We start from the raw sequence: 72,089 nt of genomic DNA, 5'->3' as shown, positions 1-72,089 counted from the left end.
TAAAATTTCTATATCAAAATTATGCCACATGTTAAATGTATTTCATCAAATTGAGGCTTAGAAAGGTATTTGCTTTGCCTTTTTCTTTTGTAAAAATCATAGAACTATACAAAATAAAACACTGACACTCTTAAGGGGGGAATATTTATGACATTGATTTGTCACTAATTCCCTAAATGTGATAATAAAAGCACAACAATAAAAGAAAAGTAAGTTAGACTTCACCAAGATTAAAATGTAAAGCATCAATGGACTTTGCTTGTCAAGAAGTAAAAAGAAAACTTAGAACTGAAAGTACTTTACTAGAATTCAGACATAACATTTCCAAATTACCACCACCACCACCACCACCACCACCACCACCACCACCACCACCACCAACAACAACAACAACAACAACACAAAGAATCCAATTTCAGAAATGGTTAAAGGAAGCTGTATGTGCTGATGTACACTAGTATTCCAAGCACCTTGGAGGTTGAGGTAGGAAAATCAAGAGTTTGAAACCATTCCAGTCTACACAGTGAGACTCTGCCTCAGAAGAAAAGGATACACAGAGGTAATGGAACAATGCTTCTTCCATAGAGCTATTCAAGTGCACATGAAAAAGTGTCCAATGTCATTGTGCACCAGGGAAATGCAAATCAAAGACACACTGAAACTTAACTTAATACTCACTAAGATGACTGTAATTAAAAGTAAAGAAAGCGAGTATCAGGGAAGATGTGCAGTTGGAACCCTCATGTGTTACTAATAGAATGTAAAGTGGTAGATGTGAATTGGGAAACATCTTGATTATTCTTCCAGGATCTTATAATACAATTATCATATGTTTTAGTTAAGGTTTCTATTGCTGTGAAGAGATAGCATGACCATTGCAACTCTTTTTTTTCTCCTCCCCCAAATCTCTTCCTGCTCCCCTCCCAGCCTGATTCCCTCCCCCCAATCCACTCCCACCCCCTCCTCCAAAAGTGTAAGGCCTCCCATGGGGAGTCATCAAAGCTTGGTACATTCAGTTGAGGCAGGACCAAGTCCCTTCCTGCTGCATCAAGGGTGAACAAGGCATCCAACCACGGGTAAACTCTTTTTTTATTAAGAATTTTTAAATTCATTTTACATACCAATCTCAGATCCCCCTCTTCCCCCCTTCTGCCCCTCCAGCCTTCCCCCTGAAAAGGAAACATTTAATTAGGGTGACTTGCTTACAGTTTCAATGGTTCAGTCCATTATCATCATGATGGGGAGCATGGCTGCATTTAGGCAGATGTGGGCTGGAGTAGTAGCTGAGAGTCTTACATCTTGCAGGCAACAGGAAGTTGACTGAGACAATGAGCAGTATCCTAAGCATAGGAAACCTCAAAGCCCACTCCACACAGTGCCACACTTCCTCCAACAAGGCCATACCCACTCCAACAAAGCCACACCTCCTAATAGTGCCACTCCCTATGAGATTGTGGGAGCCAATCACGTTCAAACTACCATACCATATTATTAATTCCATTCCTGGTTATATACAACATATACATATAAATCTTGATAGCAGGTACTAAAACCCTAAACTGTACACAAATGTTCACAGCAATAGTATTCAGAAAGGGAAAAGGGTAGATGGATGCCAAAGAGCAGCAGAATAATAAATAAATGCTGTTTATCTATACAAAAGAATATTAATCTGACATAAAAAGTAATGAGGTATTAATACATGTTACAAGAATGAACTTTAGAAATATTTTCAATGAGAGAATCCAGACTCAAAAACCTGAATATAGTATAATACAAATTACATTAAGTACTCAGACTAAATAAATTCAGAGAAATAAGACAAAAACTAATTAATGACTGCCAGAGGCTTGTGGGGGCAAGGCATAATAAGAAGTGAGTGTTTCATGGCTATGAGGTTTCAGGAGATCATGGTGACAGTTTTACACCATTGAATTTGTACTTAATTCCACCGAATATTAAGCACATTAAAATTGTTTAAATGAAGTTTTATATGTATTTTATCACAGGAAAAAATAGTGAGCATAATATTATGCTGAAACAATGACATACTTTTTTCACTTCTCCATCCTGCATTCCAGTTGTGGCTCAATCCCTTCTCTCCTCTTCCATGGGATTGAGTTATTGTAAGTCATTTTCAGGGCTTCTCCTATGGTAGCAAACTACCCTTACTCTCTCACTTGGGAAGAGGTCTTACTTAGCAAGACTGTCTGCTCACAGTGAAATCACATTACCCAGACTTACTTATAGACAGGAAAGCTGTGGTTTTGTTCTTATATAGCTGATTTCTCTATCTCTATACATTTCCAACTGTAAGTTGGGTACAAAGACACTTTTCTTATTGAAACTTGTACCTGAACTCTTCCCTCAGCCCAGAACACTCCCAATTAATTCATACTTTAAGCTGTGACTCAGCCTACCTTTGAACATCGTAATGCATATGAAAACATTCATGCTAATTATTAAAACAAACAAACAAAAAAACAAGAAACAACCACATGTATCCTTTATCAATGGAATCTCCTGCATAGCTCTAATCTGATTTATAAAATATACTTACTATAATCAAATACATTAAGTATAAACTAGATTTATATATTCCTCTGTCTTGACATGGAAAACCTGACACAGTTTGTATAAAGTACGTAAAAAAAGAGTTGACCAGTTTAAGATGAATATACAGAAATTGGAGAAAGACATTCCAATGGGTAAGACATGAACCTGAGAATAAATGCAACTGCAGGACTTTTTCTGTGAGGTGATATACCAAAATCTTTGACTCTGGTTATCATAACTGACTTTTCTTTTGGCTAAGTGGTCCCTTTTTTAACACTGAGAACTACTCAGTGTTAAAGAAGAAGACATCTCAGGAGAGGCTGGCCAGTATGAACAAAGGCGGCTACTGTAGAAGGGTGTTCCCTTTCTGATGGTTTGACGCAGGCTTGTTGAAGGCTTGAGTTATGGGATTGCTTGCTTTCCTTTCTGTCTTCCAAGTCTGTTAACATTTCTATCAGCTGCTAAAGGGATGCTTAGGGCAACGGGAGAAGTGGGGAAAAAAACTAACCTGCATGAACTCAACATTTATTTATTTATTTTTTATCTGAAGACTTTCTAGGAATCCTGCCTGCAAACTTTATGAGCTATATATACTCTATATATACTGTACCCTATTTAATTTATGGGACACATCATTTTCCCAGAGTGGCCTATAGCTGTGTTTCTAAGAAGAAAAGAGTAGGGCCCACATTCCTATTTCTCTCACTTGGTTTGGTTTTCATTGCAATGGATGGCTCTTAAGATCTTATGCATGCCAGGCTAACATTCTGCCACTGAGCTGTAGCTCCACTCCACGTTATTACTGTAACCATTGTAACTGAGTGGTGTGTGAAAGTGTTAGTGACAAATGAGTGTGTACTGCACTTAAATACTCTAGCCTGTGTCACCACACCTGAATACAGGAAAAGTAACAAACCTGAATTCATGTTTGAGAAAGACAAACTTTCCTCCCATGCCAATTTTTATTTTGCCTTTTGAAGAACCACAATGCCTACCAAGATTACTATTGAACGTAAACTTTGATGTAGATTTCCACCTTCTTGGTTGTTATACTACAGAAGAATAGAGATATTTTTACAACAGAAGCCAATGAAGTGTCTGAGTCACTCCTATGAACTGATACCAGCTTCACACAGTGAAAGGGTTAAATATTCTGTGGTATAGTCATAGTATGAAATTTTACACAATAATCATAAAAAGTAGAACAGTTATATGTTTAGATATAAAAGACAACTAAAGAGATATTGCTAAGTGAAGAATGAAGTTTCACAGAGACACAAAGGTCACTCTTTGAAACCAGCGGCATGGAAAATTGGATTGTATAGAGAGATAGGTATAAGAGTTTGGAAACTTCTTATATGCTAATCGGTATACTGATCATTTAAAATTCACTATCTCATTTAGCTCCAAATATGTTCTATTGCTATTCATATTAGAGATGAGGAAACTGAGGCACAGAAGGGAGTTAACAAGTCCATAGGTTATTTTATAAATATTTGAAAACATATAGAAGTCCAAGATGATGATAAAAACAATGGACAATAGGAGAGCTTTTTGGGAAGAGGAGTGACATTAGATGTGATTCAGTGGTAGCAGTATTTGTCACAGAAAAAAAAGTAACACAAACAACCAACAGTCTTCAGAGTTCTGGATGCTAGGAAATTCAACACCAAGGGTTCAGCAGACTTGGTATCCAAGGGCGGGGGATATGCTTGCAGGCAGCTACTTTCCTAGTGTGCGCTCATGGCCTTTCCTTGGCACTTGCCTGTGAGAAGAGAGAGGGCTCTTATCACCCCCTTTTCTGAGGATTCCAATCCCATGGGGTTTCTACTCTTGTGTCCTCATTTATTGATCGCATCCCAAGTACTTCTCATTAAAAATACTATCACATTGAGGATTGAGCTTTCAACACACAGAGCTTTGGGGGTCCACACCTAAATTAGCGAGTCAGAAACATTTGGATCAAGTTTCATGTAAAGTAAGGTTGTCTAGTCACCCATAAGTCTGATTTGCATTTACTTACATTTTATCAACAAGCCTAAGAGAACAGGTTTTTACTCAGTGACACAGGCCCCAAACTGTCATCTAGAGTCCACAAATAAAGCCTTTGCAGTGTTATAAAAAAGTAAGTAAATAAACATGGAAAGGAAAGGTAAAAATAAGTGACCATTCTTCCTTTGGAAGCCTCATTAGTTCCCAGTGTTCAGACATTCAGCCTTTGTTTGTAAGTCTGGTGCTATCCTGAAACTCTGCTAAAGTACTGAGTTCATGTCTTTGCAGCCTTTATTTCCTCAGCCCCCACTAGGCTCTGGGGAGATGAGAATTTCAGGACCAGCTTACAGTTATGGGGAAATGCAAATGTCATGTATGCTACCTCAGGATATGACCCCAACAAAGGTGGCATGTATAAACCATGCAACCTTCAACAGTTACCTGCCTCTAAGATATACTGGTGCACAGGCATGGGAGAGCTGGCTCTGCCACTCACAGAACAATTCAGCTACCATCCAGACACACATCCAGCAATTTGTGTGGGCACTCCCCAACATTTACCCCACCTATTACCTGCTGGCTCCAGCATTGATGGTGTACCAGAAGTCAGAGGCCTTGAACCTGACTAACAACACATTACACAATGAAAAAGCTGTGTGGACAAAAGGGTATACTGCACGATACACAGTAGCTCCCAGTGCCACCAAGATGAAGAGGTGATGGAGAGAGGTGGGAAAAATGGAGGAGTGAAATGTATTTTTTTGTTTGCCTTTTTTGTTGTTTGTTTGTTTGGTTTTGGTTTGTCTGTCTCTTAATTAATATTGTTATTTGCATTTAAATTTATTTTTATCTCATTTTTATTATTTCTTTTTGAGTTTTTCCATTGTGGGGACACTACAAGGGTGAAGGACTGATAAGGAAGTACTCGAGATGAGTGGTTGGGGTGCATGATGTGAAGTTTCCGAGGAATCAATAAAAAATTATGTTAATAATAATAACAATAAAAAAGATATACTGGTGTAATAGTGGCACAAATGTTATGGAAATAAACTACCACTTTCTGGTTGGATTCAAGGTGAGACCCACACCTGACACTGCTAAAGTAGCCAAGAACCGGAGACTAGACAGGTCATGGGCCTAGGGGAAAACTTGATGCTAATTTTGCTAAAGGAATATATCAATAAAATGACTCCTAATGATATACTGCTATAGCCATAGATATGTGTCTTTCTCAATCCTTGTTAAAGAAGTTTCTTTTTGCAGTAGATGGGACCTAAAATTCTAGTGGACTATGTGTGAAGAGCGAGAGACTTTGAGGTACTCACACCTAAATGGGATGTCTTCATCAAGCCCTGCCCACGCCCGCGCCCCCCCCCCCCCGCCCCCACCAAGGCCCAAGGATCTATATGGAAGAGGAAGGAAAAGACTGCAAGTATCTAGAGATGGTAGATGACTCCAAGGAAACAGTATCTTCAAGACACATCAGGACTGATACACATATGAACTCACAGAAACTGTGGCAGCATGCACAGGGCCTGCACAAGTTCAAGCCAGATGGGGTTCCAGTACTGAGAGGGGGAAACGGACACAGAGTCCTATCTCTAACCAAGAAGCTCACTGTAGCTGATACTCATTGGCAAAAAGAAAATCAGTTTTCTCCAATCGAGTCTCACTGGGTATAATAACCACACTTCAGAGCAGGCCCTAGGCATGAGAGTAATTAGTCAACACAAAATAAACTCAAGTTTAGTTTCATTTTGCTTTGATTTTCTGTGGGATTTTGTTTTGTGTGTTTATTTTTGTTTGTTTATTTGTTTGTTGTAAAGATGGAGAGAAAAAGAACACAAAGTTGGGTGGTTAGTGAGGTGGGACAATTTGGGAGGAATTAGAGGAGGGGAAAAACATGATTAGAATACATTGCATGAAAAAGATTTCAACTAAAAAAATGGAATTCTCTGTGGTGGCATTTTAATCTTGTTTGATGTGTGTACAGTCTCTTCAGAGGAAATTGCAGAAAGAATATTGCTCTAGAGGAGATTGTGCTGACTTCTCTCTTGAAGATTCAGAACACCTTTTAGGCAGATCCAGAACACCTTTTAAGTTTTTCCTTCATGCCCATCTTTATATGCAGTCCATGAACCATGAGACTCTCCTTTGTATGTCCCAGGCACTCTGGTTTGGAGATGAAGGATGGGTATTTACTTCTTTCATTCATGAGTCCATACTTTATTATTCAAAAATTTGACTTTCTTCTTTTAATAATTCTGAAGAAAGAGGAGTAGACTGATTTCTCCTAGTACACAACTCCAGGTCTCAGGTTCTCTGAGTTGGACTTAGATAATACGCTCACTGCTCTTCTTTGTCTCAGATTCTATAAAACATCTTCCTGAGAAAGAGGGAAAACAGGAAATTTTCTGGAATATGTGTTTTTCTATTGAAAAGTTTTAAAAGTGTGATGTATTTATTTATTGTACATTTAGCCATGATGAGAATAAAATGCAGAAAATGTTTCATTAAGAAAAAAATCTTCTACTTTTCCTAACCACATCTTCATATATTTAATGTTTTTAAAATGTGAATGTGTATGTATACTTCACTGCCAAGTCAAAAGGTAATTGTGAAGCTTACCTCAAGAAAATTATGGGAGGTAATGTAATGTAATGGTAAGGTAATGTAACAGAGGCATAGACCTGGTTGTTTTAGTCTTTTCTAAGAGTGGATACACTTAAAGGAATTAAGACATCATTTCCATTGAAACTCTTGAAGTTGCGTGCCTTTAGTCCCAGCACTCAGAGGGCAGAGACAAGTGAATCTCTCTGAGTGCCAGGCCAGCCTGTCTACACAGTGAGAACTGGTCTCAACAAACAAACCCACAAAAATACAAGGAAGGAAAACCAACCTACCAACCAACAAAACCTCTTTATGACATTCATTAGGCTGACCTTAACTGAAACAAAATGAAAACAAGTACTAATAAAATTGTGAAGCAACTGGACCATCATATGTTTCTGATACCATATTTTGTCTTAGTCTTTTTTGAAAAAGACAGGATTCCAGGTGACCCTGGGATGTGAATAATATTATTTCATTGGATCTGAGTGCACTGTTAGAGATGAGAAAGGCAAGAGCTGAATTTGGGGTTGTGTGTCTGTTTGGTTAATGGTTTCTGAATTTTATTTATTTGTGCTTGTCAACCCCCTAAAAATGCAAATCACCCCAAACCCAACAAAACACAAAACAATAGGGCAAATTTCTTCAAAGTACAATGTCACTTACTTGAGAATAGCAGAGTATCTTACCACCCTAGGAAACAGTGGAGAAACCAAGGAGGCCCATGAAAGAGGATCTTTGTAAAGTCAAAAAAGGGAGAGTTTTATAGAAGTTACAAGGACATAAAGTATTGACTGAGCTTGGAGCCTCCTGCTAGGAGTCTCATCAGTTTTTTGGAAAAGATGTTACTGTGAGGCTACTGGTCTGGTGAAAGAATATATGTGTGTGTGTGTGTGTGTGTGTGTGTGTGTGTGTGTGTGTGTGTGTGTGTGTGTGTATGTGTGTGTGTGTGTATATATATATATATATATATATATATATATATATATATATATATATATATATGGAATATTTGCAGGAGAGGTGGCACAGTGATTAAGAGCGCAGATTATTCTTCCAGGGGACTCTGGTTCCATTTCCACTACCTACAAGGTGGCTCACAACAGTTTACAACTCCAGTTCCAGGGGATTTGACACACTCTTCTGGACTCTGTAGCATCAGGCACACATGTGGTACATAGACATACATGCAGGCAAAACACTCAGACACATACAATAAATAATAGTAATAATAATAATAATAATACCCCCATTCATAAGGAATGTTAAAGATAAGCTTTGTTGTAGGAATCTGTACATAAGTAGAAAGCATACGGAGTATGTAGTTTGTGTGATGAGAGAACATCTCTTTGGAGCTTTAAAAATATCCTTTAGAAAGTTATCATCTTAAAGAGTTCCCCTGACTCCTATTGGATCTGAATCTGACCAGAATACTTGTCTTGCTATCATTAATTTTCACAATTTAAAGAATTCATGCTAAATAAACAACTTCAGTACAGTTGTAAAGCGAATGTGTGCCTAAGAGTTCAATTTTTTTACTAATATGTGAACCAATAAGATATCACAACTATTTCAAAGTAAAATCCATACACACACTGGTAAGCATAACACCCAGGGGTGACACATTACCAAACATCAGCGAACATATGACACACAGATGCAAAGGGAAATAAAGATTGCTGGAATGAATTTAAAGACAAACAGGAAAATCTAAATAAGGTCAGTCATTAATACATTCCCCTGGCCACACTTAATCTCATGTTAAACAGTAAAATAGTATTACTGGTTTTCTGATTGTTGCAACTTAGTCAATATTTTAAATTACATGAAGAGGATAGAATTTGGAGATGGCTAAGATGTTCATTAGATAAAACTCAGGAATTTTTATTTTGGTCAATTTAAAATATTTTCACAATTTCCCCCTACATTCATCTCTATTTTAGTGTTGAGTATAGTATTCCGTATCTCCAAAGCAGCTGGTGGCTGAGGAGAGAAAAACAGTTTACATGTTTGAATTTAGACTGTTAATAAAATTGTCAAAGACTTGAAAATAAAGACTAAAGCGCAGAAAGAAGGAAGCAAAAAAGAAACATGGCATCTAGGTGGTATGCAAGCATTGCTCAGTGGACCAGATCTTGCTTTTGGAACTACCATAGTTTGTATGCATGTACCTTTGACTCCATTGTGCTCCGTTCTGTGGAGAAGCCTGCTCTAGAAAGGGAAATAACCCTGGGCTCCACAGGGCAAATCTGCCTTGTTTGATGCTCTTCAAACCTCTGCAAACCAGTCTCATTTTACCCAATTTTAACATTTTACTGTTTCTCGTTGATGGCTCAATTTACATTCATTATGTTATGATTCTACTATTTAAAAATTACCCCTTAGAGATATTCTTGGATTAAGTAATGCAAGGCTGTAAACATACCCTCCCCTTTCATCATCTCATGGAAACACTACAGAATATTAGTCTAGAGGGTCCAGTGTTGCTTCTGAATGTTTTCCTGGAAGAGGATAGGGTGACCCAAAGCAGTTTCTGCATTATGTTGTTCTTTCTTCTGTGGTTCTGACTCAGTGCTGTCCTTGGACATGAATGTGCCACATAGACCATGCGAATCCTTGTTACCCTCAAGATGCCTCTGTTGGTCATACAGCTACTGTTCAGTGGGCAAGGCTGGAAGGAGAAATCGTGGCTCCTGATGTTACAGTTCTTCAGACATGGGGCTGCTATAGACAAGTGTCAAAAGTCCATGATGGCTAGTCAAGTGAGGGCTATTCCATTCTAAAAACTGGACTCCAGACGGAAATATTTGGCATAGGAGGGCAGGGGCCTGCAGTCTGCCCCTGATTAGGTCTTGTGGAAGTGGGGTAGTCCTGTGGCTCTAAAGTACAGCAAGTCAGATGTCTAGGAACTTGCTCTCTTAAGGACACCATTAACAACTGGAATATTGCTACATTTTATTTATCATTCCACCCAGAGACTTGTGACTGACCAGTCTTCATGTCTGTACCAACTCAACTGACATTTCCCATGAGCATGAAGTCCTTAGACAAATGTGGTATTCACATTTCTGTTAAGTATTTTCTTACTGTGTTTTTAAAAAGATTTAGTTATTTTTATTTTATGTGTATGGGTGTTTTACCTGCATGTATGCCTATGCACAACATATATGAAGTGCCCATGGAGACAGCAGAGAGTGTCAGACCCACAGGTAGTGGAGTTGCTGATAGTTATTAGCCAGAACAGAACATCATGTTTCTTCCTGTATTGCTCTCTGACTTATCCCTGTAAACAAGACAAGGTCTTTTCCTGACCCAGGATCTGTTTACTTTTATGCTTGTCTGAGCGAGTCTGATGGCCAGTGAGCCTCAGAGATGCTCCTGTCTAGGTCTTCTGGTGCTGGGGGTCAGAGAGATGAGTAGCCACATCTGGCTTTTTACATGGGTATTGTAAACGTGAGAGTCCCAGCTCAGGTCTTCACGTGGGTGCATCAAGTGTGCTTACTCAATGAGTCATCTCCCCAGCCAGAGAGCCTTGATTTTTGAGGCTATTCTCTTCCACTTTGTAAGGCGTGACTTTGATGGACATTTTCCCTCCTGATCATTCTTGCAATAAGAAGATCCCAATCTTTATCATTCACAGAAACTTAAATTTACTCTTTATGAAGAGAAACAGTGTTTTATGAGATACTGGGTTGGTCGGAGCTTGGATTTTCTTTTGGTGTACTTACCACTCAGTGGTTTATCAACACATATTCACTGAATACTGACTGTGTTCCGGGCCCTGTTATCAACAATTAGAACTTTTATTTATTATTGTTTTCATTTCAATTAAAATGCAATTGCATCATTTTCCTCTTCTCTTTTTCCTCCCCTCCAACCACTCTTGTTTGCCCTCCCTCCAATACCTCCCATCCCTTTCTCTCCTTCTCGAATTGTTAGCCTTTCCCCTTTGATTATTAAATATATTTGTACATATTTCTTACACATGTATTATACATCTGTGTATACATTATACACATATATTGCTGAATCTATTTGGTGCTGCTTGTGTGTATATGTTTCAGGGTTGATCACTTTGTATTGTATTACCAATTAGGAGGATCTTTCCTGGGAGAGACTAATTCTCCTTTTCTCATAAATCTTTAGTTGCCTATAGTTCTTTTTCTAGGGGTGAGAATCCCTGATAATTATTCCTTCCACATTAGCATGTCTATTGATATTATCATCACTTGGGTCTTATTTAGGCAGCCATATTGTTGAGGTCTTATGGGTGTAGCTTTCCTGTCATTTCTAGGAGATACAATCTGGTGTTTTATCTCTTGGTCCTCTGACTCTTAGAATGTTTCTACCTCGTCTTTCACAATTATTCCTTGAGTCTTGGGAGCAGGCATTGTGTTGTAAATGTATCCATGGGATCTGGGCTCCACACAAGCCATTGTACTGTACATTATTACTAGTTATGGTTTTCTGTGATGGTCTCTGCTGCAAAGACAAGCTTCTTTGATGAAGAGTAGCAACTACACTTGCATGTGGATATAAGGATAAGTTTGGAATGCAGTTAGAATTATGCTGGTCTAATAAAGGGGCAGTTGGTTCTTCTCTAAAATGCATGACCTTAGTTGGCTGGATTTCCAGTACCAGGCATGATTTTTCTCCCATTGAGCAAGTCTTAAGTTCAATTATACAGCTATTGCTTATCAACAAATATGAAAGCCACTGCTTCACCTTTAGTCCTTTGGTATTTGACAAAGAAGCCAAAAATATACACTGCAGAAATGACAGCATCTTAAAAAAATAAGTTAAGACAAAAATATCTATGGTAGAAAGAGAACAAAATGTCTTATCTACAACGGTACTAGACTGAGAAGATATTGAAGACTATTTAGAAAGTCTGAATTTATTTTAAAACAGGGAAGCAGTTTGAAAGGCAAAAGGAAAAATCTGGGAAGCCAGAAGTTTAGGTCAAAGATTACAGGACCATGGGAAAGAATAGAAGAAGACAAATTCCAAGGGGCAGTCATCCAGCAAAGCCACTAAGTATCCATCAGCCAGGTCTGAACATTTGAAAAGACAAATGCAAGTATATTCATGGGTAGACGGTCAGAAAGGAGTTATGATCTTAGAGAAGGTTTTCATTTGGGGTATGTATGTAAAGTTTGGTTCGTTAATCAAGATGTGAATTCAGGAGGAGAACAAAGATGGGTGATGGTGAGATAGGAACTTAGTTCAGTAAAAGACATAACAGAATGTACGCTTTTCTAATGACCACCAGGACAGATACAGAACTGTCCAAGTAAGACAGTACCAGAAAGGAAAAAGGCCTAGTGTTCAGTCTGCTTTAGGCTAGACGCCAAGTCTTGTGCTAGGCAGCACAGGCTGGTATGGGGCACAGTGATTTAGGAAAGGCATTGCCACATATGATTCTAATAGGCTCCCTCCCTTCCTTCCTTCTTTCCTTCCTTCCTTCCTTCCTTCCTTCCTTCCCTCCTTCCTTCATTCCAACATTGCAGATTTACTTGAATTGGTGAGTGAACAGGGGGCAGCAGGAGGTTTCACAGGCACTGGGAATATTCTATCAACATTTAATAGCACTTTTCCTGTTTCTAAACCCTTGTCATCTAAGCTATGCAATTCTTCTTGGCATATTCTGCTTAAAATGACTTTAGTTACTTTCTCTGTAATGTTCCTTGATTGTACATACTTGTTTTTTTGCTTTTTGTTTTTGTTTTGAGGCAGGGTTTTTGGCTCTTTTGGAACTTGCTCTGTAGACCAGGCTAGCCTCGAACTCAGAGATCCACCTGCCTCCTTCTCCCAAGTGCTGAAATCAAAGGTGTGTGTCACCACCACTTGGCCTAGTAATTTAAAAAAAAAAAAACTAGAGATTTATCTTGATTTGTAAATTTCAAAAAGTTTTTTTTTTTCATATAACAACAACCCAAGGATTATGCTAGGATTCTTGGGAAAATTGCAAAGCCATTATCAATGTTGATGTAGAAGCCATGATGTATGTTATGTGAGTTGCTAATTTATAAACACAAGATATCACTGTAGGTGACCCATGTCCTTGAAGCAGTTTTTCCATAAATTCCAATTTACACTGGAGTATTCATTGACAATCTCCATAACACATTTATTTTTATGATTGCTAAGCCCATATATTGACAACTAATGCAACTAACAATCATGAACTATAAAAAAGAATACAGAGTACATGGGCAAAACTTGCCTGAGGGTCTCCTAAATGAGCTCAGGAAAAAGAAGACCAAGTCATTTCTTTTGATAAAGATGTGATAGAATCTCTGTCTCTCTGTCTCTCTGTCTCTCTGTCTCTGTCTCTCTCTCTGTCTCTGTCTCTCTCTCTCTCTCTCTCTCTCTCTCTCTCTCTCTCTCTCTCTCAAACACACACACACACACACACACACACACACACACACACACAAACACACACTCCTAAAGATCCTGGCAATTTTAGTGGAGACAAAGATTCAAGAAAGGTATCCTTAAAGGAGATAGCAACTCAGTAGCAGTTAGAAAAAGGTATGGAGGAGGTAGACACTAAAGAAATGATAATGATTCTTTAGTCTTTGATGTGGGCAGTGGGTGTCCAGACTGAAGGATATGTACAAGGAATTGCAGGGCGGATAGGATAGGACACAAAGAGACAGGAGGCAGACTGCCAGAGGGACCAGATACGGGTGTCCATGAGAGCAACAAGGAAAAGTGCAGACCACGGTGAGAGAAGCCAGGTCAGGAGTCAGTGGTGAGGACAGAAAGGAAGAATAGGGAGACTTTCCATGGGAAAGAAGAGGAAAATGAGGCACTGGATATTAAGAAAAAAGATGGGGAAGAGCTTCTTATTAACCAGTTAGTACGGAGAGCCTCAGACACTGGCGACCTGGAGTCCAGGTTAGAAAGGGTAACTAAGAAGAGCGCCTGTCCTCGGGGAGGCAGTCAGTCCGATCATTCTCACCTCAGCGGCCTTTGGGTTCTGTGTCTGAAGTGCATGGTGTCTTTTGCAGTGGGGACTTACATTCTACCACTGGGGCAACCAAGGGCAACAGCAATATCCTATAATGTTTCCAGATTCTCTTGAACAGCTCTCACCAACAACTCCGAAGAGGGCTTCTCATGCTGCTGTTAGGAGTGTTAGAAAGTTACTGGCTCTTGAAGGGAGCCCAGAAGGGAAATTTTCATTTAAATTATCTATGGATACTTAGATACAGATGTAAGTGTATCATAGGTATTTTTAGTTCAATACTTAATAGTCTACTTCCTGATGACTTTTTCCAGACATCGTTACTACTATTTTCCTCTCCCCTCCTGTATTTATTACCCCCTCTAATTCAGACACTCACCTTTCCTCTTTCCGTGATGCTTAAGAACCACAGCAGTGAAGAGCATGGCATGACAGCCCTAAGGGTTCAGTGGTGGCATGCGCTCCTTGGTGGTAGCAGAAGCTCTGTGATTGGACCTAAGACCCCCTCAGCAGGACGGAAATCCTGCCTGGTACTGGAAAGCCAGTCAACTACCTAGAGCTATGCAACTGCCACTTCACTAAACTAGTATAACCCTTAATTACATTCTAAATATGCGTCCTCACACCCACAGGTAGGAGCACTCTTCACCCTTTATCAATGGAACTTCTCTTGGCAACAGACGAAGACCATCACATAAAATCACAAGCCAGGATTAATGCTTGCTTTGGAAAGCAATTTGCAATACTTGATGTGTGATCTATTATCACTCAGTTTATATACAAATTTTGGGGGAATATAATTAAATAAAATTTAAGTCACCTGTTTCTTCCATATTTATGGCTGTATTCTTCCCAGGTATATCCATTTCTTTGGAAATATTTGCTGTTTCATTTTTGGAACTTTAATAATATCTAAACCTTAAATCTTCAACAATAATTTTTCACTTTATTAACATTTTTCTGGAGTTAGTCTTACATATAAATAATATTAAAAAGTGGTTATTTTTTTACATATGACATCACCGCAAACATGGAATATTTCACATTCTATCGGAAAAGTGATTTTATTTGGAGGGTGAATCATTTGGGGATCAATGATTTTACTTTTTTATGGGAAGCCTGTGCTGGTGAACCTTGCAGTTTTGTTGTTATTGAATGAACATCAGTCATGTTTCAAAGTGCTAAGAGATCTAAGTTTCATTAAGTGAGTTGATCTGAGCTCTATTCCCACCCATCAGATAAATAAATTGAGGCTCAAGAAGAAAGAACATCTTTTGCATCGAACCTTTCAGTTTACTGTTAATCAAAACCAATCGATTGACTAACAAACAAAAATTCCTGTCTTCAATTCCCCCTTCCTCATCTTCCTCTTCTCTTCCTCCTCCCCTTTTTCTCCTACAATTCCATGCCATTAGTCCACTGTTAAATCTTTGGGGACTCAACCTTTTCTTTAAAAAATTGTTTTAATTTTTTTTTTTTTTTTTTTTTTTTTTTTTGGTTTTTCGAGACAGGGTTTCTCTGTGTAGCTTTGCGCCTTTCCTGGAACTCACTTGGCAGCCCAGGCTGGCCTCGAACTCACAGAGATCCGCCTGGCTCTGCCTCCCGAGTGCTGGGATTAAAGGCGTGCGCCACCACCGCCCGGCTTTAATTTTTAATTATGTCTATATGTGTGTGCCTGTGTGTGGATATGTGCACATGAACTCAGTTGCCTGGGGAGGCCAGAGGCATTAGGTTCCCTGGAGCTGGAGTTACAGGCAGTTGTGGGACACGTGATATGGGCACTGGGAGTTGGGTGTGAGTCCTCTGCAAGAGCAGCAAACACTCTTAACTGCTGAGTTAGCTCCCCAGCCCCAGGTGTAAATTTTTATTTTCTTTATTGTCACTAAACGTTTTTCAATTTCTGCATTGAACACATGATTAACATCTTTGAGGTGCTTGGGAAACAAAAATTAAAGGCCTTGTGTGCTCTATGGGCATAGGCTGGCTTCATAGCTGATCTAAGAAACTCTTTACTCAGTGGAAACACTGAGACAAGGTCCTAGTGGCTGAAACTATGATCACTACTAAAAGTGGGTACAATTAAAAAATATACTGCATTTATGTTTTGGTATACTTCAATTTACTGAAAGTGAATATTCACAAATCACCATAAAGGCTGCTGCAGGCCATGCTACAGAGTTGTGCAAATCTACGTGAACTTTATAGGCAATCCCACATAATTTGATTTCCCTTACTATTTGGTGGTGTGAGTTGCACTTGAACTCTCCCTTTAGGGAGAGAACCATGGAGACATTTAATAGTATACTTAGTACAGAAATGAATCCAGAAGTAGAGTTGAAATGAAAACCTAGGGCATCTGAGGATCCATTTCTGATACCTATTTAGCCATAGAGAGGATGAACTGAGTCACCAGTGAAAATTCTGGGGGAGGGGGACCCTAAAATAATTTCTTCTGACTATGCTCCGTCTTATCTTGCCACACTGTGGGTGACAGAGCCTGTCCTCATTATCTTATGCCCAACCATGAGCCCTTGTGTAGGAGAAGTGAGAAAAATGAAGTCTGTGGTGTGATTTTGATTGTCATGTGGGAAGAGGATGAAACAACTCCCTCCTTGGGGGCCAGGAATCTGAGTGTGCAGGCCTTTAGCGATGGATCCGGGGCACACAAGGCACTCTCTTCTCTGCCTGACAGCTGAGAGAGAGCCCACCTCCTACTTCCTTGGCCACAAACACACATATTTAATAAGACATCAGTGGAGCAGCAGAAGAGTGGATATGGCTTTTAATTGCACAGTGCTTTCCTTAAACTCTGCTCTTCGCTGTTAAACAAAATCAATACTTTTGGGTTCACAAGGTAGCTCTTTCCATAGACAGTCTCCAAATTTCACATTAAAATCCTGAAGAAGATATTCTCCATATCGCCGGCTTGCATGGTAAAATAAGGCCCCCTTTCTCCTGGGATCCAAATTTTATTGATCCAGAGCTTTTGACCTACCAGTGAGATGAAGGAATTGCCTCTGGAAGTACCTAATACAGTAATTAATAACTCTTTGCAGAAAAAGGACGCTGAATTAAACTTAACCATCCTCATGAGGGAGACCCTAGTTCTAGACTTTCAAAGAGGCATTGTCATTACATGGTGTTGCCACCAAAACAGAGGTTTTAGGAATTCTAGGGCAGGGCCAGAAGAGTCAAGGTGCTAAAGTCAACTGGCCCTAGATCTGAACGCAAGGCAGGGAGGGTATAACAGTCATCCTTCCCTTGTTCTCGCCAATGTCCATTCAGATTCATGTCTAAGTTATAATTCTGTTGTTAGACACTTCAATGAAGACATTCACTGCAAAATGCACCATCGCATGCTGCTTTAGGAAAGGTCTTAGAACTTGTTCTGCCAGAAAGAGCTCCTTCTGCAGTTACTCAGGCTCCTTGTTGAGCTGATGTTCAGCTTTCCTGGGAGTCCTGTCTCTCATTCATCTTTTGGCCCCATCCAGGGCAAAATGAAGGCCCCAGACACTGTCCACAAACTTAGAAACTAACTATTTTGGTTCCTTCTTTCTATATGGTCATTCAGACTCTAATATGAATCTGTCAACATAAATAGTATAAAGAGAAGGAGAGGGTCCAGTGTTACCCACTAGGAAAACCCACTAGTGTCACCCTGGAAATAGACTACAGCACAAACATGTTTTGTGGATAAAGGCCTGCACCTCACCCTAGTTTAAGGAAAGTAGGAGCATATCTAACACGAGGCAGGATTCCAAGAGCAGCATATAAAGCAAGCACATAATTATTTTGAAACAAACAAACAAACAAACAAACAAAATGCCTATAGGTTGAGAGTATATTTCTTTGTGGGTGGAACTTCAGATTATCACACCTTTGTTCTGTTCTTGGGCACAAGCATTGCCCACAGATGATGTAGAATCATTCACAGCATTGTAATGCTCTTTCTTTCCTCTAAGGGAGCATATAGTTCAATCACATACATTAAGTGTGTATACACTACTACTATACTGTAAGTGGAAACGTTATGAATATGGGAGATTTGAAAATACTTTATCTCACAAGGGAAGGAAATGTCCACCAGGACATGCAGTGAAAAAATCATACTTCTAAAAATAATTTTATATCAAAACAAGAAAAATTGCATGTTCTCAATAAATGAAGTCATAAAATCTTTAAAAGAAGTGGGAGCAGAGATTGACAAAGTTTTAGAGACACTTTATGAAGTTGTTTTTTTTTTTTAATACTTGCTGTCTTGGTAACTGTTTTGTTTCCTGTGGCTCTGGCCACCATATATACCCTCATGGCTTCGCATATGTGTCCACAGCCCAGGGTTTGAGATTCACGTATCAGTCACCTACCCAATATGTTCATTTGGATACAATAGATATCTTAGGCAAACATGTCTACTTACATCATAGTTCTTTCAGAATGCCCACAATTGTCGATGGTGTCACCCTATCCTGTTTCAGGTCCTGGTGTCTTTCCTGGACCACTGACAGCCTTCTCTAGCTTGTCTCTTATCTCTTATACTTCTGTCTCATGAACTCTTCTTCCCCCTGTGGTTAGAGATATCTTTTAAGGATCTAAAACAATAATCTCCTGTATTCCAAAAATTTCAGATAGTTTTCCACTGTGTCTAGTATATACTCCCAATTTGTCTAATGACTTTTAAGATGCCCACCTCTTCAGCCACATTTTATGACTTCAGGCTCTTTTTAAAGTCCCAAATTCACTTCAGTGTCCATTGTTTCCTAGAATCACACTAAATTCTTAGCCTCACAGCATCATTTTAATCTGTTATTCCCTTAAGCCTGTAGCCACCTTCTACAGTTTTAATTCAGCTGGCTCCAAGCCTAAAAAGCTGTGCATACAGAAGAGGGAGAATGTAATTAGAAGAGCTAACCAAGTCTCACTTCACACTTCAGCTCTTTACACTGTGGATGAAACCCATACTGGGAAGAAGAGAAAAGTTGTTCAAGTAAAGTTTTTGATTGTACATTTTATCTACAGGCATCTCAATAAAGCAAACACTATAGATTTTGGCCTAATTTTATTAAAAAATAAAGCTAGGCAATCCACCATAGCATAGTTTAAGATAAAGGTTGGGAACAAATTAGAAAAAGACAGATGCATTTCACATGTATAATGCCTCCAGCTGATGCTTCTCAACCAATCAGATTCTGTGATCAGGGAGGGCTACTGGTCACACATCACACCCTTAATCCTGTCAACAAATGCTTATCCTTCTAAAGACAGTTTCTTCCCTTGCTCCTTTCCTCATCCCTCCCTCCCTCTTGCCCTTCCTCCCTTCCTTTTGTGAGTGGTGCATGCTTGTGTATATAAATGTGCTCACCCATGTGTGTATCTATGGAGTGTAGAAGTCAGCAATGAGTGCATTCCTCTATTGCACTCTTCCTTATTTTTTTTGAGAAAAGATCTCTCTCTGAGCTTGGATCTCACAGTTTTAGCTAGACTGGTTGGCCATCAAGGCCCCCAGGATCCATCTGTCTCTACCTGCCCCAGTATTGGGGTTACAGGTACACACTACTACACTCAGACTTTATGTGAGTGCCAAGATCCAAATTCGGGGCTTCATACTCACATGCTTCCTGCTAACACTACAAGCACTCTACCTACTTACTCATCTCTCCAGACCCTTCTCTTAAGTTTTTGATGTAGTGTTTCTGAGATATATTACAAGAATATTATATACTTTAATCAAGAACTATTATGTATGGGGTGATAAAATTGTTTTCAAAATGAGAATAGTCAGGAACTGGAAATATCCACGCCTATACTAAAATAAAGCAAAATAAAATATATTACAATTGGTGGAGGTGAAAATTTGAAATCTGAACAACTCAGGATGGAAATATTCTTTGAAAGGAACTGTGTAAATAGTATCAAATCTAGCAAGTCACAGAGTGATGTATAATATTTGTAAATGTGAATTGGAAATGCAATAGCGTAAGTCAAAAGAGTTCCTACCATGAAACCCATCATAATTCATTCATACTAATCCAGCTCAATTAGTAGCAACTAAGAAACAGAACAATTGAAGAGAGAATAAAGTAAAACATAACAAAGTTCTTCTCGGAAATATTTCTGGACTCAAATGTATTGAGAATTAGATGTGTCTACTTTAAAATGCGTAACTGATATTCCTTAAGACTCAACAAAATAAAATTATGACTTGTAAATCTCTATAGCAAAGAAAATGAGAACCTCAGTGTTAATGTGTCTGTCAAAATGCTCTGTGAGTTGGAAACAATGTAGCACTTTTACTTTATACAAAAGTTGTTTACCATGTAACAACAACAATTAAAAGAAGAGGCCATGAATCTGAAAGAGCAAGGACAGTATATGAGGGGGAGGAGAGGAAGAAGAACTGGTGCAACTACATGATAATCTCAAAAATGAAAGAAGCAATTTTTAAAAGCCAAAACCTGGTTTTAAGTATGGAAAAAATATTCTTAAAGCATAACAATGGTGGGCCAGCCAGAGACTAAGGTTCTTAGTTTGATTCCCAGGACCTGCATGAGAAAGATGCAGCAGTGAGGTACAGTGCAGCAAGTCTTGTGCTCTAAGGCCTCAGAGAAGGTGACTGAGCAAGATCTTGAGGGAAGGACCCTCGGTTTTACCTTGGATAGTGATCAAAGCTTGAGGCCACTCTGGGTTTCACAGAGGTCTATGTGGCTAATGAAAAGCAGAAGACAGAGAAGCACAGGCTTCCTCGAAGGAACTTCCTAGGGAGTCAAAGGGCATGTGAGGATGGCTTCTGTCCGGGAGTCCTTGCTGAGAGTAGAGGAAGATGGGATAACAGGGAATCTTTCTAAACCTGGGTATAGGAAAGGATTACCTGTGGAGGGAGAGCAACACTTAACAAATTCCCAGTCCAAAAATTAAGACAGGCTGGAAGAGTCTAGCAAATGAAGTGACTATCTCTTATGGAAAAAGCAAATGGATAGGGATAACAACAAATTTACAAGTTTGGGGTAGGAAAAATAAAGGCTGTATTTCCCCCTGAAACTTAAGCATATCAAGTCTTAATAATGAGGGAAGGAGGCAAGGCTGATCTTTAGAAACCAGGGAAACAAATAGGAGAGTGAAAGCATATTACCGAGTATCCCCAATATTTGCCTGAGGCAGGCTCCAAGAGTCTGTCACTAGAGAGTGAGCCATACCAGATGACTGACTTCAGCAGTGCTTGGCAGCTTGGAAAGTGAAGTCCATTGGAGTGAATCATTAGGTTGTAGTAGAATAGACTGTCTGCAAGGCCACAGAGAAGACCAAAGCTTTGGTGGAAGTGAGTGTGATGATGATAGTCATCGAGACAATAAATCATGTAGTCCAGACAAGTTAGGAAATTGAGGCAAAGGGCTTGAAGCCTGATTGAACAGAAGGTTTGCTGGGTTGATCATGTTGAGTGTGGGAAGAGCCAGTGTGCAGATCATGTGGTAGAGCAGGTACCTGGCAGTCTGTAGGGAGCAGTGTAAATGCAGGAGGTCATAGGTGGAGCAGGTACCTGGGATGAACATAAAGCAAAGAAGAGAGGAAGTGGGAAGAACAACAAAGGCCTGTGGGGCTGAGGTATGGAATGCTTCTTCCCAGCTGGAAGAAAGCTGGAGTCTCTCAGGCCTTCGGCAGGGAGCTGATCCGGCTCCCAGCCTCGTTCCAGAGCCAGTGGAAAAGACTGAACAAACCAACCAGCCAAAGCACTTCTTGCTAGTATTTCAGCACTTTTGTGAATATAGAACCCACACAATACACACTATTAGGTCTATTTAAAGTGATTTTCAGAATCATTTTTATTACTGTAAATGAGAAACACTGAGTTCTTATTGTTCTTATTGTCCTAAAGATGATGACATTTTCATTGTTAGGGCAGACCCTTCCAAGGCCTCTGTGCTATTGATTTCTTACTTTTTTCTTGTTCCAGTAGAGGGCACCCAAAGCTCAAATAAGTGTGCACAATCATTTTTCAAGTGATTGTTTTATGTAATTAAACCATATATTACATTACAAAGGAGAAATTCTGGCCTAATAAGACTTAATTACTAGTCACACATGCACATTTTACAGGATGAGAAATGAGTGTATAAATAATTGAATGGAGACTGGTTTCCCCAACATACTTTCATGCTCACTCAGCATGCACTGGAAGCAGAAAGGAATAGGGTAGACTTTTCAAGTGCCAACCTTGCAAAAGACACCAGAATCAAGTCTCAAGTTCTGTTTCAGTTTCATTTAGACTTCTCTAAAAGTGCTTTCAATGAAACTAAGAATAATCTTGCAACTACTGGACACATCTTCAGAGGAACTAATCAGAAAACTCCCCAAAAGCAGAAGTGTGCACCGAGGAAGGCTCCCCATGGCAGACACACTTCTAGTGAATGAGCTCACTGGCATCATAGATGAAGCCACAGTGGGCAGTACCCAGGAAGTTCTTAGGAGCATTCCCAGAAGACTGCATGCTTTAGAGGTCCGGGAAAGTGCAAATATTATCATTACTGGAGGGGAGACTATCCTGAAGCATAGGATTATCCATTGCCTCCTCTGAACTGGCTCTATGCTGTCTTCCTCTAGTCATATTATAGATAGGTAGATTTTTCCATGGTCAGTTTATTCATGTCACTGGAACAGAGGTCTCAGCAACTATGCACAGAGAACTTTTCAAAAGTGCATTCCTAATAACAGGACATCGTAGAAGACTCTGAGCATGTCCAAACATCAATAATGAAAATTAATCAACCTTGGTGTTGTACATTAAATATGGAATTGAAGTAATTGTTGAGCATGTCCAGCCTTGCTGGGTACTGTTGGAATACTAGCAACGCCGATCTGCTGTTTGCTCCTTTGCTCAGATCTCCAGCATCAGTGCGATTTATACTGGTAGGTGGTAAATTACAAGACTGAATCTAGTTTGTAACTTCTGGCTAAATATTTCCTCTTACCTAGTTATGGAAGCTAAGTGTCTTATTTAAAATGGTAAGGATAGTCATAAGAAAATCAGTCAGATGCAAGTAGATACCAGTGGTAAAAAAGCAAAAAGAACACAATACAACACACAAACAAGCAAACAAACAAAAAACCCCAACCAATTCCATGTGAGACAGAACAGCTAAATGCAAATAAGTTGTAGTCCAGTCAGGGAACCTGACTCTGATCATTTTAGCAAGGACTTTTTTTGTTTGTTTGTTTTTGTTTTGTTTTGTTTTCTCTGTGAGTCTTGGTGACTGCTCTCCACGTCAACCAGATAATCTGCAGAGCCTGTGCCTTCAGGGAAGGCATAGCTATGCTTCTCTGAGGACAGATTCTTGTCAGTGACCAGAGACATGGCTGGAGGCTGAACAGGTGGCTCCGTGATTAACAACACTTACTCATCTTCCACAGGACCCAAGTTTCATTTCCAGGATCCTTGTGGTGGTTCACAGGCCCCTGTAAATCCAACTCCAGGGGACCTGAACCCCTTCTCTGGCCTCCGAGGGCACCCGCACTAATGTGTGTGCACCCCTCCTCCCAAACAGACACATAATTTCAACTCAAATCTTTAACCAAAAAGACCTGGCTAGAGAGGATGATTGTACAAAGCCAGAAGACTGAGTGTCGGGCGATCTCAGAGGAGTTCAGTCATAACTCAGGGCTGTCAGCTGCCCATCATGTTCTTCCCTTTTTTGCCTTTAAGGTCACATGATGGCTCTGAGTTCCACAGTCTCATACACTGACATCCAGAGACACAAAATTGTCTGTTTCTGTCTTCTTAAGGGTAAAATCCCTGTCCTATACATTCCAGATTTCACCTTCCTGGCAAAACCTCTATGATGTGTCGAAACCTGTAAGACACTGCTCTTGGAAATATCATCAGTCATTAGCCTAGATTGATCAAATCTCTGAGGGAGGCAGGAAAAAGTCCTATCCCACCACAGAATGACAGGTGACCATGAACAAAATAATGTTTTAGTAGGGCAGTGTGGTTGTTGAGTATTTATTCCCTCAACTCATTTTTTATGTAAACATGTATAAGAGCTGTTGCTCATATGAAAACAATAAACATTTCTAACTAACTGGCTAACTAAATAACTAAACTGAACTAAAGGAACTAACTAACTAACTAACACAAACACAGTCCATTAGGTGACACTGCCCTCTACATTACGGTCTGAAAATCATCTTCTTTGGAATAAGTTCTCAGCTTGGTCAAAGTCTGATATGACACACAAGACTGACATATTAAATTCCAAACCTAAAGCTATTTTAATTGGATCCTGATCCCTGTAAGTAGTGGAATCTCAGGGTACAGATGTTGTCAAAGGCTGTAGCATCATTCTTGGTGCTTTACTAAGTGACGGTGGTGGGAGGGCAGCAGACTGTAGCATTGTCTCTCAAATTCACTATGATCACATTGTAAATGCCATAGACTCAGGTTTTCTTGTCCCAATGGTGGGCTAAATTGGTTCTTAAAAGGCCCAGAAACACCTTTTCCAGGTTCCCGACATTTTCCATTTCAAGATGATTCTTCACTGGGCTGTACCAATTCTCTCTCATTCCTTTCCTCACAACACAGTGACAAAAGTAAAACCAGAGGTGGTTCATGACCCCAAGAAAAGTCACGTGGCTTCTGCTCTCGACGCTTTAACATCTGTCTTCGCTATGTTGGCCAGAAACCTGCGTGCTGTTGATGGCAACAGGACTGTGGGCTGCGTTTTCGGAGTGGGACTGGGCTTCTTACTTCTCTCAGCTGGAGGTGCAGTCTGAAGTTTTAGGAGACTATCATACTGGAAGAGCAACTGTGTTCATAAATTATAAGAGAGCTGAGGTCCCAAATACCAGAAGGTGAATCAGGATGTTCTCAACAGAGGAGCAGGGCAGAGGTGGATGTCAACTGGGAAATGGATCCAAAAATTCAGAGCCAGGAGAGCAGGAGCGAGAAAAAGCACACCATGATCAAAGGAACAAATACAGAAAAGGGAAGTGGGGTGCTGAGGGTTGGGTAGGTCAGCCAGCCTGCCTCATCGTCAGCAAGAGAAAAAAAACGTTCTCTAGGGCAGAGATGGCTTAGCCATTAAAGTCACAGACTGCCCTCCCAGATGACCTGAACTTGATTCCCAGCACCCACATGGTAGCTCACAACTGCCTGTAGCTCTGGTTCTGGGGGATCTGACACCCTGTTCTGGTCTCCACAGGTACCAGGCATGCAAGTGGTGCACAGACCTACATTCAAGTAAAATACCTATAGACGTATAATAATAAAATAAAACAACTAAAAAATATTAGTTTGTGGTTGGCATCCTCCGGTTACTGGGACTTTGGAAATGGTGCTGATGAAAATGAGAATGTATTTTTTTTCTAAGGTTTTATGTTGAGAGTGGTTGCTGGGACTCAGATATATGCTTCCTCAGAGTAACGTGAGTTCTGTGTTCTCTCTGTCTCTCTGTCTCTTTCTCCTATTTTAACTGTTGAGTCACACCCTTCTGTAAGTTTTTGATGTAATGCTTCTGAGGTATATTACAAGAATATTATATACCTTAATCGAGATTCATTATGTGAGGAGCAATAAAATGGTTTTCAGAATGAGAACAGTTGGAAACTGGAAACACTCAGGCCTAGACTAAAACAACACCATCTCTCAAGCCCCCAATTTTGTTTTTGTTTTCCCATCTTCATTTTTTTTTGCTTTAATTTTTTTTCTTTTTTGAGACAAGTTTTCACTGTAGACCAGACAGGCCTAGAACTTACAGAAATCCACCTGCTTCTGCTTCTCTTGTTTTGGGACCACCATGCCTGGCATTCTCATATTTTAATCTCTTATTGCTCCTGATTCTTTATAGATTTGGTATAATACTTAGTAAATTGCAGTTCTCAAGAAACTGAGTGAAATTAAATTCATTGTCTTTCTCTGTATCAAGTGGAGTATCTCAAGAACACAACCCCAGGACACTGCGTCTGTATGGGGTCCCTAGGACAATAAAGTCCATAGACAAACAGTGAAGCAACTGAGCCGTGGTGTCTTCCATGTGACAGTCCTGGAAAGCCAGAAAGGTTTTCGAGGAAAGCATCTATTGGGATAACTTTTGGCTCAAGTCACAGAATGCTTGACAGAGAATCAGGTAGGAACTTGCATTTCTGAGTAGACAGTGTATTCAGAGGCACATGTACAAGAAATGCCCTTTCATTTTTCTGCTTTGATATTTTTAACATGATGGGGTATTGTCTCAAGGCCAAAAGATGGCTGCTACAGCTCTGACCATGACATCTCTGTTCAAGGTAAAGGAAAGCAAGGTCTGGCACTGTTTATGTTTCTGTCAGTAATGGGCAAGCTTCAGCAACCAGAACTGAATCAACCTTGCTTGCTACAAAGAAAGCTGGAGGGGACATGTGTATGTTATTTTTCCAGTCTTTAGGGAGGAGGTAGCTGGGAGAATGAGGTAGGAATAAACTTGCCTAAAAATGATTGCCACACCTTGCTAAAATACAGGCCCAGCACAGGGAAGCTATTAAAATCCAAAGGTAAGATCTTGTTTGTTTAACTTGGGCACTTTTACTGGGTTTTCTTATTTAAATGAAACTGCACGGCGTGCCACAGCAGCCTCCAGAAAGTGTGGTGCAGCCTAGAGCCTCAGAGAGTGACTCCAGTCCTGACGCTGGGCAGTGGATAGGCATGTTTAAAACAGTCTTCAAGAGTGAGTGTATTTACTTACATCTCTGCATGTGTTTCTCTGCTTATACCTACCTTTTCCTAAAATAATTCCACATAAACCATTATAGGGTGACACAAAGTAAAATTAGAGCACAGGGTGTCAGCACAGCAAGGAGCAGGCTGGACACAGGGGCCTGGTAGAGACAGACTCCTCCTTGAGGTGACTAAGTACTGCAAGTGGGCACCCATTGGTCCTTTATATCATTGTTAGTCAGAAGACAGGTCTCAGCACTCTCCCCCACAGTTCTGGGGAGCAGGAAGAAAAGCAGAAGTGTGGGGGAGAGACAGGCTCCTTCAGCCACGTGGTTTCATTTCCTTACCCACCTCTCTCCCTTTTCTTTTGCATCAAGGTTTTTCTGAAGGAGATTTTGTTCTGTTCCTTCAGCCGTAGCAGGAATATTCTTTTCTTGGGCCTGGAGCAAAGCACAGGGCCTAGCAGGCATCAATCCACAGAACAATGGGTGGCAGATCTCTACAGCTGCCTGGCTACTAGGAGCCTCACTTTCTACATGATGCTTCCGCTGCTAAGGGGCATACACATATGTACTATTATTATCATTAATTATTATTCACTTAGTTAACAGTTTTGTGTTGCTTTCTTGGACTCAAGGAAAAGTAAACACACATTTATTGAGAATATATAAGATATCAGACATCGGCCCTGTGTCAGTCAGTGGTATTTGATCTAGCTGGGATGGAAAAAGGAGCATATTGCAGTTGGGTCAAACTCTGTGTCCAGGGCTGGAGGGAATCGATGGTAGGGGTGGGATCAGAGCTTGCATCTGAAACTGAAGGAATTTGACACAATTGTAAAATGGAGGCTAAGCCATTTTGATTCCTTCTGCTTCCCAGCCAGTTTCTCAGAAAAAACACCAGGAAGACTCCTAGGCTAGGTATGAGTTCCAAAGCTTGTTCATGACATCTCACTGTTTCACTCATAACTGTGTAACTATGCTTCCCTTGAGGTTTCTCAAAGTCTAGAATACTCACCTGTAGAGTAGGGCAGTGACTATGACCCCAGTAGCTTCATGGTGATAATGGTATTGGCATGAAGGAATTTTGCCACAGTCAAATTATTTACTTTTTGTTGTGAAGTGCTTTGGAAAAAAATAATATAAGCTTTAATTATATTCAACACATTACTTTTTATTACTGTGATCTCAAGATGTAAAAGAATTCTTCTCCTTTGGATTTCATCCATGGAATCACTTTTGAAGGAAAATCTGGCTGTCTTGGAGGAAAGGGTAGATAAACGCTTCTTGACTTAGAAATCTTGCAAAGCTGAGTGTGGACTCCATAGCACTCCTATCTTTATAGTGATAAGTATAGTGGACAAAGAAGCAGCTGTTAACATCTGCCTTCTTGTGAGACCTGGGGAGGCTACTTTTAATGAAAGCTGTGTTCCAAGGCTCCACCATGGGACTAGATATAGATCATGATAAATTTGGGAAATTTTAATGTTGAGCAGGCACTTGCAGTTCCTTTAGACAACTGGAGTGGCTTTTATCCTAGCAGATATCTCCTGTCTTGTATTGAGATGAGGTAGCTGTGGGTGTCAGAGGTAAATGGTTTTCAAGTCAGACATCTCCTGAGGCCAAGTCTACAGAAGGACTTAGCGTAGAGAAGGAAGCAAAGGAATTGTGTGATACAATAGGTCTCAACTGACAGTATTCAGTCCCTCTGGAAGGAAGAGAAGATTTGCTCACATGCAACTCATACACTCACATCTGTCTCTAGGGCTCATGGACTCTTCTGTGTTACACAGACCCTCTACTCACAGCCATCTCCAGGGTCTCGTGGGGTTGACTTTATCACACAGATCCATGACTCAGGCACTCACATCTGTCTCTGGGAGCTCATGGGCTCTTCTGCGTTGCACAGACCCTCTACTCACAGCCATCTCCAGGGTCTCGTGGGTTTGACTATATCCACACAGATCCATGACTCAGGCACTCACATCTGTCTCTGGGAGCTCATGGGCTCAACTGCATTACACAGACCAGCGACTCACAGGCTCACATTTGTCTCTAGGATCATGACACTTAGCTGGCATTTCAGTTCTTCAGGAAGAGGACAATTGTGAGAATCATCTAACTCTCACATGGGTCTCACTTTTATCCTTTAGTTATTCATGGGAATGCTAGCTGTCACTCAGCTATCCAGGTTGTGTTTATTTGCCACTCCACATAACTTCTTGGTCTTCTGTCTCATATAATTTCAAAGTCTTCAAAGTAAATGAGTAAGTAGAGATCTTCCTTCCTTTCTCCCCCACCTCACTCCCTCTTTCTCTCCTTTCTTCTTGTGCAATTGTGAACCAAACTCGGCTTATATATGGAATCTAAGGACAAACACATTCTTGGCTGTGACTACATGGGAATAAGAAAATTGAAGCAAGGTTCTCCAGGTATGGTATCCTAACCACTAAATAGTATAGGGTAACTAACGTACCTGCACAAGAGCAAGAGTACTAGACTGAGTCTCAAAAGGAGAATGAAAACATCCAACTAAGACAGTAGGAAAACATCTTTGGACTGTTTAAACAATTAAGCAATGGAATAAATTACTTAGGGGTACATTTGTGGCTCCTCAAATCAAGGTGTTCAGGGGAAAGAAAAGTGAGATGGAACACATCCTCTGGTTAAGCAGCATTTATTGAGTGTGGACAGGGTATGAGGGAGCTCCAAAAGGCTTAGACACACCATTCCCATGGAATGATGCAGGAACATCAGTGTTCGGCAGCACCACGACTCTAGAAGACCCTGATGGTCTCTCAGCTTTGGCAACTCCAAGGCATGTTTCCAAACATGGAGATGCTCTATGCTCAGAAAATTCACTCAGGCTCATGAATACAGCAATATTATTGCTAGTGTGATCATTCATGGTAACTAATAACACATTAAATTCACACATTAATGTATTGCTTTACTTGTTCCCGTTTTAGCTAATTATAAATCAGACCCACATCCTATCTCATGGGTGTTTGATGCAGAATAAATTGATGAGAATGGCAGGTAACACACATTTGTGTTGTCTCATTTTGATTAGAAAAATTATGGTCAACAGAGAATAGTTATGAGTAGTAGAATGAGCTGGAAAGGTTGTATGGGAGAAAGAGAAGATGGCAGGAAAGGCCAAGTAGGTCCTTCTTGTCTGAATCTCACTGTCTATTGCATTGTGAAAATGCTCCATATCCATCTCTTATACATATTTTTCTTAGAACTGCTCCAAGGACAGAAACTAGAGACATATTTTAATTGCTTCATTCTTTCACGGTGAAGCCATCTTCCTGATTCCCTTTTTTGGTTATTTTCAACCACTGGTGGAAAGCAGAAGTTCTCTGAGAAGCTGCATCTGTATTAAAGGTCCTACTGACTCCTTGGTCTTGACTGAGTACAACATCCCAATTTGGATAGGTGGAATCTTGCAGGTCAAGAGTCAAATTGTCTTGAGCTGTCTCAACCCTAGTATAGTTACTTGCAACCTGTGTCTGACTTACCCTCCCCATGACTATTAAGTCACCCTGTCACAATGCACTGCAGAGTTTACGTTGTGGGCCTGGATGGATTATCATCTTTGCTGTGAGGTAATGTCTGAGACTATAAGAAAAATCTCCCTGCTTTGCTGTAGTACTGCCACATGCCCCTGGCAATATATTTAATAAATATTAACTTATGATATCCTTTCCATGTGGCTACAAAGGTCATGAGGCCTCTTGCATGATAGCGTAGACCAATCAGGGACACTTGCATATATGTTTCTGGATAGTCACTCAGACATAGCTAAGAATGGACCATTTTCTTTTTCTTAAAGCAGAGTTGTTATTTTTTAGCCCAATTCAACAGATAACTAAATCAAGCATTTGTTGAAAATTTTCATTAACTGATGTGCTGGCTCCTACTTGGCCAACCTGTATTCAACCCACAAAATAAAACATCATCTTTCATCTGACAGGAAAGGAAAACATTTTGGGTTAATTTTTATTAACAATTACTGAAACGTATTTAGCCCTTTTCAATCTATACATTCTGCTATTTCTCTTAGCTTAAGAAAGTTTTCTTGTAATTGGACAGACTTCTTGTCCAATTTTTAATGTGGTATTCAAGTTTTTGAACCCACAATGCCAAATTCTCTATTTCTTCTTTCATACTTTGCCCCATTTTCCCATTGTTCATTTCTGGGTATGTTTCTTTCCTGAAAAGATGATGATAATGCTGCTGTTGCAGGTTTGTTTATTCAGTTTGCTCTTATGGATGTCAGCCATGTTCTATGACATGTGAAAGTTAGCAAAATGTATAAATTATACGCTGTGTTATGTGTATAAATTTATGTGTTGAGATTAAGAGTTTGACCATTGACGGTTAGTGATGAGTGTTTTTAAGACATTATTTCTAAGGTCAACAAAATATACACTGTTACTTAAATTCTAACAAAACTGTGTTGAAATTTATGCCCTTTATGTACAGAGAAACCATGGATTAATCAGTTCAATGGTGTTTTGGGGCCTCCTCAATACATGTGGGGTCAGGATCTACATTACATCTCTTCATTCCTGGTTCAGGAAGCTATGGTTATGATGGGAATTGGCTCTTTCTGTTCCGATTTAACGTAAGGAAGCTTCTATAATAAAAATGGGAGAAAAAAGAAAAACAGTTTAGAGAGTTGGCTCTGTTGAGATAAATGCCTCTTTATGCCTCGGGATCAGGGTAGTGCCTACATTTCATCAGAAGCCTCCCTTAGTCTTAACTAACTACCTTGTGGGCCATAACAAAAGAAAGCTTTCATTAGCAATTGATTCTGATATTTTAGGGTTCTTATGATAATAGCAGATGGTCTTATAGGCTCAAAGATTAAGATACAGAGAAGTAAATCAATCCAGATGGTAAATTTCCTACCATCCAGAAATAGAGGAGAGAAAGCAGACCAGGCCTCAAGCGAAAAGCACCCACTCCACTCACAGGACATGTGCCAGCTGCATAACAGGCACAGTCCACTCCAAATCAGGAGACACTATAACAGCACCGGACTGAGGAAAACCAGAGGTATAGCAGCTGAACAAACAGTTTGATGGTGTGGAAACACAAAGAAATTTCTCAAGGTCAGGAACAGGACTTACTTTCCCCCCTCTAAAATGTTTCAGAACAAATGAAGCCCTAAAACAGAAGGGGACTTTGGACTTATATTTTCAGTTTGTAAGAACATTTGTATTATTCTCTAGTAAAAAAAAAAAAGTAGAGGAGATGGATGACAGAATTGAAGTCCCAGGACTCAGAGTAAAGATACAGAAAATGTGAGATAAAAAGAACATCAGAGACATTAATCCAGAAGATTCAATAACTAATTAGTTAACAGTTGTGATCTATGGTGAACAATGCACCTCCACATGGTAATGGTTATTGTTTCTCATTTATTTTAATAAAATTAATCACTAATGTATGCCAAGGTTTTCATTATGGCAGAACATAGGCAAAGCCACAGGACCTTGTTCTACTATCTGTTACTTTTTGTGGAGCAGAGAGCCTATATCATAGAAATAATGAGCAGGGGAATGGGCATAGCACTCTTTTTAATTGCACTTAGTAGTAGGGAAGAGAAAACAGTCAAAGTCACGGTGGGGTGGATGCTAATGGGGACTGAAGTTCAAAAGTAGGCATTGAAGAAGTTGATGTATTACATTAAAATAGCCTAAAGGGAACTACTGGGTAGTCACAATATGGGTGTTTATAAGGATGATTTAGAAAACAGCACCTACTGAACCCATAAAGTAGGGATAGTGTCTCAAAAAGAGTTTGAATGTAGACTGAAAAGAGAAGAAAGAAGATCCTAGCAGAGAGGGAAAGGGAGCTCCCAAAGACACCAGGGACCAGAGTATCAAGACAGTCAGGACACAAGGGCAGTTTTGGGAAGGGGGCAAAGGGAGGAAACACATTCGCAACACAGTGGCAGACTCCTGCTACTATTTGTGAGAACTGTTTTAATGGCTTTCCAGAGACAAGGCAAATTGCTGTTGAAAATTGAACAAGGAGTCAATTCAAAGTGTTCATCTACCTCCCTTGTAAAATGGATCAGAGACATCTATGTAAGGTTGCTGGTGTAGGATTAAAAGACCGAGTACGTGCATTCTAGTCTCCATATTATCTTTTTCCTGTATGAATAGTAGACAGTCAAGACTTGCCTCAAGTGCTTCTTCATGGCACAGTGTTCCTAAATCTGAAAAGGGCAGTGATGGTCATTTGACATAGGGAACAGAATAAGGATGATGGATTGGACAGGATTAAGAGAGGCGCTGGATGGGGGTGGGAAGTCATAACTACCTCCCAGAAAAGACTAGCAAGAGATTGGACAATGCCCAGAGACAGCAGCTAGGCCATAGTCCCTGTGGGCCTGTGCCACTAGAGACACTGGAATCTTAGCACCAGCCAGTTGGTATGTTGGGGAACTTTAGCAGACAGGCTTTCTTTTGGCCAATTCTCAGAATACTTTGGGCTGACAAAAGGAAAAAGTATAACCAAAATTTGACTTTTTGCTCACTTGTATGGGTTTGAGGTTTAAAAAAAGCCATGTGTCTTGCGTGTAAGTGTGGATTTTGAAAAATCAGATCATTACCATCTACCAAGCAATACTAAAAAATTTTCTCCCTGTTGCTTAATTTTGCTCATTATTTGTATATGTACCTATTATAGCTACTAGAATTTAAAAAATAAAAAATTACAGTTATGAATGAGGAACAACCTTGCTGTGGGATGGTCTGTATGTCAAGTGTGTTGCTGATTGGTCAATAAATAAATCACTGATTGGCCAGTGGCCAGGCAGGAAGTATAGGTAGGACAAGGAGGAGAATAAAGCTGGGAAGTGGAAGGAAGGCTGAGTCAGAGAGACACTGCCAGCCGCCACGATGACAAACAGCATGGAAGATGCCGGTAAGCCACGAGCCACGTGGCAAGGTATAGATTAATGGAAATGGATTAATTTAAGCTGTAAGAATAGTTAGCAAGAAGCCTGCCATGGCCATACAGTTTGTAAGCAATATAAGTCTCTGTGTTTTCTTGGTTGGGTCTGAGTGGCTGTGGGACTGGCCGGTGAGAGAGATTTGTCCTGACTGTGGGCCAGGCAGGAAAACTCTAGCTACACAACCTAGCTGTGATCTGCATAGAGCAACCCAGAAGATATCTTGGTGGAAACACATAAAAGATGACAGTTCATCATGCTCCCCATCCCATCAAGACTGAAGAAACTCAACAAGACCCCCTTCACTCTCAACTCCTAACCCAGGATTTAGGTGGAAGGGAACAGTTGGAGATTGTAGATAGAGTGAAATTCATGTACTGGATTAAGGAAGATTGAGTTCTAAAGTCACTAACCCTAATCACCTGTGTATGTATATTAAAATTTCTTCTTATTGTCATGGCAATGCTTTTGTTGACATGTTATCATCGTAGGAATAGGAATTGGTGTAGCAATCAAGTTGAAGGTATCATGCTAATGAAGCTCTTCTACATTTAATTTTCATTTTTAGTATTCTTTTAATATCTATTAGTATATACAAACTAGCATTCTATATATATATGTGTATATACAGACACATACACACACACACACACACACACACACACACACACACACACACACATATTTCAGTGTGAAATTGTAAGACCAACTATTGTTTGCTTGTCAGTCTTTAACACCATTCCAATTCAAGGCCTTTTTAGAGTCTGCTTTTCCAAGGATTCCTTCCAATAGGCCTAGGCCCCCAACCTTCCTCTGCTCTTTGCACCATTCCTAACACTCCCACTTGTTCCAGCATCAGGGAATTGTGATTCATTTTCAGTTTTCACCCTGAATTCTTGGTCCACTATCATCTTTCCTGACACTGGATCCCCAGTATTTCCTCAAGTCAAGCAGCTTCCCAGATATAGAACACATAGGTGAGCATAAGATTGGAGCCACTAAAGGCTTTTGCCACTGCCACAGTGAGATGGCTTAGTTACTGAAATCATAGCTCAATTACACCTTTAGTGCATGTCCTGGGGACAAGTTATTTGGCTTTTCTAAGCCTAGGTGGCTTTATCTATAAATGGCATCAATGCGCAAACCTGCTTCAGAAACTTTGTGGATGAAAAGGGATTGCACATACATCAAATGTTTCTCACGGTGTCTACAGATCATTGGTAACAACAATGATAACACCTACATTGTGTTCCTGCTCACTCAGGAGGACAAATTTAGGGCTTTGGCTATCATCCTGTACATCTTGGGTGCCTCCTACACACTCTATAAGTTTGATTCATTCCACTTTCCTTTACTTGTCTTTGAATTCCTTAATATCAAGGACTTTCATACCTACCCCATACAAGAAATCCATTCCCTAACCACATCCTGCATGGATCAGCTCTTCATTACCATTTCCCTTTGGCATTTTGTCATTCAATAGGCTCTTTGGAAGCTTCATGCTTCCTAGCTCTCTGTGTCTTCCTCCAGGATAGCTAAACTTCATTCCCGTGTCTATCTCCTGTATTCTTACATAATGATATTTGTACAAACCATTGGTTGCATTCTGGTTTCATGTCTTTCTTTCACCTCAGTAGTAAATATACCCATTTTCCATTGACCTTTTTTGTTTTCCTACCCCAGATAAGTCTTGCTATGTAGCCTAGTCTGGCTTTAAATATTCAGTGCTCCTACCTGAGCCCTTCTACCTGAGTCTTCCTATCAGAGCCAACCTACTTGGGCCCTGAGCACTAGGCTTATAGGCATGTGCCACCCAGCCAGGCTTTTACTTCCTCTGTTGTGCTGTGGGGACTCTCATCCTACCAGACCCTGTCTTCAGATGCCTCTACATGCACCACTATGAAACAATCACAATGGCCACTACTCTGAAGCGGAAGAAGCACATGCAGTCCACAGGTAGTTTATTGCACAGCATGGGGTGTGGGATATTTTCATCATGGTAGAGTGGACTTCAAGACAATAGTGCTTTATCTAAACAATCAGTTTCTTTCTTGTATACTTTGAGATAGAAAAAAAAAACCAACTAGGCAACACATAAGTAAGTGATTTGATGCCACTGGAAACTTCAGTTGCGTTTAATGTCACTGGACTCTAATGGCACTTGGAGCATCCTGACTTTATCTGTGGCAGTCAGCTTTCTATCACTGTGACAAAACACCAAACACAAAACAGCTTCATAGGGTGGGGAGGTTTATTTTTTGACCCATGCTTCAGAGGTTTCATTTCATAATTTTGTAGTTCATTATCTGAGGGCCTGTGGAGAGGAAGAAAGTCTCAGAGGAACATGTGGTGAATAAGATTCTCACCTTGCAGCATCCGGGCAATGAGGTGCTCTGGCCGCAAGTCTGCTTCAAAAGCAAGGCTTCAGAAATTCAACTACCTTCGACCAGACCCTGTCTGCTTCAACTGGCAGCAATTTCGGTATTGTCCCCCCTGCCAGACAATTTGTACCTTCATTGGCTGACCTGTGTCACCTGATACTTCCAAACTTTCTTCTTGGCTTCCTGGAAGGTGATCTGTCCTCAGTTTTCTTCCCCCACCCTGACTACTGTGCCAAATTCTGCACAGGCTTCTCTTCCCACACCTTTCTCTTAAATATGCGGCTCCCAGGACTCTGTCTTTTAGATCGCTTTCACCCCAGTCTCTGCTCCCTCCTGGGAAGGCATTCACTGCTATAAGAAATAGATCTGCAAATGGTGATGTCTCAAAATCAGCAATGACAGGAAGTAAATGCTCCTGGCTTACTGTATTTAAGGACTGACATTCTAACTCAGGATCCCATTTCGGAAGTCAAACAGTTATCAGAGGCTAGGCTTGGTGGTGTACACCTGCAGTCCCAGCTATTCAGTACATAAGGGGAGTGAAAGTTCAAGGCTTGTCTGGGCTACAGAATGATTGCAAGCCTAGACTGGGAAATATAATGAGACTGTCTCACGGTAAAAAGTAAAAGGGAGTTGACAATGTAACTTAGTGGTGGAATGCTTGCTCAGTGAGCATGAGGCTCTGGATTCAATACCCAGCATCAAAAACCAAAACAAAACAAAACAATCCCACCCAAACAAAGACAAACGAACAAACAAACAAAAACAACAACAAGAAGAAAACAAAACAAATGCCCAACTATCAGAGACACCAGAGTGGGGAATAGTAAGATATTTGAGGACAGAGTACAGGATCATTAAAACTCTTTACTGACTATGAGGGCTGTGATACTAAAGAGACGAAAGGATTTTTTTAAGATGCTTTAAGAAGTATCACCCACCACGACAATCTTTGCATTTCTTCTTCCTCCTTCTGAAATTCACTCCTAAATACAAAGAAGAGTCATTTTCTGTATGAGAGGTGAGTTGACCTTCAACTGGATTAGGGTGCAGTGGTGCACCTACTGAAGTTGGGAGCTCCCCGCGTATTTTTGACTCATCAAAAAAAATAATAATAAATTGGTCCCTGGGCAAGGTAGAGGGGGAAAAGAAGATGGAATTTTTATAAAAAAGATGTACTATTAAAAAAAATGAGTCACAGGGTGTGGGAGAGATTGCTCAGTGGTTAAGGGTGAGAACTTGCAGAGGGCCTAGTTCAGTTCCTAGCCCCCATGTTAGGTGGCTCACAAAAGCCTATAACTGCAGCTCCAGGGGGATCTTACACCTCTGACCTCCTTGGGCACTCTTAATGCACACACCACAACCCTAATTTAAATACATAAAATAAATCTTAAACAGATGAATCACCAGAAAAGGAACAAAATGGCAACAGGGGCGTTTTTTGCATCCGTTCTGCAACTAATAGAAAAGGAATCAGCAAAACAGAAAAGGCAAAATGGACCTTTAAAACCTAAAGGCTTTTCAACCCAACAATTTACTTATGTGTTGAAGAAAAATGTGGAAACAAATAAAAACACTTGTCAAAAATGCAATAGAAGAAAACATTTTAAAAATCAGTAGGGTTTTCATAAACAGAAAAAAATCTACTTAAATAAAAAATAAATGCTATTTAATCATTTATCACCATTAAATTACAAATTTTAAGTAAGGATAGATATGGAAGGCCAGAGTATACTTGCTATGAAGCTCTTGGTCTTCATAGCAAATGCATTCTAGATATTCAGGATTGAAGAATAAAATATAGAAGAGGAAATTTAGAAGAAAACACAGGTGAATATCAATTGGATTTCCCGATAGTAAAACCTCAACATACATGGAGAAGGCTAGAATGGTCTGCATATATTTAAGTACTCTTTTGTCTGAAATACTGTAAACAAAATTAAATGATAAAGAATTAACATGGGAGAAGTCATGACAATAGGTAACAGAAAGTAAGATGCAGTCTTGGCTACCAAGATCCCTTAGTAATAGCAGAATATGCTTATATTAAATTGTACATAATTAAGTTTTATTTGAAATATGAAAAGTCTAAAACTTGTCAATGACTCAAAAGAAACTCATACAAATGAACAATGAAATGTTTAATCTTAATGAGTAACTTAAAAATCTAAATTTAAAGAAAATGTACAATGGATTTATCTAGGAGGATTGGAACTAACTAAGCTAAGACCCAGGCTGAAACACAGGGAAGGGGCCATGCTCTTACACTATTAGAACTTGTAAGAGGGCAACTTGGTAACATGTATGGAGATATTAAATATGTCCACATTAATGGACCCAATAATTCATTTTCTAGGAATTTATCTTAAGGAAGTAATGAGAGATGAAGTAAAATTTCAAAAATGCCTACAAAATTTTGGAACTGACTACACGCTGTTAGTTGGCTGGTTTTAAAAATAAAGGAATGTATTTGATTTATTATCCTTCACACGGTGCTTTTCCAAGAAATATGGCCATTGAAAATCGTCAACATATAATGAATGAGAGACGAAAAATATCAGTTTATCCAATTATTCATTTCCAATTTTGTTTTGCACACACACCAAGATAGCGAGGATTCTGAGAAGGAAGGTCACATGTGATTCGCATTTTTTATATTTGCATGCATCTTCATATTCTGTATAGAGAATATATGTTACTTTTAAATTCAGGGTGAGTGTCATTTGAAAAGCAATTGCCTGGGAGTGGGCCTATCAGCTACCGTCTATAGTTTCTTTCTATGCTAATGCACCAAAAGAGGGCGCTGTTGTCTCTTTCCAAGGGAGTAATAGCTCAATCACCTGATAAATCCGGAACATTCTCCCAAGTCCAGAAGATTTGATTTCTTTGGTGGTCATGTTGGGTTTTTTTTTTTGTTGTTCTTTTTTTCTGCCTCAGAAAATCTCATAAGAGTTCCAAGTGGCCCTGTGGGAACTTCCCCTAGTCACAGTATTAACAAACACAGTGCACATGATTTGTATTTGGTGCGCCTTTGCAGGGCATCTTCTGTAACTCAGGAGTATCCTTTCACTGAAAGAGGAGTAAAGTACAGGATAAATTTAGCCATAGAAAGGTTGAAAACTGCCACATGCGCAGTTCTCACCTAAGGAGTTCGATTCAGCCACCAATTACCTGGTTGACCCTGTGCCTTCCTGTCGTGGCATTCTTTGCTTAAGGAAGCTTCCGATCTGGAGATCTGAGAGTTGCTGGGTTGATTTATCATGTAACATAGTCTAGCACATCCTTCCTGGAGTAGCCTATCATTCTGAAAGCCTATCCATCTCCTAGGAGACTGCTCATGATTTAATACTGAGCCGGAAAAGGCCCAAGTAGTAAGGTATCTCACCTGACAATTGCATTCGGCAGTTGCTGAGTCAATTCTACCGTTATCCAAAGCCCCCAGGATTCTAGCCGTCTCTTCTGTTCTACCATACATCTCTCATGTGTGTCCAACTAAACTTTAGTTGATTCTTTGGCTCCTTAAAATAACCTCAGGTTAGAACTACAAGAAAGGGAGTGAGTGAGGGCTTCTACAAAGTAACATCTGCTAGATGCCAGTTTATGAGCTTGAAGACAACTCGGATTATGATAAAATGTTTTTTTCCTGGTGTATGGAGTGTGTGTGTGTGTGTGTGTGTGTGTGTGTGTGTGTGTGTGTGTGTGTGTCCACACATCATTATGGGAACAGTCAGTTTTTGTATGGTCAAAAGAAAAGAGGTTGGATGTGGGAGTACATTCCTATAATCCAAGAACTTGGGAGGTGGAGGCAGGAGGATTGCAAGGTCAAGTTCTATCTCCTCTGGCTGTCAGACCTTGTCTAAGGATAAAAACAAAATAAAAAAAGAGAGAGAGAGAGAGAGAAGGAAAACAAGAACAGAAAATGTGACGGAAACATGATGCAGTGTTCTTGGCAGTTTTTGAGCTAAAGTGGTCTTCCTTCTCTTTCAGTTATCTACCTCTTCAGCTCCTGAAGTTCTCCATTGGGTGCGTAGGAGTGCATGAGGAGCTGGACCACACAAATGTGGGCTGGGTTGTCACTTTCAAGCTGGTATCAAAGCTGAGTATGCGGCTGGGTTTCCCTTTTCCTAACCTACCCTGGTCAGTTACAGAATGTGTGAGTGTCATTCCAGTGTTCAATGTAGAAGGACAGTAAAGGCTCATTTTAGCCAGTGAAGCTTTTTGAGGAAAAGAAAAAAAAAAATACCACCAGGGGCCATGTGGCCTACATAAGAGTCATGTTCTATGTGATGGGTTTTAGTGGTGCCTTCATCCTGCATGCATGATTGTTATTTGTGGAGGACATGCATTGTGACGGGTGCTCACTAGTCAGGGGAACCACACTACTGACAACAGTGAGTCCTTCAGAAGCCTTCAAGTCTGAAAATGATGAACATAACCCCCTGCAGTCTAACTTCAAGACCCATACGGCTATTCATTAACTTTTGCCAGTCTCCCAATGGGATTTTTCACATTTTTGGAGCTCAGTTGTGCACAATGCAAGGCCTAGGTCACTATGAAGACATACCAGAACTGCCTTCCGCAATTGGATGCGGCCACCAGGGTTCGAGTGAAGCAAAGGTCATGTGGAATGCTATCCTTTCAGAGATGGCCTCCATCTGCAGTCCAGAAAGAAGCTGTCCTGGGGATGTTCGTTCCTGGAATAAAGACCCTTAGTGAGACTTGGCTCTTTTGCACCTCCATCTGAAAAACCAACTCTTCTCTGGGAGTCTGAGTTGAAGGTCAGTGATGACTGCTCAGAGGGGGAAAGTGTGAAATGGTAATCACTTTCGTATGACACTTGAGAAATGTTATAATAAAGCTGAGTAAATTGGAGCATGAGTTAGCCAGTCCTTTGCCTAATGATGTCACTCACTTTGTGCTTCCTCCAGCCTATGATTAATAAAAGGGGGTTATTACAGTAACTCATTCCTAGTGGGCAGCAGTGACGTCAGCAGCAGCTGAGCAAACTGACTACATTTAGTCGTGCGTGTGTATGTGGGCATTTTTTTTTTTTCCCTGTGACTAACATGAAGCTAACAGCATCTAATAAAACAAAAGCTTCTTGAGAGTTAAAGAAGTTATTGGTGAACTCTTCTCTACAGGGAGCGCCATTTTAATTGTTCTCATTTCATAGCTAAATGATGTTAGAGTTGGCCAAAATGACATTATTGGCTTTCCAGTCGTTTCATTAAAATGATCACAAATGGTTTTTGAGAGATGCGATTTTTTTTCTTTAATACAACGACTGTTCTTCCATTCATCATTTTAGTCCATCTTTCAGGGGGAGTGAGTAAGTGTTAAGACAAGGGACTGTGGCCATAAATTTAGTGAATTTAGTGACCCAGCTAAACTACACAAGATTATTGTACTTTCTTACACGTTGCTTCCCCAAACTGATCAATGCTGACAGAGTCCTGCTTGCTAGTCCACCTTTCCAAACCTGACCTTCCTGAGATTAGAGTAGGACACCTGGAAATAGTTATTGACCAGGCCAGGGTGCTGCCAGGGAGCACTGCCAGAGCATGCATAGGAGAGGTCACAGTGCAGTGAAGAACAGCACCCAAGCCACTGTGGCTTAGACGTGCCTGGGAGCTGCTCCCACAGAAGGACGCAACCTTTGGACTTTATCAGGACATGCAGGAGGCAGCTATTCACTGGTCTAACACACACACACACATACACACACACACACACACACACACACACACAGAGAGAGAGAGAGAGAGAGAGAGAGAGAGAGAGAGAGAGAGAGAGAGAGAGAGAGAACAGCGTCAAGCTTTTGGATCTATAATTGGAGAACAAATTGTAGAGTTATCTTTGTGGATAAGCGAAACTGGATTAGAATAAAAGTCTCTTGTCATTCTAATGGAACCCAAACGTTGAATCTCTGTGTCTTCAACCCAGGAACATGGGACTTGTTATCTTAGGGGATCCAGGTAAGGAAAAGAGTGGTAACGCTCTGTTCTATGTTCCTTTGAGAATGTTTCCCGTAGTCTTCTAGGGGAAATAAATCAATTTCTGTAGCAGATGTTTCCTGATTGGGTTTAAACTGAGTTATGACAATTTATGGACATTATGTATGTTGGTCAGAATTTTGAGAAGGTATATTTGCGTGGTTTCTCTATAGGTTACAAGTGATTATTGAGTTTCTGCATGTACTAGCCATCCTTGGGAAGAAATCCAGGCATTTATGAATCATTTGGGAGTTGATTGAGGCTTTTGGTTCTAAAATGACCATTTACCTGAGTAGACTATGATTCACATCTTGGAGGAGATGACATAGAGTCATGATGTCTAAGACACTCCCCTTATGGCTCTGTCCATTGACAGATGAACTTTGACTTACCTTCTTCTTTCTGGATGACCTGAGCCACCCAGAAGCTAAGCCATGAACTTGGGATGTTGGGCCTCATCTTGAACAATATTCACACCCATGCTAGCTTGTTGTAGGCTGCTTCTGTGTGCGATGTGCATCATTTGTTGTTGATGACGCTTTTTCTGTATCTTTCACAATCACGTCTGGGGCCACCTGGAGGAGCCACAGCCTTCCTTTAACAGCCTTACTTCCTTTTAAGAAGGGTGTTGGCGGGACATTATGTTGCTTGGAATGTACATTTGGATTTCGGCAAGAACTTTGCTTTGTTTCTTTGGGAATTTATTGTATGTAATTCTGTTAAGGTACAAGGTAATAAAATGAAGCTATTTTTTTTCCTTTTTTTAAAAGTTAAGACAAGCACAGCTATCTTACATTTGTAAAATTTACTTTTGGGGAATTCTCTGTTGCATTGATTGAGCTGTTACTAAATAGCTACAGTCAGGATGCCAGTTCTTCATTTCCTTTTTTTTTTTTTTTTGAATCTGTTGTCTTTGAATACCTTGGATATGAATCAGTTCATCTAGATTTGTTGCTTGCCACCAAGACTGCCCTTGGTTCAACCCCAAAATTGGCAGGAAATGTCCTGAGAGAACGTGAGAAGATAGGTGGGGACAAGGTTGCCCATGGAAAGTCAGTTATCTGTTGCCTCATGTGAGTCACTAGCCATTGAGTATCACACACGCATGAGGAACCAGGGTCAAGTCAATCACTAATACTTTGCATAAATGGATTATTTTCCAGTGTTATAGTCTGGGTTTCCAAGTCCTCTTGGACCATGGATGGAAAAGGAATTGGGTGAAAGCTTAAAACCACGACTCTAACTCAGGGCCTCTCCACTGTATAATCATTGCTAATTTCTCTAGCGTGGGCACCATCCTGTGCTGTGCATTGTGGGAGGGCTCTCAGCATCCTTGGCCTCTGTTCAATAGAAGCCAGTGGCACCTCCTTCCTGGTTGTGACAGTTGAAAACATTGTCAGATGTCCCAGGGAGCAAAATTGCTTCAGCTGAGAATCGCTGCTCTGGAATGAAGAAGAACAGTTTACTTTTCCCCCCTTCTTTTTCTTTTTCCCTTTTAGCTCTAACATCTGGGTGCACTGTTCAGTTAACAATCTTCAATACTCTGAGAGCAGACCCTCTTAGACAGCATGAGGCCTGGAGGAATATTCAGGTGTGAATCTTAGAGATCAGGGAGTTTTGGGTTAACTATTTCTGATTTGTTGTTTTTGATACATCTCAGAGGCATTTTAACGCTCCCCTTTCCACCTCTGTTTTGAAGTATTCATTCTTGATCTAACTTAGAAGCACAACCTCCCCACCCCCAGCTTGATTTTGACTGAAAAGTGTGGCTATAGCTCTGGCCCAAATCCTTGCATCGAACATTTGGCCCAAACTGGCTGCAGGCTGTGGCTGGTAGGAAACAGATAGGTCTGCCAAACCCATACTCTATTGAAGCCATTTGACGGGATGCTTAACCAGGGACTCCCACAGTCGACTGCAGCAAATACCACTTAGAATCTTGTCCATGTTTTCTGGATGCTGAGATGCCTCTTGGGGGAGGCGGATAAGTGCTCATAAAGAGGCAAGGTTTTCCTTCCTATACCCAGAATAATACTCAGCTGCTGGGAACACCTCGAAAGTCATGTTCATTTCCATAGTCACGTTTCATGTTCCCTTTCTCAGTGGGGATGAGGCAGAAATCATGATTTTTTGGAAACAGATTTTTCATGGGAAGGAACCAAACACCCTGAGTTGTCTGTCAGCAGCTTGTCGGTGCCTCGGAACCAGCAGCCTCCTGTCATTCAGTTGAATCAGAGGACACTACTCAGTCACCTGCTGAGGGTGTCCATAGCCCCTGTTTGGCATGTTTGACTGAATCATAGGATGTGTGTGAGCAGCAGCTAACCACAGAGTCCTGGACAATGGCCCCCTTTCCAAGCCCGTCTCCTCGATTCAGGAATAGTGAGGGAAGAGCGATCAATAGTCTGGATGAATGCTTAAGGACATACGGTTTGCTTGAGAGGAAAAGTGAATATTCTCACTTCTTGATCTCTGCCAACTTTATATGGGCCCAGCTGCTGCACAGGGCAAACACGCTAGTCCAGAGTTAGCTGTGCCCCTAAGATATGTGTCACCCCAAGCCACAGGCCAGCACCAAAATGCAGGTCTCCCCATCCGCACAAAGGAGCTCTATCCTCAAAGGAACTGTGTGTCTTGACCAGCTCACTAATTGTGATTGAAAACACCAGCTCCCCAGCAATGCTCACGCATTCGAGTTAGCAGAAACAAGACAGGCCCTAATTGCTCCATTTACATAAAAGTAGAAACATACAACTTCTAAATATAAATCTCTGGCACATCGCTTCTTTTGCAATTACAGTAAAATAAGGTACCAGTTTCCCTCCGGGCTCCTCCTCACAGCAAGCTGCTCCCCGGGTTCGCTAGTGGCTGCTCCTCCAGGCGAGCACAGGGCCAGCGTGGAGTTGGAGCTTTGTGAAGTAGCCAGTAAATCAGAACGCCTCCGCTAGGTGCAGAGCGCGGTGGCAGCGGGCCACTCTGCCAGTGCGGTAGTCGGTGGGACCGAACTCCACACTCAGGAAGGGGCACTCTGCGGGCGCCAGGCCTGTGCTGCCGCTCACATCGGCCGGCCCGGAGACCGCCAGCCCCACTGCAGGTCCCGGTCCCTGACATTCCCTGGCACCAAGGGCTGGGATCAGAGATTCCCAGCTGCACTCACTGAACAGTGATTTTTTTTTTCTTCCCCTCCCTGAATTCTTTAGCTGCCAAAGGGGGGGAAAAATCAAGAGCTGCGCTTTTAAACGAAGTTGCCCTTGCTGGTGTTCAGGGTAAAAATAGAGGCGGCCGCTTGGACCGGCTTGGCCCTGAGTCCAGGCGTCCCGCGAGCCGGGCTGGAGCTGCGCATTCGGGAGTGATCCCTGGAAACTGCCAGCAGGTGCTGCTCAAGGTACGGTGGCAGGCTGAGAAGGGACAGGGCCTGGGTGCAGGGAGTCTCCGCGGGGGGGCGGGGGGGGGGTTGGGGGGGGCAGGAAGTGAAAGAGAAACCAACCCCGTTCAGAGCTGGGCTGACCAGCGCACGCCCTGGGCCCTGGAATTCAGCAGGGAAACGCAGATCTTCAGCCCAGAATATTCCAAAGAAGCTATTTTAACCTGCCTGCTTCCTCCACCACCCCCAACTTGATCTCCACGGAGAGAGAGGAGGCTTTCCCAGTGTAGTTCAGCTCTGAGGTTGGGGGATCCAGCTACGTCATGTCATAGCTGATAGACTGGCTTAGCAGGTGGGCACTTCCGTGGTGCCAAAGGCCAACAGGGTCTCAGAGTGACCCCTGTGAGGTGGCCTCTGCAGTCAGGGTCCTGAACATTCCCATGACACACATGCTTAAGAAACTACTAGTATGTCCAGAAATAACATTCTTTGTGACCACTGAGTTTTGACCCTGAGATTATAGATCCCATTTTATAGATGGGAAAACTGAGGCTTGAGTTTAAATAATGAGGGAACCTCAGAGCTGGGGTCTGATCCAGGCACTTTTCTGTGCCACCCACACTACATTCTGGTGCAAGTGGTACTTTCCCTGAAATCATGTGTGAGGCAGGAGGTGAGTTTAGCTGCTTGGAGGTTTTTATCAAACAGTATGGAAATGCCTGTCTCCCAAGTGTTTATGTTCATCCTGGGGTGGGCATGGGATTGACCATCTCTGATTTTCTTTATGTCTTTGCCACTCATATTCTTTTCTTGCCCTGCAACTTCATTTCCTACTTCAGTTCTCTAATGCAGTTCTTAGAATGCTCCTCTCCCCTCCTCCCCGACATATAGCTAGCACCCACACTTTGTAGTCAAGAGATACCCTTGCACAGACAGCTCCTAGTGTCCTAAAGGAACCTTGCCCCACTACACATCAGGAGACCAGAGCCTCTATATTTTGCTTGTGGGCACAGTGAAAAGTTTATTTTATGCATGTTAAATCCGGCACACAAAACAACATATCTGGTCATATGGCTTTCATTAGCTCCCAATTTTGCACATTTTATCCAACTTGTCATGAGAACCTGGCCAGTACTTCAGCTGTGCTCCTTCCTGAGAACAAGGCCAGTCTTTACTGGGCTTATCGGAGTGTTCCTCCCTCTATGTTATCTCCCTGCCAGTGTGATCCCCCCCAAAAGAAAACCCCAAAACTAACTTTACTATTTCAGGAAGAGTTCACTTCTTTTCATCACATTCATATTTATAATGTTTATAAATTACAGGACTTGAAGTTCTAGTATAAAAAAAACGATGTATGTCTTTTTTGGTGTGTTTTTGTGGTTGTGTTTTTGCTAGTTAGGATGGGACTCTAAAGATCTAGGCAGGGTACTTAGGAAGTTCACTTGCAAAGAAGGACCATTTCCCCAAGTCTGGGGTGATAAATGATGTATGAAGCAGGCATTCAATTTCAAGGTGTAAATTAATAGTGTGAGTCAAGGCAGGGAGACCATCAGAACATGGACATACAGATTTTCCTATGTTGTTCCTCAGGAAAATAGCTTAGTTTAATTATAATTACCAAATTAGACTTCCTATAAAGAACACTATGAATTTTCTTTGCTGTAGAAAAAGTAAAGTGCTTTGCAAATAGAGGCAACTTTATGAAGTAACAGATGTTCTATGTACAGACATAAAACTGAATCTGAATATAACAAGAAGGGGAAGGGTGAATAGTATAAAGTCAAGGCTGGACACTCCTGGAGATGTATGTGCCTGTATTTGGTTCTCTTAGTTTTTTTAAAGGGTGAACTATTCCTAGCCACAGGCTTTACTGGCTCAGTACATCACCCAGGTAGTGTCTCAGAAGCCAAGAGGGATTTCCATTGGATAATGAATTATGAAATGTCTCACCCTGGAAAAACTAGTCATCTGCTGATGTCATGCTGATTCTAACCAATCCAAACAAAGCCCCAGCCCTCCTCTTTGCGAGGTACCAATGTGTGAGTGTACAACTAAGTACTACAGTATAAAACTTCACAGTGCCAATACCATGAAGAGGAACTCAGACAGCTCTGACCTCATGATACAAGAGCCGGCTGGCAAAGCAGAAGGGACCCGAAAGGTAATGCTTTTAAATTCTTGCTTATGAGCTCTATACACATTAAAAATCACTATGGTTAAGAGGACTTTTACAACTTTTTGGCACCTCCATAGGCATTGTAATTTGTGTTGTTTTCTATTGTGCAGGCAGGTTAATACTGTTTTTAATAGTTCTAGAGCATGCAAATAGATTATGTGTTTATACAACCCACTCAGCACACATATACAAGTACATATGCCAAAGAGAAAGCTATTTTTAAGAGTTCCATTTGCAAACAGTAAATTCAGGGAACACACACATATTCACATGCAGAGAGAATCCAAACATTGATAAGTTGCTCTTATCCAAATGCTACTATTAGGACTCTCAAGTTGTTTAGAGTCATTAAACTTTTAGCTCTGTGTTAGCCTGTCTTGTAAAACTTAACTGCACCACAAAATGCTCCGGGTTCTGTATCTGTGACTCCAAATAGGTGGGTGATGTTATTATAATACAAAGATGTTTTATTGAACCATTATAATACTCATTCCCTACTTCCCTTATCTTTTTACCACCCCCCCCTTTTAAAAATGGGAGTTTTAGGTAATATGGACAGTCTTATCAATAACAGCAGAGCCCTCCTACCCCTGCAAGGGTGTCAGAAGGTTTGGGACCAAGCAAGTTCTGAAAAAGGTAGCTCATTTGTATGGTTCAGAAAAGCATTGCTACCTGTCAAAACTGGAAGTTTAACTGAGTGTTAGGATTTTATCAAGCTCTTCTCCTTGTATGTAGACCTTATGCTTGTAGTCCTGACACCTCTTAACTCTGTCCTCTTGACCTGCTTTGCTAGGCTAGAATGCTATGAACAGGGTAAGTGTCAGGTAGAAGCCGAGTGTCTCTACAGAAACTAAGAGGGCTTATGTGTAGGGAAGAAACTGAGAGAAAGGGGCAGCTTTAACAGATGGATGCTTTAAAGATACTTCTGCAAGATAAAAGCAATAAGACAGAAAATGAAAAGGGGGTGTGCAGGACTTAAAAAAAAAAAACCCCAGAAAGGCATTGTTTTAAAATGCACATTTGTCTTATTCTGTGAGCACTGTAATCCTCCATGATTTCAGCTCTGCTGTTACTTTGAAGAGAAAGGAAGCAGCCAAGCAGGGTGCCATGAATGATATGGTCAAGACTGGGTGGTGGTGGTGGTGGTGGTGGTGGTGGTGGTGGTGGTGGTGTGTGCGCACAGAAAACAAAACAAAACTAGCACATGCCAGAGAAAAAGAATTTGACAAATACATTTTAGAGATTCTCTCCCCATAGGCCAGTTATTCACATGGTAAGAGTACACTCTTTTTATGAAAGAATGTGAGAAAGGCCAAATTAATTCTGTGCTTTATCTGTGAAGCCAGGACAAGGGACAGTAGGCTATAATTTGTGAATATGTGTGCATCCAGGGCAGAGAGAGAGAGAAAAGTGAGTACCTTCTCTGATTAGGGCATGTAAAATGCTGCTTGCCCAAGGGAGCTTCCAATGCCCTGCTGTGGTGCCCAGTTGGCAAAAGCAGAGTGTATTAGATGACCCCAGACAAAAGTTCTGCTGCGCTCCAGGTCCCATTGGATCCCCTGCTGGCGTGAGGACCCTGGACATTTAAATATGAATGAATGGCAGAAAGGAATGGTTCTGGATTCTGTCAGGCAGAACAACCAGCTGTCTTAGGCAGCTCCTCTGCCCCAGACCCAGTCCCCTGACCTGTGCGATCTACTGAGGACTTCCCTCAGCCCCACATCAAGGCCAGGTGGGTGCTTACTCCAGAGTAGTGCGAGGTCATGGGAGAGGACTTTGGGGGCACACTTTCCAATCATGTTACCTCAGTGAATGGAGACAGTGCATTTGGTTGGTTTGGATTTTCCCTTCCAAAGAAGGAAGGTGAAACGGACTGAGCAGAGAAAGATGAAAAGAAGTTAAAAAAAAAAGTAGAAGAAAAAGAAAGAAACCCCTAGACCAAAAGTGAACAGAATTAGGAGCATTTATTGTAGAAAGGACTGAAGAATCACCCCCCCCCCACACCCCCAGGGAATGGCAGGATTTGAAGAGAGGTGTGCGTGAGGGAGCAAGGAGCAGAAGGAAGGCAGCCTGTCAGAAACGGGCAGTCCCTCCTCCCCAGTCACAGCTCTTACTCACAGCCGCCCTCCCTCCCTCTCCATTCACTCACTCACTTAGGGCCAATCCGTGTTTCTCTCTCTCTCTCTCTCTCTCTCTCTCTCTCTCTCTCTCTCTCTCTCTCTCTCTCTCTCTCTCTCCCTCTCTCCCTCTCTCTCCCTCCCTTCCCTCCCTTCCCCCTCCCTTGCTCTCCCTCTCTTTCTCCCCCTCTCCCTCTGTCTTCTCTCCCCGTCTCTCCTTTCTCCCTGTCTCTCTCCCTCCCATCCTCTCTCAGTCTCTGTCTCCCCCCCACCCTGTCTCTTCCTTCCTCCCTCCCTCTCTCCCTCCCTCCCTCTCTCCCTCCCTCCTTCCTTCTCTTTTACTCGGAGACAGTCAGAACTCTCCTCCCTGAGAGCCACAAACCTACAGCACTGACTGCATTCAGAGAGGGAACCTGCAAACAAAACTTCACAGAAAACTTTTTGCTCTTGTTCCAGAGAATTTGCTGAAGAGGAGAAGGAAAAAAAAAGTCCAAAAAAAAAAAAAAAAACAACCAAAAAACCAACAACAAAAAAAAAACCTGTGCGTGAGGGTAGGAGGAAAAGCAGGGCCTTTAAAGAAGGCAACCCTACGACTTTTGCTGCCAGGATGCCCTTGCTTTGGCTGAGAGGATTTCTGTTGGCAAGTTGCTGGATTATAGTGAGGAGTTCCCCCACCCCAGGACCCGAGGGGCACGGCGCAGCCCCGGACTGCCCGTCCTGTGCGCTGGCCACCCTTCCGAAGGATGGACCTAACTCTCAGCCAGAGATGGTAGAGGCTGTCAAGAAACACATCCTAAACATGCTGCACTTGAAGAAGAGACCCGATGTCACCCAGCCGGTGCCCAAGGCGGCGCTTCTCAACGCGATCAGAAAGCTTCATGTGGGCAAAGTGGGGGAGAACGGGTACGTGGAGATAGAGGACGACATTGGCAGGAGGGCCGAAATGAATGAACTCATGGAGCAGACCTCGGAGATCATCACCTTTGCCGAGTCAGGTGGGTGCTGGCGTTGGGGGTGGGGACGGGGGCAGGGAAATGTATTTCGTTGACAGTCCTAGCAGGAACTTCTTCCCCTCCCGCTAGCGACCGCCCGGGAAGGTTATTAGTTATTAGGTGATGGTGGCGCCGGAGAGGCAGAGGAGGGGGAGAGGACTTCTTTGCCAGGGAGCCCTGCCCCGCGATGGCTAGCTTACACTTGCTGAATAAATTCAGTGGTTACCCAGAGAGGAAGCTCTTGGGCCAGTCTGGAGCTGGAAGGCATTCTGCATGGAGCTCCCTAGCTGCCCTGCCTAGGAAACCAGATCTGAGCAGCCAGATGAAAGCAGGGCATTTGGGGGTTTGGGGGTGCAGAGGCAGCATCTGGACCCCATCCAAAGTTTTTCTGGGGTAGGAGTGAGAGTGCCTGGGGGCCGGGTGCAAAGGCACGGATGAAGCCACGGTCTGAAAACAAATCTCCTTTAAATGTCTGATCTGGGGCCACATCGGAGCCAGACGCGGGGCATATTTATTAGTGACAATCATTTTCACCTCTGGAAAGCTTGCCTCTGTGCACAATCCACCCAAGACAGGAAAGAGCAACTCCCAGGGCAGTTAGCATTGAATTAGCGATTACTTTAGGAATAGCGTTGCTTTCGGAATAAAAACAAAATAAAAACAAAAGCAACAGCATCAAAAGCCAAAGAACCTCACCCCCAACCCAGTTTCGTTCTTTGTAAAGTTACTAAGAACTTTTTTGCCAAGGAATGCAACCTTGACAGTGTGCTCTCAGACACTGTGATGAACTACTCAACCCTTAAGACTTAAGACTTACTAAGCACTTGAATAGATTCTAATCATTGGCTCAGGAACACAGAAACTAACCTGTTGCTGTGTAGAAAGTACCTGTCTAAAGCCGAGGCCCTAGACTTGGAACTGGCTGTTCATACCATCAGGAGGACACAGATCTTACTACAAGTCTGTAAGTCTGTGGGAGCTGGCGTACAGATGGGTTAATAATACCTTTTCACTTTCATGGTAAATGCTAGGCTAAGGAATAGGATCCCTTGCCAAAGCCATTTGAAAGGAATGCCATTGTTTTGTTTGGTATAGCATATGGCTAGTAAAGTATGTGCAGGGACTCCCGGCATTTTGTTTAAAAGTTTGCTGCAGCAGTATAAACAATTAAGGCAACACTCAAAATTTCCAATCCTGAAAACCTGTTGAGTCAGATGTTCTGTTTTCAAGAAAGCCATGCAAGACCTGGGCATCCTTGGGGGGTGGGTAGGGTGGGATTCCACAGGCTGCTGGCTTGGTGGCTTCTTCCTTGGGAGAAGCCTTGCTACCCCAGCAGTTTCCTAGGCAGGTTAGCTCTATCCATGCCCTACATTCTTACCTACCAGGTCCTTCTTGATACAGTTCCCCAAACCTTGGTCATGGTGACTTTATTTTCTGAACCTTACTGAACAAAAAGACAGGTTGGACATTTCAGGTTGACACTTAATTTTCTTCAGCTTTCATAATATGAAGGTGCAAGAGAATCACATTGGCTGGTGTGCATGGGATGGGTTCTGTGCTGTAGAAGATTGGTCCTGGTCCTTGCATGTTTTTTCTATACAACCTTCACCTATGTTGGCCTCAGCTGCAGTTTCTACTATCTTGGTTTTAACTGTATCATGTGACTATACATATGACTTCCACCATGTTTAACTGCACAGTGGATACCAGCACTCTGTCCTACCCTCTGTCTTACTGGGCTTCTACAGAAAATTCATCGCTTGGCAGTTAGAGATTTGGCAAATAATAGGCCATTTATACTCTTTCTTACTTATGGCCTCTCAATGCTAATGACTCTCTCAGTTAAATAGGATCTTGTCATTTTTGCCACTCTGTTGTTTAGTTTGAGAGAAAATGAGCTACTATTTACAACGGTGATTCACTGGACTCACACATTGACTGAGTGTAAAATTTGTAAGTGGAAACTCCTTCTAGTCCAGGAACATGGTGTGTTTGTTACAGTTGCTTATTTCTCATGTGAGAAGAAGCACACATTGACTTCAAGTTGATTTATTATAATTTCATAGATGTAAATAAGGATCATAGCATAGACAATCTACTCTCTAAATAGTGTAGAGTATGATATAAGCATTTTGCCTATGCAGGAAACATATTTATCATCTGATTAATTAGAGAAAATACATAAAAATGAATGGCAAAGATCTGTCTTCTTGCTTTTGGAGTAGCTCTACTTTTCTATGTAGTACATGAACATATTTCAAGAATAGAAAAGAGCATGTTTTTTTTTCTTTTTCTTTTTGTAACTATTTGTACAACATAGAGTACAGTCATTGAATGTCACCTGTAAGCACACCATAGATGTGCCTTTTACTATCAGGATTCCTGCTACGGGATGTTTTTTTGTTTTCCCCTTTGGCCTCTTCACTCAAGATTATTCGATAAAGCTGACAAAAAAACAAACGTAAAAATAAAGAGACTGCCAGACGACAGTACCTTAAGCTTTTAACTGAATTTGCCCTACTGTGTTCAGGTAGGAAGTAGTTCAGCTTTGTGGACTTGATTTGGATTGCATTGACTAAGAAGCAGATATTCACTCTGAAGCTCTCTGAAATCTGTTCCAATAAAAAAAGTTGATTTTACTTTTATAGGTGTCACCCAAGAGTGCTTCGCAAAGTTAGCATATGGCTGGCCCCAAACTCTCAGTACTCCCTTTTCTTCAAAGGAACGGCAGTGTGGATGAGTAAAGCCAATCCAACTATGACTTAAATTCTCAATGAAATTGAGATCAGAGGACTTCTTGGCCGATACACTGTGTCTTATTACTTTTGCTTTGTTATAGTAGTTGTATGGTAACAGCCTACCATTGAGTCTGCATAGTCAGTCTGCCATGGTTAGTTGCTGATTTTCACAATCATCTTACTGGAGTGCCTGCTACATAGGATAGAGAAACAAAAAAGTGATGCCTGAATAAATAGTGCCCAGGTGTTGTCTAAAGTAGCATACCTCTCCCCTCTTGGAGGACACCAGGTACAGAAGATCTGAGTTAGACATGAGATCACCTGAAGAGGGCTTCTCTACACCCCAAGAAAGCCATCTTAAAATGGAGTAAACTCCCAGAGCTCCATTCCCTGCCTTTCTTTTGACCTGTCTTGTGAATTACACTTCAGTGAACCTCTGAACCTTTAAGGTTTCACACTTATCTGAATTTTGGAAAAGATTGGCCACAAGAGGGCGCATCCCTAAATCTTCATCTCTGTATCAGCTAATCTGGAAAAAGCAGTTTTGTGCCCGCTTGAAACCCCAGCTGCAGCACCTTAATCTGGAAGCTTATCAGTTACTTCCTCCCCACAATCCCATCTTCCTGAAGAGTTAAGATTTTATGGGCTGGGAGGTGCACAAGTACCTGTGATACATTAAGTGAGACAGAGACACAGCAATAGGAACGCTGTGGTCCACGTGAATATTCCACAGCTCCATCGGCCACAGAGGAGTGATACATTTCAAAAACAAACAAAACAGGGCTTGGGATGTGTGTGAATCATCAGCCACACTGATGTGAGCACAGTCTCTCCCTAATACGGTCGCCTGGGTTTTACAAAAACATCTTCCACCCCCCCCCCCCCCAATTCTGCTTCCTAGTTGCCTGCCTTATCAATGCTTTTCACAAGGGACAAAAATGACAAGTGACTTCCAACAGGGAGAAAAAAAAAAGACTATTTATTTAACGCCTAGTAGGAACATGGAGTTCAGCTGCTGAGGACGCATTTGTTTCCCAGCTGAGAGTGTGGAGAGAAACCGTGGGGGAAGGATGTGCAAAGAGATGAGCACTGGTTTTTTTTTTTTTTGCCTGTGGAGTGGGTGTAGTGTAGTAGGGATAGGAGATGGCAGGGGAGAGATGCAGTTTTCACATGGAGAGAAGGAGTACCTTCCCACTTTTCATGAAAATACTTATTTGCCTTGGCCCTTCTGCTCTATCAAACTTGAGCATGATTTCTTCACTTTACTTCGGAAGTCTCCATGCTTGACTGGTTCCTAGGTCCAAAATTAAAAGTGTAAAAGTTTTGAGGAACTCTGGGAAAACTCTCTGGGTTGAATCTTGAGAATTTTTTTCTATATATATTATGAAGTGAGACTCCTCTTTTTTCAAAGGTTTAATCCTTTTTTTAATCATTATTTAAATGGATGATAAGTTACTCGGGCCTGAAGATTTACAATAATTCAAAAATGGATCCCAATGAGAGGTATTAAAGCCAAAAGTTTAGACAGGATAATTCATAGAAGCAAGCTAATATGCTTGCTGTAAGCGAGATTCTCTATTGTAGGACGGGGGGAAAAATAACCTTTCAGACCTCACTTGCTGCCTTCTGCAGAAACCCCTGGAAGCCATCCAGAGGCCGACTTAGTGCCTCAGAGAACACACAGGCTGTAATGCTGGCCCTTTATGCTATTGACTATGCTGTATCTAGGCACAGGGAAACTTGACGAAGAATGGAAAATTAGAGTAACACATATTTTACAGAAGAGCTGAGCTCCCCTCACGGTGAGTTTAAATGTGCACCATGAATGACATGGCTTTCTATATTAACAGAGATGTCATTATTACCTATTTGTAAAAGGGCAGCATATTTACCCAGGATGTTGGTGAGGAAAACCAGGCTAAAGTCAGCTGAAACTTGTGTGTATATTGATTATTTAATGAAAATGGTCTTATACTCACAAATCTGATACCTGGACTTTTGTGTATGTGGCATTTACACACTAATGTTGGGGAAGGGAACAAAGAGCCTGCTTACTTAAGCCCTGGCATACCTCTGTGACCAAGCTAGTGAAAAGTCCTGAAAGCAAAAGAGAATTGCTACAAACACTCTTCCTTTAGGCTGACGTAGACTTTCTGTCTAGCCCATCCCCCAGGCAGCATTTCAAAGGTATTCCCTATAAGGTACAAAATGTATTCCTACGGAATGTTCTGCCTATTTTCTTCTGCTTTGCTGTGTGTCCACCAAGCTCACAGGGGCTTAAGTGATGAGGTATTATCACCCACATGGGTTTGCGTGGGACTTTCTTAGTGAATTACTCAGACAGAGCAGGCTGTGATACAAGCCTTGCTCACAAGCCTCAGGACAGAAAATAGCACAGAGGAGGAAAAGAACGTTACAGGGAGTAGTTAATGAAAGGTTAGAGAGCCAGCAGCTTTAACTGGGGAGCTTCGGCCTGGTGGAGGAGCCCGGCACACACCTGGACACAGGACTGCCATACTTGCTTACGCAGCATTATGGGAAGGCGTTTATTTCAGGATTTTACAGCACCAGATATGTAAGTCAGGCCTGATACGGATGGGAAGTTGATCCTAAACACCTCAGCCTTAGATATCTTTCTTTCCTTTTCCAAATCATTACATGTTCCAGCTTGGGGTCTCCTGGAAGCGTCACTGCAATATAGCAATTTCTCTCAGGTAATAGAAATAAAGGGAGTATAATATTTGCTAATTATATTTTTCATCCTTATGTAAGTAACCTGAGAGCTGTAATATATTTCTGAAACCAACAGGTCTGATAAACAGTCAATCCACTTCAGCTTCCATCCATCTCACTCTCCCCACACCCTTCTACAATGAAAGCTAAGGTAAAAAAAAAATGCACTGCTTAACAAGTCAGAATACAATAGAACTTGTAAAATGTACCTGCGCATGAGGTAGACGGAGGAAGACTTGACTCTCTCCTCCCCCTGTCCTCCTGGGCATACGGCAACAGCATTTTCATGAAATTGGATCTCAATTTTATTTTTTCCCTGATAAAATATCATGCAATACACAAATAGCAGTTCCAGAAATGGACACCAGGAGAAGGAGGGGACAGGCATGTCAATTAGGAGGGGAAAATCCAAATGTCAGAAATATGGGGGAGAGATGAAGCAAGCTGGAGAGGAAACAAATACAGGAGCAGAGGCTTTCGGCTGGGTAATTAAACTGTGGCAGAAATCAACACCCTTGCCTCCCCGTGACACACAGGCAATGGCTTGCAGTTAATTGTCAGCCAAGACCAGCCTGAGAGTCGTTGGATGATGACTCTCTGAGCCTAATGTAACAGCACCTGACAGACTGAGCCCCCTGTAATGAGGACTCTCTTTGTACGATCCTCCTGCAGGAACACTAAATCATTTGCTTCCAAGTACAGCCGCCTGTGAAGAAGGGGCGGAGCTACCCCAGGCAGTAGAAACTTGTTCCCATGAAATAAGGGGCCATCCTGCGGGCTGTGTGATGGGAGCACATGGCCTCAGCCTTGCTGGCCATGATAAAAAGCAATTCGTATGCACAGTCACTTATTCTAGCATGCCAAGTAAGCCTCTCCTGTCCCCTACCCCAGCATCTGCCGTCAGCCCAGGACGTTTATGGGAAGCCTAGGTTGAGCAGGTCAGCACTGCTCTCAGCCTCTTTACCCTCACACCCATGCCAAGGGTGGATGGGGACAGAACAGAGTTGGGGAGAAGGTTGCCTTACTTGAGACCTAGTGAACCTTTGCTAGTCAGGAGCTGTTTCCTAGAGAAAGAAGGCAGCCTCTTCTGACTTCTCAAATTTAGCTGCTACGTTTATTCTCTCTGTCTGTGGACTGACACCCTGCACAGCTCAGAATTTCAGAAAGGGTTCTGCTTGGAGGCAGGAAGGAAAACGACAGGTAGGTAGCTAATATTTTCCAAAGGAATAGCAGTTGTGTCCCTTCAGTGGAGGAGCATGTACTTTTCCAGGCCCCCTGTACCCTATCCCTCCTTTACCCCAACCTTTCTGGGCCTCTCTACTCTCATGTGCCCTAACAACCTCATAGTGTGCTGCAATTTCCATCTTAGATTTTGCTTCCTAGAGAATTTACTTTCTTATAAAAATAATCAACAACGAACTCACTTAGCAAAGGGTGAAGCAGAATTCACTTTAAAAACTGTCACCATGTTTTCCTTTCTCACTGTTCTGTGCTCTTATATACTATGGAATCAAAATCTATTAATTATTTGTTTTGACTCCTAGCCAAAATGTGAAATCACCCAGAGGAATGCCTCTGCTACCCCATCTTCCTGGCAAACTTCTAGGCAGATGCCAGGGGTCTCTCCATGCCTGTAGTCAGTGCTCCCTGGCCCTTGCCTTTGTGAACTTACCAGTATTGTTGTCACAGTGTACAGTGCTAGATTGAGCTTGGAATCTACAGTGTACCATGCACAGAAGAGCTTTCCTTCTGCTGCAGCGCACTTGAGACTGTGCTGAAATTTATGGTACCATAAACATCTGAAGGTCTCTACTGCCGAGTAGAGCTGGATTTCTGTTAACTATGGAAGCCAGTTAGGGAGATCCTCCTAGGGAACTGTGATGTCATAGATGAACCTCTTGAAGATTGTTCCCAGACTGTACGTGTGATCCGTGTACAGCAGACAGCCATGAGTAGGGACACGATTAGGTAAAAGAGAGCATGCTTTTATATGCCTCCCGATGGTAACGTGGAAGCAAAGGGAAATATATACTCAATCAAAGAATTCTAGTCTGGACACGTGTTTCTTATCATAAATGAGACTGCATAATAAATCTACAAGTGTCTGTGAGAAGAGAAGGAAATAGCAAGTTTCTGGCTCTACATCTAGGTAGATCTGAGTGGTTTCTGGGATTTCTTCTGTTTTAAAAGCAGAAAGTGAAGTATATCTTTGGTATTTATTTGGTGTATTCTAAATGAACAGAGGCAAAAATAAGGGATTCAGAGGTAGGAATTGCTTTCTTAATTTAAGGCAACTCAATGCTAATATGCCCCCCTTTGTTAATTAGTAATCTAGTAATTACCTATCCTTTGCTGCGTATTACACCATGGCAGTGAATAAGATAGATATGACCTAAGCTGGTTTCCTAAACTAAATTGGTGTGAGGGTAAGTGAGGAGAAGGGAGGCAGTGGAAAATGGTGTCCAGTTGAATTAACAGAAGCATTGTTTTGGTTGACCTGGGATGACACCGGAACAGCCAGTGTCACTGCTACAGGTGGGTTGAGTACAGAGTTCACAAGGGGTTAAAGAGCTGGACCATAGGGACATGGACTTACATGAGGTGCGTAGTCCAAAGTCATGGGGAGTTTGTTAAATACTGAAAACAAACCGTCACAACAGAAGGGACAGCTGTGATCAGACCCACTTTCAGGGAAGATTTCTTTAACTGCTTAATGGAGAAATGACTTGAGAGAGGCCTGACTCAGCTTTGGGGGTCACTTGGTGAAAACCCTGCTGCTGTAACTCAGCACACGTTGACAGACAGATTAGGCCAGGTAGTGACAGGAAGAAAATGTGGCCCACACTGACCCACACATAGATGCTAGGGACAGGGTTTTTGGATTTTTGTGGGAAAATAGTTCCACAACTTACTAAGGCTTCCAGGGTTTTTCATTTATGTGACTCCGTTAGATCCTGTCAAATCTATGAGATCATCTGTCAAAGGTTACTACATCATTCCCATTTCATAGATTAAACTAAAGTTCAGGAGTTGCAGAAGTTCAGGTTTCTTTCATCACAGAGCGAGGCCTATATGCTTGCCTCTGTTTGGGTTTCCCATAACTACTCAATTCTGTGTAAGTGAAGCATGGTCACAAGCAACATACAAAGAAACACACAGGACTGTGTTCTAATAAAACTGCTTTTACAGGCACTAAAGTTTACCGTTCAGGTAAGTTTCACATGTAAAAAAATACTATTTTTCTTCAATCATTTCAAAGCTGTAAAACCCCTTTCCATTCAGTGGCCACATGGAAACAGGCTTATCTCATGTATGGGCTGTAAATTGCTGACTGAACATCGTGTGTCAAATAGATAACAAGATTCTCACTGCCTGAAGTTATTGATAGCTGTACAATTTTCAATTAACACGCCTTCTCTTTTTTCTCTCTCCTGTTTTGTTTTATCTTCAGGTACAGCCAGGAAGACACTGCATTTCGAGATTTCCAAGGAAGGCAGTGACCTGTCCGTCGTGGAGCGTGCAGAAGTCTGGCTCTTTCTGAAAGTCCCCAAGGCCAACAGAACCAGGACCAAAGTCACCATCCGTCTGTTTCAGCAGCAGAAGCACCCACAGGGCAGCTTGGACATGGGGGATGAGGCTGAGGAAATGGGCTTAAAGGGGGAGAGGAGTGAACTGTTGCTATCAGAGAAAGTGGTTGACGCTCGGAAGAGTACCTGGCACATCTTTCCAGTGTCTAGCAGCATCCAGCGCCTGCTGGATCAGGGAAAGAGTTCCCTGGATGTGCGGATTGCTTGTGAGCAGTGCCAGGAGAGTGGTGCCAGCCTAGTGCTCCTGGGCAAGAAGAAGAAGAAAGAAGTGGATGGAGATGGGAAGAAGAAAGATGGAAGTGATGGAGCAGTGGAAGAGGAAAAGGAACAATCACATAGACCTTTCCTCATGCTTCAGGCTAGGCAGTCCGAAGACCATCCTCACCGCAGGCGTAGGCGGGGCTTGGAGTGTGATGGCAAGGTCAACATCTGCTGTAAGAAACAATTCTTTGTCAGCTTCAAGGACATTGGCTGGAATGACTGGATCATTGCTCCCTCTGGCTATCATGCCAACTATTGTGAGGGTGAGTGCCCAAGCCACATAGCAGGCACCTCTGGGTCCTCTCTCTCTTTTCACTCAACAGTCATCAACCACTACCGCATGAGGGGTCATAGCCCCTTTGCCAACCTTAAGTCATGTTGTGTGCCCACCAAGCTGAGACCCATGTCCATGCTATATTATGATGATGGTCAAAACATCATCAAAAAGGACATTCAGAACATGATTGTGGAGGAGTGTGGCTGCTCCTAGAGTTGCCAGGTCCCAGAGGAAATGGATCTAGAAAGTCCAGAGAAGACAGTGGCAAAATGAAGAAAAATATAAGATACCTGAATTAAACAAAACAACCAGAAAAATAGAAATAAAAAACCCCACAAAAACAAAAACTAGACTGAAAACAAAACCTTATGAAACAGATGAAGGAAGTTGTGGAAAAATATCCTAAGCCAGGGCTCAGAGATGAAGCAGTGAAGGAAACAGGGATTGGGAGGAAAAGAGAGAATGGTGTACCCTTCATTTCTTCCAAAACCAAACTGATGGCATCAGTTTTATCCAAACTGGGTATTGTCCTCTCTCCTGCCTCTTGCGGTTCCCTTGTGAGCCTGGAAGTCTACTTGTCTATTCTGCAGTAATGTGGGCTAGCACAACCCAAATAATGTCTAGAAAGCCATGAGTTTTAAAGGGCCAGTCCCACCCAGATACCCAGGTCATAAGTATGTCTATGTGACACTATCTCTGTATTTCAGCGTGTACATACACACGCACAGGCACACACACATACAAACACACACACACACACACACACACACACACACACACACACACACACACGCACGCACGCACGCACGCACTCACACATACATACACGACACACAGAGGTATTTCCACACACCACATGCATACACATACTGGTAAAAGAATAATTCTGTGCAGGTGGTCACATTTTCTTTTCTGTACCACTTTTGCCACAAGACAAAATCAACATAAAACATTGAGAACAGGAATGGAAAGAGTGAAAGATCAAGGAAAAAAGAATACCAAGTTACATTTCGTTAAGGTGCTTATGATCTTAGAACTATGCAACCTAATAGGTTTGAAACTGTTTACCTGAAAGAGGACAAAAAGAGAGACTTTTTTGTATTGGGAGTAACCTGATTAATTTTTATTTTCTTCAAGGAGAGATACTTGAAAGGAATATGTTTGTCCATCTGTTGGATTCAAACATTTCTATATTTTGTAAATGTTGTTTTTTTATCGTTTACTATTTGCACTACAATGGTGTTTGACCTGTCTAATCCTTATTTAACAAGTATTTTCTTTGGGTGGGGGTGGGGGTGGGGTTTAAGAGCTGCACTTCATGTGAGCTATAAAAGAACTGCTACAGCACACAAAATAGCTATTTTTATTATTATAATTATAATTATTATTATTATTTTGTACCTTAAAAATAGACACATACACCAAAGACATTTGTGTGAGCCTTTAAACAGTCTGTCTGTGGTTGGTATTGTTCACCATCAATGAGTCAGGGGTCAAGATTTAAGGTCGAGTTAGGTGGGTTGGGTTCAGGCTTAAGAGACCTGAGAGGTTGGGTTTTGACTCTTTTTACATCCATGAAACAGGATATTTCATACTGGATGTACAGTAGTGTACACTGTTGGATTATCAAGTTCAAATTCATGAGACTACATGCTTGTATGTGTATATATACATTGCTTGTGCATACGCATACCTGTGTGTATATATACATGTATTGTACCATGTCCATACACATTTTAAGCACTTCAGGCTGTCATTTTTTTAAATGTTCTTAAAACAATGAATGTTTGTGTGCAAAACACAGTATTTTTAAGAAGGATAAGTGATAGATTTTTCTTGCTTTTACTCTGTATTAGGTGGGTACATTTCAAATATTTGGATGGGAAAAAGCCTGTAAATCCCAGTGAGTATCCAGCGAGGCCCTCTTTAAATGTACAAGATAAAATCCCCCCTCTTTCTCACCCCTGCTCCCTACAAGTTATCCCCTGTGGGGAAAACGGGATGTTAATAAAAACAGTGGGCTGAGTTTTTTCGACTTATATTTATTATTTATTGGAATCAATCTTAAATCAGAAACTTTTTCGGAAAAAATATCTCTAGGCTAGAATAAAAGTTCTTTTTTTTTTTAATAGTGTTGTTACTACTTAAATAATAAAACAAGCAGGAAAGTATTTAAGACAGTGGAAGTTAAGGGAGAGAGTACTTAGGAGCCAGGGAGTAGGGTAGTTGTTCAAATCTCTAATATTTTATTTTACAGCCCAAAATCTTGATGTGTAAGTTTGTATTTTTCAGAGGCAAAACTGAAAAGATTGTCTTATAAATATCAAATACATGCTTAAACCCAAGTTTCTAATTTAGTCCAGTGTTTTGCTTGTCTAAAACAGCTAATAAATTATTCATTTATGTATTTAAAATACAGAGCCTTATTTTTACGGACTTGTTTGAAGTTTGAAAACTTTATAAAAATGAAAAACTCTAATTGAGAAAAACTATATTCCTCAGTATTTTATAAAATATTAAAACTTTTAGCATTAATTCAGTCCATAGATTAAAGTCATTGTAGGAAAATGAAATAAAAGTGAGAAATTAAATCTTACAAAAGCTGGTTTAACTCTCAAAAAGCCCTAAGTCAATATATATTATATATACTAAGTCAATATACATTATCATATTAGGCTGTATGTAGGCAATCTACTTTAGTCTTGTTACTGGGCAAACATACTCACTGTGTTCCAGGGGCCCTCCCTGTCTTATGCAGGAAATGCATGTACTGCATAAGAAATAAATTATAATTAAGGTCCATTGACCTTGGAGATCTTGCATGTGGGGACAGATGGCATGGTGTGGAAAATTGAGGGGAAGTAGATGGCCAGGTTCAACTTTGCCAATTTTTATGAAAAACTTTAGAGCCCTCTGAACTGTTTCCTTGGTACCGGAACTAATACTGGGACCTATAGAAATAGTGTGTAGAGGTCTACTGTGCCATATCAGAAACTATCTAGACCATGGGAAGAGCAGGATTTATGAAACTACTAATTATAGTTCTTGTTCATCTGAGATGAATGTGTAATCTTTTAAAGCCCTTTAAATTCTAGATGTACTGGGGGTAAGCTTGTGTTTAATTAGTAACCATAGTAATTAAATCTAGAAAAAAAAATGAATTCCACAGGACAGTGTATTAATTGGGGATCAAGTGACTTGGTTGTCACATACCAATAAACCACATCTGAGCTCATCAAATTTGTATGGCCTTGCAATAGAATTTAAATTTGTGAACATCTTTAAGCATATTAGATATTATTTTGCTATAGTTAGCACTCCCAGAAAACACAATGTCTTGTGAACAACTGGTCCTTTCAAATGGCTATTCAGTCCAAAATCAAAAAGCTTTTACTGTCTAACATCTTAGTTTCTGCGTGGTATACTTTACCTAGCATTAGAGTGGCTCTTTCTAGTCTCCTCAATTTCTCTAGGATAATTGTTAAGTACCTGCCCACATGAATTCCAGAAGTTATGAAGAGCATCTGTGCTCAGTATCTCTTTAAAAATTAAATACTTTGTGAGCTTAATTGACATTTCCCCCACCAAAAGTAAGGCAAATTCCAGCACAATGACTGAGATTTTCTTATCCTAGAAGACCAGCCAATTTCATGTTCATTTAAGATTGATTCCACACTCCTTTGTCAAGGAGAGGTCTTGCATTTTCCTAAATGACAGAATAAGCAAAATTGTTTCACATTTGCGGGACTGAACTCAAGAGGTGACTTAAAAAAAAAAAAAAGAATAGACATGCCTCAATTGTAGTAAACATAAATTTAAATGATTGTGGTCACTTGAAAAATATGATTTCCTATGGGCCTTTTGGCAATTTCTCTTTCCAATGTAGAGAAAAGCTCAATCACCCCCAAAGCCCACATAAGTGAAACTTGTAGATGTGGGCAGGAGGTTTTGGGGATGAACACTGTATGTGTTTCAATTAAACCCTGTCACACAGAGAAGTTATTGGAAGGCTCAGAGATAATGAATGCTAAGATGCTGTTCACATCTTCAAGAGCAGAATCACATGTCTCAGCTATATTATTATTTATTTTTATGCATAAAGTGAATCATTTCTTCTGTATTAATTTTCAGTGGGTTTTACCCTCTATTTAAATGCTTTGAAAAACAGTGCATTGACAATGGGTTGATATTTTTCTTTAAAAGAAAAATATAATTATTAAGCCAAGATAATCTGAAACCTATTTTGTTCTAAAACTTTTTATGTTACGTGGTTGATGTTTGTTTGTTTTTATTTTTATTTTGTGAGTTCTTTTGCATACTATATGCAATTCTTTAACCAATGTCTGTTTGGCTAATGTAATTAAAGTTGTTAATTTATATGAGTGCATTTCAACTATGTCAATGGTTTCTTAATATTTATTTTGTAGAAGTACTGGTAATTTTTTATTTACAATATGTTTAAAGAGATAACAGTTGGATATGTTTTCATGTGTTTATAGCAGAAGTTATTTATTTCTATTCCATTCCAGCGGATATTCTGGTGTTTGCGAGGCATGCAGTCATTATTTTGTACAGTTAGTAGGCAGTATTCAGCAATGCCTGATAGCTTCTTTGGCCTTATGTTAAATAAAAAGACCTGTTTGGGATGTATTTTTTATTTTTGTTATTTGTCTACTCGTTTTTCAAGATCAACTGTCATACATTTCACTACACATTTGCTAGGTGGTAATTTTGTTTCTACTGTAATTTTCCAGAGATGAGAAATGGGCTGATTATGGGATGGAGTGCAAACTATTGACTGAAAGAAGTCAAGTAGAGGAGTAGCTATCTATATTGCCATCGCAGAAGCTAAAACTAGGCTACGATATTCAGCTTGTACTTGTTTTATTATTATTTTCTTCTCCAACAGTAGTGTCAATCAATTATAAAGTAGATACTCTTTAGCATTCTTCCCACTCTTTTTTTCTGTTTTCTTTTCTTTCCTTTTTGTCTAGAGCGATTAAAGCCAGAGAACAATATGTATGTAAAAGAAACAAACTTTATTCTAGTACCAGAACTAACAAAAGCAAGTTGTAGCCAATTGTAAACCAAAGACTTAGTTAATAATTTAATCTTTCTTTCTATAGTTTCCATCTGGTTTGTTATCCCTCCTGGGGGTGTTTCTTACCTCATTTTGGTCCTAGTTTAATTTAATTTCTGTTGCTGTGATAAGAAACCCCAACAAAAAGCAACATAGAAATGTGTTTATTTCAGCTTACAATTCTAGGGTAAAGTCCATCATTGTGCGGAAGTCAAGATGGGAACTTCAAACAGCTAATCGCATTTCATCCTGTCAAGGGCAGAAGGAAATGAACGCATGTGCTCTTGGTCACTTGTTTGTGCCCAGCTCAATCCCTCCACTCTTATGTAGTTCAGGACTACCCCCCTGCCCATGGCCTAGGAAATCACAAAACCAATTCAAAATTCCAAGGACTTAGTTAGCATTGTGAATTTTACATAGATACTATCTTAATCTAGAGAAAAACACTGAAGTTCAGAAGGAAATATTGGTACTTAGCAAACATGCACACTCGGGGAGAGAGAATGTGCCATCATTGTACACCTAAACCCGTGTCCACTGTGGTTTAGGCTTTTGTCAGAAAACAATTGTGGTAGGAGGCACTGTCAGCTCGGGATAGAACAGTGCCTATATTCCTTCTCCAGTTGAAAGAACTCTGCTATTTCTGCATGGCTGAAGCTCTGAGTGTTCTCTTTGGCCTGTGAGAAGAAAGGGTTAGTTCCAGAGTCTCTATGACGCCCTGTCTCCCTTTTCTTAATTGTCATGCAATTAGTGACTACAGTAAGAAGAATAGGAAAAGTGAATTGTTTACCCACAAGCCAAGTACCACTGAGCAGTCTCAAGACTGTTTGGAAATGTAAAATTGCCTCACTCGATGATGTCTAATTTCATAAAAGCTTGTGTTCCAGAGAGTTTAGACTCATCAAGTACACACCAGAGAAATATTTTTCTTATAGAAGACATGGCAGCTAAGATCTAGAGGTGGTTGGGGAAATATTTGGCCTACTGACTGAGCACACATGATGAAGAACCCTCTTTTTAGGTCCCCTCAGGAAGAAGTCAGAGGAAGTGCTGGTCACTGTTCAGTTTCTGTCAGGAAGGAGCAGAAAAGTCATGCCTGGCCAGAGCTAATTTGCTGCTGTATTTCTTCCTGTCATGATGCTGGTCTGCCTGCATCATTGTGATGTGGGGCACACAATGTTCTGACACAAATACCATAATGTGGCAACAAAGGCTCCCACAGAATCCGCCTTTCATTAATGAAGTTGTCTCAATATGGAGTATCAATGCTAAGCTGTGTGTAAAGCTCTGTTCTCGTGGGATAGAAATGGTCATTAAGGCAAAACTCTTCCATTGTGAAAGAATGAAAAAAAAAGAAAGAAAGGAAGAAAGGAAAAAAAAAAGACAAGCTTTGCTAATCTATGCCAGAAGCAGGCAGGCCTAAGGCAGGGGATGACAAAGCACCCCGCTTCAAAGTGTGTATTGTGCTAGTGCTGCCGAGTCCTTTGAAGACAGGCATCAAACTCTTCTAAATGGAACCAGGGAGGCTTCTGCCATTGATCTCAACAACAAATGTTTGTGTTTCATGGTCAATTTGTTTATCCCTCAAAGACTTTTAGTAATGCTGTCATTAAATAGGACAGTCTCTTGATGATAAAACTAATTTTCCATATGAGTAATCATATCCTAAACATTACAGAATCACCACCTAGATATGATGGCTGGAGGCTACACTGTACCTTTAATAGCTGGCTATCATTATTCAAAGTGTTATGGGGCTCACAAGTCGGAAATCAACCAGTGGTAACATAACACTCAAAATAATGAATATACACCAATCTTTACAGGATTGTGGGATAGCTAGTACCATCAGAAAGTCACTGGCAGGACATACGTATGTGCTTTGCTAATGGAGATCTCTGCTGTGGGATGTTCTGTATGGCAAATATGTTGCTGATTAGTCAATAAATAAAACACTGATTGGCCATTGGCTAGGCAGGAAGTGTAGGCGGGACAAGGAGGAGAATAAAGCTGGGAAGTAGAAGGCTGAGTCAGAGAGACACTGCCAGCTGCCACAATGACAAACAGCATGTGAAGATGCCGGTAAGCCACGAGCCATGTGGCAAGGTATAGATTAATAGAAATGGATTAATTTAAGCTGTAAGAACAGTTAGCAAGAAGCCTGCCACGGCCATACAGTTTGTAACCAATATAAGTCTCTGTGTTTACTTGGTTGGGTCTGAGTGCTGTGGGACTGGCAGGTGAGAGAGATTTGTCCTGACTGTGGGCCAGGCAGGAAAACTTAAGCTACAAATGGCGCCCAACGTGGTATTGAAAAGAAACAGTCTTTTAAATCAATAACTATGAGAGGCCATCCTTTTGGTAAGAGAGTAGGCAAAGGAATTCCAGATTGTAAAGAGCCCATTGGCTGAATTACTTTGTTAATTGCTCTAAGGTCTGTTACCATTCTCCATTTACCAGATTTCTTTTTAATAGATCTCTATAAAGATTTTTTTTTGACAGTTTGGTTCAGTATTAGAAGTGATGCCAGTCACAGTATCTATCAGGTCACAGAAGAGACAACTTGGTAACTACAAGCCAGGCTTGGAAACAGTTCTCAGACAAGGGTAGCTGAGGAAGCCTACTGCCCATGGCTGAGGCTGCATCTCTCTCTCTCTCTCTCTCTCTCTCTCTCTCTCTCTCTCTCTCTCTCTCTCTCTCTTTCACACACACACACACACACACACACACACCCCTCCCCAACAAAGTCCTTTACGCTTTCAAGTCATATAAAATTATAGCTGTACTTTCTCAAATATGAACCTTGGTTGCCATTTGACAGATGAGGAAATTATGACAGAATCTAAAATCACCTAATATTAAATATGCAGGATGCGATGGAGCTGGGGGTGGAATCCAGCAAGGCTGCACCCCTCCTGTTCTCTACTCCCTCTCCAACAATTTCGTGGCTGTTGCTTCTCTTTGGGTGAGTCCACAAAACAAATTCTTGTCTTCCTTCTGCTTCTACATACACTTCATATGTTTACAAGTGCTGCAGCCAACTATTTATTGAGCTGCAGTTACCAAGCAGGACTGTGTTGAGAAGGGAAAAGTGGGGAACTGACATGCAGGAATGAAGGATATCTTGGCTCAATCAGCAAGTCGCTCTGCCATATCAGATTACACTGACATTTGTGGGTCTCAATGTCCACATCTGCAGAAAGGGCCAGGTTAGTATCCATAAAGTGTATCTCATCCTATGGATGCTAAAACACAAAAGTAGTTAGGCAGAGGCTAAAAACATCTTCCATTTAGATTATTGTCTGTTTTCTATTTCTTTCTTTCTTTCTTTTTTTTTTTTTTTGACACAGGGTTTTTCTATGTAGTCTTGGCTGTCCTGAAACTCACTGTAGACCAGGCAGGCCTTGAACTCACAGAGATCCACCTGCCTCTGCCTCCCAAGTGCTGGGATTAAAGGTATGGGTCACTGTCATTCTGCTGCTATTTTGTTTTTTTATGTCCCAGTATTTTCTAAATAGTGTCAACAGCACTAAACTATTTCATTTAATTATTTGTTGTAGAAAAAAAAAATTCTGCAAGCCACTCAAAAAAGTTAACTGATGGATTACTTCAGAATTACTTTCCTAAAATTACTTTTTTAAAATTAAAATTTTAAAAGTTAAAATGTAGTTATATATCAGTTTCCCCATTTTCTTTCCTCCTTCCAATTCTTCCTGTGTACCCATGCTTGAAAAGATATATATATATATATATATATATATATAATATGTATATAGCTTTGTTACATATATATGTAACAATAATATAGCACATATGTATAACAATAAAAAACATTTATATATGTCTAAATATATAAATACAACCTGATCAGTCCATTTAGTGTTACCTGTTTGAATACGATTTCAGGGCTGACTACTTTGTATTAGATAACCAATTATGGTCTTTATTTCTGTGGTGACTATTTGTCTCATTCTCAGCATTCCTTAGTTGCCTGTAGTTCTTTTTTAGGGATGGGGCTCCATGAGATTCCGCCTTTCATGTTAGCATATCTATCTGTTGGCGTTGTCTTTGTTCAGATCTTGTTTAGGCAGTTATATTGTTGAAGTACATGGGTGTTTTCATTTCTTTTTTTATTTTTAAATTAACTTATTTATTTTACATCCTAACCACAGCCTCTCCTCCCACCTTTCCCCCCACTTCCTCTACCTTTCTGCCAATTTCCCCCTCAATCTACCCCTACTCCGTGTTTGCTCAGAAAGGGGCAGGCCACCCATGGATATCAGCAAAAAATGGCATATCATGCTACCATAAGACCAAGCACCTCCCCCTGTATTCAGGCTGGGCAAGGCAATCCAGTGTGAGGAATAGGTTCCCAAGAGCCAGTCAAAGCACCAGGGACAGGTTGCTGTCATTTCTATGAGATACAACTTCACGATAGATTTCCTGGTCTTCTGGCTCTAACAGTCTTTCTGTTCCCCTCTTTCCCAGTGTTTCCTGAATCTTAAGGGCTGGAGTTGTTTTGTAGATATATCCATCGTGGATGGGTACCCCACAATCATTTGTTATCTGAGTTTTGACTGGCTGTGATTTTCTGTAATGGTCTCTGGCTGTTGCAAAAAAAATTTTCTTTGATGAGGGTGAGAGCTACAGTCACCTGTGGGTATAGGACCTGCCTCTACTGAAATGTACCAGGCTCTGCTGACTCCCCATAGGAGGCATTATCTTCTTGTAGGAGGGAATTGGGGGTGGGCTGGGGGGAAAGCTGGAGGGGTGGGAGGAGGGAAGAGGGAGATCTGTGATTTGTATGTAAAATTAATAAAATATTCTTAATAAAAAATCACAAAAAAGAATATTTAAAATGTAGTTAGGCATTACACTGGTTTAGTAAAGCAATGGTAGTAGGTCCTCTTCTAAGTTACAAGACTTCACTAGCCATGGGTGGTTGGTTAGGTTTCTAGTACTAGGCATGATTTCCCTTCTGGTGAGTAGGTCTGTAGTCCAATTATACAGCTGTTGGTTACTTCTAACATAGGAGTGCCCTTAGGGTTATCATGCCATGCTGGTCATTGTCGTGGTTCATAGGGATGGTATTGCACCTGAGAAAGACTGTTGGTTGCTTTCCCCACTTGGAAGTTTGCATAGCACCTTCCAGCACTAGGAAAGCTAGTCCCCAGGGAGGAGACTTTCAGACCCAGCTCAGATCCTCTGGGTTATGTGTCAGGGTGCACAGTGACTTCAGCAATAGGGACTTAACTTCAACTGCTAGAAGATAACCAGGGGCAATAACAACAGCCTGTATTGTTTTGAGAGTCTCTTGGACTCTCTTGATCAACAATTCAAAACATTGTTTTTCATGCTTGGTATTGGGGTTATTGTTAGAGAGTCTATGGCTCTTGGGAGGAGTATTGTAAGCCTAAGTGGGATGGCATTGTTTGTATTATATGTATATGTGTGCATATGGAATAATTATATATATGATATATAATTTTAAGTAAATAAATAATAATTTGATTCCTTATGTCCCTTGAGACATTCTTAGAGTTATTTTTCCATCCTCTTTTTTCCTTCTGTATTGACATACTTCTCCCTTCCCAAATTAAAATCTTCCATTTTGCCAGGCAGTGGTGGCACATGCCTTTAATTCCAGCACTCAGGAGGCAGAGCCAGACGGATCTCTGTGAGTTCGAGGCCAGCCTGCTCTACAGAGCGAGATCTAGGACAGGCACCAAAACTACACTGAAAAACCCTGTCTCGATAAAAACCAAAAAACAACAACAAAAAAAAACTTCCATTTCAGTTTACCCATATTGCCTTTTATTTTTTTATTTTTTTTTTTATGTTACAATACAATTCATTCTACATATCAGCCATGGATTTCCTTGTTCTCCCCCCCTCCCGCCCCCCTCCCCTTCCCCCCAGCCCACCCTCTGTTCCCACCTCCTTCAGGGCAAAGCCTCCCCCGAGGACTGAGATCAACCTGGTAGACTCAGTCCAGGTAGGTCCAGTCCCCTCCTCCCAGGCCGAGCCAAGCGACCCTGCATTAGCCCCAGATTTCAAACAGCCAACTCATGCAATGAGCACAGGACCCGGTCCCACTGCCTGGATGCCTCCCAAACAAATCAAGGCAATCAACTGTCTCACCCACTCAGAGGCCTGATCCATTTGGGGGCCCCTCAGCCATTGGTTCATAGTTCATGTGTTTCCATTCGTTTGGCTATTTGTCCTTGTGCTTTATCCAATCTTGGTCTCAACAATTCTCGCTCATATAAACCCTCCTCTTTCTCGCCAATTGGACTCCCGGAGCTCCGCCGGGGCCTACCCGTGGATCTCTGCATCCAGATCCCTCAGGCATTGGATGGGGTTTCTAGCAGGACAATTAGGGTGCTTGGCCATCCCATCACCAGAGTAGGTCAGTTCGGGCTATCTCTCGACCATTGCCAGCAGTCTATTGTGGGGGTATCTTTGTGGATTTTTGTGGGCCTCTCTAGCACTTTACTTCTTCCTATTCTCATGTGGTCTTCATTTACCATGGTCTCCTATTCCTTGTTCTCCCTCTCTGTTGTTGATCCAGCTGGGATCTCCCGCTCCCCCAAGCTCTCTTTCCGTTG

At 41.2% G+C, this 72,089-nt stretch overlaps 1 protein-coding gene across 1 annotated transcript; it reads left to right on the top strand.

Moving 5' to 3' along the window:
- The first annotated feature begins 48,857 nt into the window (after positions 1-48,857).
- Positions 48,858-65,051, top strand: Inhba (inhibin subunit beta A). Its single transcript, XM_052727658.1, has 2 exons — positions 48,858-50,808; positions 59,728-65,051. Exons 1-2 carry the CDS (start codon positions 50,421-50,423, stop codon positions 60,612-60,614), a joined length of 1,275 nt encoding a protein of 424 aa, XP_052583618.1. The 5' UTR covers positions 48,858-50,420; the 3' UTR covers positions 60,615-65,051.
- Positions 65,052-72,089: the final 7,038 nt, after the last annotated feature.

The sequence above is a fragment of the Peromyscus californicus genome, unplaced genomic scaffold (assembly GCF_007827085.1).
Source record: "Peromyscus californicus insignis strain IS unplaced genomic scaffold, ASM782708v3 Scaffold_8__1_contigs__length_139910024, whole genome shotgun sequence".
NCBI lineage: Eukaryota > Metazoa > Chordata > Mammalia > Rodentia > Cricetidae > Peromyscus > Peromyscus californicus.
This window is presented reverse-complemented; position numbering and strand designations above follow the sequence as displayed.

Coding starts and splice junctions, on each gene's coding strand:
- Inhba (XM_052727658.1), top strand. CDS start 50,421: ATGCCCTTGCTTTGGCTGAGAGGATTTCTGTTGGCAAGTTGCTGGATT. Junction 50,809..59,727: donor CATCACCTTTGCCGAGTCAG/GTGGGTGCTGGC, acceptor TTTTATCTTCAG/GTACAGCCAGGAAGACACTG.